Below are 68,814 nucleotides of genomic sequence, written 5' to 3' on the forward strand. Positions count from 1 at the left end.
CCCCCGCCCTCCCACGTGGGGGTGGGTCCCCCAGGCCACCTGCCCGCTCCCGCTCCTGGAGCCTGCGGGTGGAGAAGCCGTGTTTTGGGTGTGGGCTTTGGTTGTGTTCCGGATTCGGTTGTTTCTGGGCCGGGGGAGGGGGGTTTGTGCCGATTACTCTCGTCTTGTACGTTTAGTTCCTGCTGCTCTTCAATGTTGTATCAATGCCAGGAAGGGGGAGTGAAAAGCCTCTTTTGCCCCCCCCCCCAAATAAATTGTCACATTCCGAAGCTAAGGCCTGGCCCCTCAGGTGGGGATGTGTCTGTCTCATTTCTTCCGGCCGTGCCTGTGGTCTTTACGCATCACATCGGGCAGCCCTCACCTGCTGCTTGGGGGGGGGGGGGGGGGGGGTGTGGCCTGGCCTGCCAGCTGTGGCCCATTTCGGAGCTCACCACCTTCCGCCTCGCAGCCAGTAGGTGGGCCAAGCTGGGGGTGAGGACCCCAAGTCGTGAGACTGCAGAGCTTCAGGCAGGTGGGTACCTTGTAGAGGGGAGGGCCTGCCGCTGCCCGCTACCTGCTCCCCGCTCCCCACTTGGAATCATAGTAGCTGCAGACGAGGGAGCCTGTGGGGCTGGGTCCCTAACAAGCTGCTGCTTTTTTTTTTTTTTAAGATTTTATTTATTTGAAGATAGAGATCACAAGTAGGCAGAGAGGCAGGCAGAGAGGGTGGGGGAAGCAGGTTCCCTGCCTAGCAGAGATCCCGATGCGGGGCTCGATCCCAGGACCCCGAGACCACGACCCAAGCCGAAGGCAGAGGCTTAACCCGTTGAGCCACCCAAGCGCCCCCCTAACAAGCTTCTTGCCACAGAGCCTGGGAGAGCAGGCCAGTGCAGAGAAATGTTTTCTGGGTGCTTGGGTGCCTTCTCCGATGAGATAAGCTGCCACAAGGCGCCCTCTCCCCACGCAGGGGGTTTAAAAGCCACCGCCCGGGGCAATCCCATACCTTCCTCAAGGGCCCCCCCTCTGCTCTTGAGCCACATTTGCTAGGCCTTAAGCAGGTGTCCCCCTAATCCTCCCACAGCACCCATACCTCCCCCCTCAGGAAACCCCCACTGTCTCCCCTCTCAGATGATGTCTCCGCACCCTGCCCACCCCGCCTCCACCTTGCCCTCAGGATCATGTCCCAAGTCCTCCACCTGGTGGCCTCCTGGGGGTGCAGTCCCCTCCCCCTGTCCTTGGGTTCTCTCAGGGGGGCCTTCCATGGCCGGCAGCACCTCCGGTCCACAACCTGAGGTCTTGTCCGGGGGGGGGGGGGGGGGGCGGGCGTGTCGCGTGTCATCCCATGATAACCCGCAGCTCACAGCCTAGCGCCTGACACACTGGGCCCTCCATGTTTTCTCCAGTTGTCACCGCCTTATTGATGGGGTCAGGGAGGCCGGGGAGTAACTGAGCAGCAGACCTGGGACCCCGGGACGAGTCATCCAACTGGTCCTGGGCCAGCAGGACAAATGGAAGCGTGTCCCTGTCTGCCCCTGGTCCCGGCAGGTAGCTGGTAAGGGGGCAAGGGATGTGGCGTCCCTCTTTGAAGTCAGGGCTGGCCCTTCTCCACGGCATCTACTCCAAGCCACCCCTCCCTCCCCCTGGTCATCTCGCCAGGTGTTCAGTGTTCTCTTCTCCAAAACTCCTTAATCCACACTGAGCGAAAGAACAGCCGGGAGCTCAGCCCATCCACTACAGGACAAACCCCAGTGAGAGCTTTTCTGTCTCCCTTCATCCCCCCTCTCCCCTGCCCCACCTGCACCCCGGGCACCTGCCCCACTCCCCGGTGCCTAGTGAAACCTCCAGTGAGGAGCTGTCGGGCTCCCATGGGGGAGACTAGGTTAATCCATTCATTTGCCCAAACTGGCTTGGTTCTCAGTGATGGCAGGGGCTGCCCTCCAGGCTAGACTTGACCTCAATCCCCATGCTCCCTGGGACTGAGAACACGGGGCGGCTGCCCTTGTGAGGCAGGTGCCTTCAGAGACTTAGAGTCACTGCCGTCCCTTGTCACAGGTCACAGTGCCTTGTCGCACGCCATTACTAAGCAGTGAGCTCTGTGTATTAGTTGTCCCTGAGTGTGATCACAACTGCTTCTTAAGCAGCATTGGAGGGTTGGTTTGCAGGGCCGGGCAGGACCGCTCAGCCCAGAGGCCATGACGCCCTGTCTGAAATGCGTCAGTGTCGCTGCTGATGTCACGGGGTTCATCTGCCAGGTGGCCCCTGACCCAGCTCCCCCAGCCTCACCTCCTATTCCTGGGCCTTGCCTGGGATCCAGGTCAGCCGTGCAGCGAAGCTCAGGGAGGGGACAAGGGAAGGACGGGGGTGGGGATGGGCGAGGACAAGTTTGCAAAATCACTCCCACCATTTTTTTAAAGCTGTAAGTGCAGTGATTTTTCTGTCCTTATCAAGCTCTGCCTGAAGGGAAAAGGGGCTCAGCGTGGTTGCCTCCAGATGACAAGTCCCCCTCAAGCCAGATCACAGGCTTCTGTGCCCATTCTGCACCCTTTGTTCAGGCTGCGGGCTTCTGACGGTTCGGACTTCAAATGGCTCCAGCTCTGAGAGCTCAGGGACTCCAGATCCACACGCAGGCTCTGCAAGGGAAGCAGCAGGGGAGAGGCCCCACCCTCCAGACATCCCTCCTTAGCAGAGGAGGGACAGAGGAAGAGATGACCCTGGTGAGCACTAATGAGACCAGGCACAGCAGAGGTGGTGCGGATGGGAGGGATGGCCAGAGTTGAGAGAGATTTGGAATATTGAAGATTTTGCGACTGGCTTGCAGTGCTTACAGGAGGGAGCCTCTGAAGACCTCCCGGGTATCCAGTGAGCGAAAGAGTGGGTGTTGGTGCCACTCACGGGGCGGACGGGCGGAGCAGCCTGGTGGAGGAGTCAGCTTGGGAGAAGGGTGAATGCGATTTGGGACACCTTGGGTGTGAATCAGGAGGGCTTTTGACCCATAGATGTGAGACTTGGAGGAGCAAGTTCCTGCTCACCGAGGGACTGCTAGAGGAACCTGTCCCTTTGTTGAAGAACCTTTGTCTCCAAGTACAGCTCAGCTCTGAGATATCACCAGACACCTGGGAAGGATCACCTGGGACTTAGGTGCTTTGCTTCAGAGGCCACTGGGATATCCAGCCCCTGCCTGCCACACACCCAACAATCTCATGCCTTTCCTCTGGGTGAGGTTGTGGGGCAGGTGGCTGGGGACAGTGGGTCAGACAAGCGGTGTATGGGAGGGTGCTTACCAGGGTCCCTCAGAGGCTGAAGGAGTGGAACCCAGGACTTGGGCTTGGTGAATGGAAGCTTCCAATGGGATGTTACACAATGCCTAGAGATACTACTGTATAACAGACATTCTGTTAAATACCCAGCTGACCTTCCAAGATTGTAAAGAAATCCTCAAGGACCATAAACAAAGAGGAAGCCAAAATCAGAGTGATAAGAAGAGGCCAATCCTTTGCCCTGCAGGGCGGGTCTGTAGTGACACCGGGACAGGTGTGGGGAGGTGTTGGCCTTTGTTGAACTTGGTAACCAAGGAGCTTGGAGTCTACATCTATATATGGTTGGGAGACAAGGCGCCTGGCCATTGCCAAAAGAGATCTGAAACCAAGACACCCAAATAAAGCATATCTTCAATGAAAAGGCAAATGGTTAAAAAAAAAAAAAGTCAGAGACATTGTCTCATTTTTGGCTCTGGTTGGAAAAACAAAAATGAAGTCTCTCTTGAGAAATTATGACTCTAGACCTTTACTAACACAAATTTGAGATTCGAATTTGCATTTCACATGTGGTTCCAGAACTACCGAGTCTGATAATTAACATACAAAGCAAATGTTGGATGCATTACACACACAGAGCATGTGGCAATGGGAAATACAAGCCTTCCTGGAGGGACGTTCCCACGATAAAAGTCACAGTGATACTCAAAGACAAAACCCTCCTTGACATGAGCTTGCAATCCAAAGTGAGCTTGCAATCCAAAATTACAAGACATACAAAGAAGCAGTCCGCAAAGGCACAGCAGAATGACAAACAGCGTGTATGGAATCTTGCACCTGACATGTCACTGTCAAGCACACACTGAGGATTTCCAGACATTTCCTCGTACATCATGTGGCATGATAAAAAGCACATCCCAGTACATTTCAAGAAATTGTCATCACGGTTCCTGTAGAATTAAATGAAAAAAAAAAACAATAGTTAAAAGAGAACTGAAAAGCCAAGCCTCATGTACTTGGATAGTAACCCACATCTCTCGTTGCCCGGCATCTTGCTCCCTCCCCAAACTTCTGAAATCTCTGCAGAAAAACGAGACTCAGGGTAAGTGTGAAAATGCGGATACACGGCAGACACATAGGAGGCACGCAGCCAATCGGAGTTGAAGCCAGATGGGAACAGGTCCCCTGCGGTCCCTCTAGATGGAATATGACCTTCATTAGAGCAGAAGACCAAAGTCTTCTCCGTCTCTTCCAAAGGCTGGGCTCAGAGTGTGACAAAGACATGAGCCTCCATTTAAATGACAGCTGCTAGCAATTAGCCTTTATGAGCCAGAGGGAAACATCGATGCAGAGCCGAGATGGGCTGATGGAAATGGGACAAAGCAGGTGGCAGGGGTTCTTGGTGCTGTGGCATAAAGACGGCCCTCCCCACCGCCAGCCTTCTGCCCCCCTCATCTCATGGTGTGAAATCCCAGCACGAGCCACGAACTCTTTTGGGGTGGATTTGGAGGTCCCTAGGGGTTCTCTGTTAAGGCTCCGATACTCCTGTCTGTGATCAAGGCAACAGGATGTACTTTGGAAAAGGCAATTGTAGATGGTCTCCCACGGGGACTCATTAAAGTGACCGTCCTCTCTCAGTCTCCCTTGGCACAGTTTCCATATCGAAGTCCCAGTGGAAGCTTTCTGTTCTGATCAGCCCTGATCTGCTCCTCCACACTCATCCCTCCTCTGCCTGCCTTTCACCCCTCTCACCAGAAGGAGACTCTTGTCTGGGTTCCAGTGGTCAGGTCACTTCCCCTCTCCAGCCCTCGTGCCCCTCAGCTGTTGTGGAAGCTGGGAGCCCCTGCTTGGCAGGGTTCTTGGGAGGGCTCAGGTGATGGATGTGAGTGTGAAAGGGTTTTTGTTCAAGCACCTCTTGGGTAAGAGGAGGTATCTTCCAGACCTGTGTATCCGGACTTGACCATCCCTCTGACTTCCCACCCAGAGGCTCTGGGGGTTTGCTCACCAACTCTCAATGCCCTCCTCCCACATGACAGCTTTTAGATCATTGAGAAGCAGTGGATGGGTCCCAGCTCTGCCACTCTGTGACCTCAGTGTCGTCAGCCACTCTCTCTGGGGCCTCTGCGTCCTCTTCTGTAAAACAGAGGAGAGGGGCTTCCTCTAATCATCCTTCCAACCCAGAACTGCTCTAAGAAGGACAGTTAATACGGACAGAGTGGACTTTACAAGGATTAACTAATTAAATCGTCACAACGCAGAGAGCTTAGTATGCACGATATAGAAATGAGGGCTCTGTGGTGTAGAAAGGTGAAGTTACGGCTACGAATTCCTACGGGGTAGAGGTGGGATTTGAACCCGTGCGGTCATCCTTCCCACTATGCCCATGTCTTCCTGTGTAGCTTGGTAGGTGAGGGCACACTAAGTAGAGCTGGGCTGCCTGACTGTATGGGCCGTCCACAGCGTGTTGCTCAGGCTCCACCGTGCCTCAGTTTCCCCATCTGTAAAAGGGTAGATGAGAGTAATACTCTCTTCCTCCTGGGATTGCAGGGAACCCTGCTGAGGGCCCCATGAGCCAGGCTTTGTGCCTCACACTGGAGTTTCATTCTGGTTTGCTGCTCTCATGGTGCAGCCAGGGAAACTGGCGAGAGAGACTGAGTCACTTCCTCTGGGTGGCACCCTTGGTAAGTTGTGTGCAGAGCTGGAATTGAAACCCAAACACCTTAACTTCAAAGTCCATGCTTTCAACCCCTCTGCTCCACCCCGATGTGATACCCTCAGACTCCGTATTCAAAACCAGCCTCCAGACTGCAAATTGGCCCCCACGGGCTGCCTGACTCACTGCCTTCCACTGGTGGGGTCTGAACCCTGTGCCTCGTCTCTGACTCATCCCTTTCTGGCCTGTCTCCAGCATCTGTGACCGAGGGACCTGTAATGGAAATACCACTCCAATCCCTCCCTTCCCCCTCAGCCCTGCTGCCCCCTGCAGTCCAGACCCCCCAGAGCTGAGGGCAACGGGTACCAAGTACCCCCATTCCAAAGCATAGACTTGCAAAAGGGAGGTGCTCTCGGTCCCTCAGCCCTCCAGGGCTGTGTGGCCAAGTGAGGGGGCTTCAGAGAACCCAAGGGCATGGCATGTGTCCCCTGGAATCCTGAGGGTTGAGGATGAGTGACAAAGTGGAGAGGCTGGCTAGGCTTCTGCTTCTGCTTCTGCGAGGCAAGGACCGAGCTGCTTGGGGAATAGCCTGCTCTCCCAGCTTCTGGGGGTCAGGATACAAGTGCGTTTCCCAGGACCCCAGAGGGAACCTTGTAGATTGTGGCTGGTTTGAGGTCATTTTGAATGAGGACCCTGCCCCAAGAAGAATGGTGGGGGTTGAAGGGAAAGCAGGGAAGGGGCATGAGATCCTATCAGAAGGATTCATGTTGGGTTGGACCCTGAAAGGCAGGAGCTGAAGGGAGCTCTAAGCCCAGCCAGCCTGGGGAGGCTTTGCCCATGTAGAAACTGCAGGTAGGTGATCCCTAGTGATGGCGGGATGTCCCTGAAGAACCTTTAGAAGTACCCTTAACTAGAAAGAGTGCTCCCTTCCTCATTATACAGGTCTTTGAGTTTAAGGCAGACTTGAAGGAAAGGAAAAGCTTTGAACAAAGCTTAAAGCTTTGTTACTAAACCAGATGATTTTAATATCTAAAAAATAGGGAAAAAACTCAAGAGTGGCTGAAAAAGTTACGAGAGATGCCTGAGATTTCATCCGAGAGTGGGAAAGATGGGGTCAACCGAACAGGTTGACAAGGCAGACGCCGGGGAAGAGTTCGATGACTTCGGCCTGCAGTCTGCCAAGCACAGCTCTCTCTGGGTCTGTTTGCTGCTTCAGCCTCCAAACACGCCCCCTTTCTTCCCTTCTGCTGTTCCTGCCCTACCCTTAACCCCTGTCCCAGTCCGGCAGGCTCAGTCCTGCCAGAACAGCCTTCCCTACACTGTGCTTCCTCCTAGAAAGTCCACGTAGCCTAGTGGTCATGAATTTGAATGTCTGGGTTTGAATCGCAGCTTCTCGCCTTGGCAGCTGTGTGACCTGAAACAAGTTGCTTGACTTCTCTGTGCCTCACGAGCCATACCATGGGGCTGGTGATAGTAGCATGCCTGTTCCATTGGAGTTTTGTGAGGTTTTCGACGATAGCAGATCATGTACTTAGCAGCAGAGCAAAGACCACCTCGTCATAATCGTCAAATGCTTCCTCCTTGTGGTGTAATCTCGGGAAAGTCCCTTTCCCTCCCTGAATCTCCGTTTCTGTGTCTGAAAAAAAAAAAACCAAATTGTATGTGGGTACAATTTGCTAGTGGCTGCAGCTAATGTTGGCGGCAGGCAGACTTTAGAGGAGACCCGAGGCCCGACCCATCCCAAGGCAGGCCAGTAAGAGGGCTGGCGGACTCAGTGGGCAGGAGCAGGGGTCCAGCTAGAAGGACCGCCCACTGGACCCTGTTCTCCTGCATGGTCCCTTCTTCCAGCTTCTGGGAGAGTCTCCCCGGCCTGCCCCCCACTTTCTCTCAGGATCACCTTGAGTCCCCTGAGCTAGATCAGGAAACACGTGGCATTTAAGAAGTAGCTGCCAGGGGCACCTGGGTGGCTCAGTGGGTTAAAGTCTCTGCCTTCAGCTCAGGTCATGATCTCAGGGTCCTGGGATCGAGCCCCGCATCGGGCTCTCTGCTTGGCGGGGAGCCTGTTTCCCTCTCTCTCTCTCTCTGCTTGCTTGTGATCTCTGTCTATCAAATGGATAAATAAAATCTTAAAAAAAAAAGAGAAGAAGTAGATGCCAGACATCATGAGCGGTCATCTGGTGAGGTCCCAGGTACCCCCTTGCCTCTAACCCCATCACAAGCCTCGGCTCTGACCCTTCAGTGTCCACCTTGCCTGAGTCTCCTTCATAAGGAGACCTTTTATCTTTCAGAGGCCTTCCGTCATCTCCATAGACAGTCAGGTCTGCCCATACCCATCCTATGGGTTAAGAAAGGGTTGCTCCTGGAGCGCAAGCCTTGGCTTCCTTGCCTTCAGGAGCTGTGTCTGCAGAATCCTGGGGTTATCAGAAAACTGTCTTTCCCAGCGGAGCTGGGGAGATGGTCATCAGTCCTCAGGTTCCATCACGGGTGAAGTAGATACATCCGGAACACACACTGGGTGCCAGTGATCCAGATATGGAACAGACGCCGTGCCAGACCTCCAGAAGTTCTCAGGCTCATGGGGGAAACACATGTCCCAGATCATTGCAACAGAAACCAGTGCCGGGCCCCCTGGGCGAGGGCAGGGGCGGGCCACAGCGGTTTCTGGCCTTCCCCCTCCTCCTGGTCCTGGGGTCAGGGGAGGGCCAGGAGAAGGAGATGAACTGAGCCCAGGGCAGTGTGAGGCTCCCAGGATGTACTTGGTCATTTCCTCATTGTTCAGGGTCTGATCTACTTGAACTCGGGGCTTCGCAACTCAGGGTCTGAGCAAGAACGTGCAACGTGGAGTCTGCGAACTTCCAGGTTCGGATCCCAGGCATACCTGCACTGACCGTGGGGCCCTGGGCAAACATCAGAACCTCTCTGAATTTCAATTCTTATCTGGGAAATAGGGAAGATTCTAATATGGAACTCCGGACTTGCCATGGTGAGTAACAGAGTAACAAGTGTGGGCAGGAGGGCTGGACTCAGCGCCCACGGCTGGCAGAATGATGGCAAGACAGTGAGAGCACCCGGGCCCCCTGACAGCCACAGAAAGAGGACACAGCCTCACTGGCCAGCCACTCATCCTGGTCTTTCTTGGCTGGGTCTGGCTGCAGGCACACACCTTCCAGCCAATTGCCAAGCCCCCTGCAAGGAGGACACCCGCTTCCTCCTTGGTTCTCGGCCCCTCCTGAGCTGCGAACAGATGTCCTCGCTTCCTGCCTGAGCCTGAGAGGTGGGTTGGCTCCTTTTGCTGCTTCCAGGGAGGCAGAAACCCTGGATGGAAATCTCTGGGCTTCCCCAGAGAGGAAAGCTCTCCCCTCCCTGGCTTCTGCCCCTTCTCTCTGGCCGGGATCCTAGTTGGGGAATTTGCTGCTAATAGGCAAACATTTCTGAGCCCTGCTTTCCCTTGGAAGGTCCCAGGCTCAGGTATGTTGATCGAAGATGTATATGAGCCTTAGTCGGAATGACTCCCCACTCTGTTCAGGAAGGGAATGGGAGGGGAGCCAAGAGAGGAGAGAGTAACGACGGAGGAAGGCACAGTAGGCACTTGGGGAATAAAGGTAAAGAAGTAAAAAAGAGGGGACATCTGGGTGGCTCAGTTGGTTAAGCATCTGCCTTTCGCTCAGGTTATAATCCCAGGGTCCTGGGATCGAGCCCCGCATTGGGCTCCTTGCTCAGCACAGAGTCTGCTTCTCCCTCTCTCTCTTCTCCTCCCCTGGCTTGTACTTGCCCTCTCTCTGTGTGTGAAATAAATGAATAACATCTTGTAAAAAAAAAAAAGTAAGAGAGGAAATTAACCTTTACTGGGCACCTAATATGTGCTATAGGAATAAATAAGGAAGGGATGGCATGTTTGGGGCATTTACTAAGTGTCAGGCACTGTGTTGTGCCCTGGGCATACAAAACAACATGGTGAGAAATTGTCCTTGACCCTGAGTCCCCAGGAGATTTTATGTACATCTCATCTGCTCTTTTCCCGTTCTCACTATGTGATAGTTACCATGAACCCACTTTACAGATGAGGAGAGACTGATGCAGCTCTGATTCTGGGACAGTTCATCCCTGGCTGGAGACTGGACCCTCAGGATGGAGATGTCCAGGATGGACAATGGCAGCTCTCTTTGTCCCCCAGCCCCTGCTTCCCCACTTCCCAGGGAAAGGAAGTTCTCTCTCTCTCTCTCTCTCTTTTTGGTAAAGATTTTATTTATTTGTCAGAGAGAGAGAGAGAGAGAGCACAAGCAGGCAGAGTGGAAGGCAGAGGCAAAGGGAGAAGCAGGATCCCTGCTGAGTAAGTAGCCGATGTGGGACTCGATCCCATGACGCTGGGATCATGACCTGAGGCGAAGGCAGACGCTTAACCGACCAAGCCACCTAGGCATCCCAAGGAAGTTCTTTAGCTCACAAAAACACCCCAAGAGGAACTGCCTGCCTTTGCTGGGAGCTTGAATAGCCACAAGTGCCAGCCCCCCCCCGGAGCCCTGCCCCAGAGGGGCTCATGGTCTTGCAGGAGACAGGTACAGTGGGAGATGCTATAGTGGAGGGAAGAATGGGGGCTTAGGAAGGCAGGAAGAGGGAGAGTCATGTGCTGATCGATACCCATTATGTACGGGCACCTGGGGGTGTATGATTTGGAGAGAGCTCGGGTGACCAACAAGCCCGATCTTCCCAGGACGGATAGGTTTCCCAGGACGCAGGACTTGCAGCGCTAAACTGAAATGAGGTGGTCACCCAAAGCCCCGAGTTCAAGCCCCGAGTCCATCACGTGCCTGTGGGCAGAAACTACCAGGTGCCAGACTAGCAGTGTTCTCGAATTCTTTTAGACATGACTTTGCTATAGCCTGAAGATTTTCCCTATCCCATCGTCCTTCCTCCCTCCCCAGCTTTAAAAACAACAACAACAACATATCTCAGTTCAATAAACATTTGTTGAGTGAAAGTATTATACCATGGACTTCACTAGTGTAGAGGAAGGAAAGAATATTCATCCCACCTTTTCTCAGCAGAGATAATAAGAGGGCAAGGGGTATTTACAATGGATAGAGGAGGAGGGAGACAGCGGATACCTCTTGGGGCCAACGGCACCCCTGGCAACCGCAGATCTTTCTACAGTCCTTATCATTTTCAATTCTCCAGAATGTCGTAGAGGTGGAATCATACAGCATGTGGCCTTTTCAGACTGGCTCATTTCACTTAGTCACACGCATTTAAGGTTCCTCCATGTCTTTTCATGGCTTGATAGCTCCTTTTTTCTCATCGCTATGTAAGATTCCATCGTCTGGATGTACCAGTTCACACACTGAAGGACATCTTGGTTGCTCCCAAGTTTGACAACTATGAATAAAATGCCTATAAACATCTGTGTGCAGGTCTGTGTGCGGGTCTCACCCCAGCTTCTGAGCTGAAGTCATCTTCTTCTGGAGCAACTCCCAGTTAATGACCAAGCATGAAAAGGGTGTTAGGGACTGAGCATCTCTGCCCAATGCAAGACTTCCTTAATGGTCAGTCTTGACCCTGGAGCTCCTTGTTGGGTTGGGCAAGACTTTATCAGATCTGCACTGAGGTCTGAGGCTCTCACAGCTCTCAGCCTCCAATCAACCACTTATAGAACCAACCCCATCTCAGTGTCTGCTTCCTTGAGGACCCAAGTGGCAGATTCCACCTCTAAAATGATCCATCCAATTCTCTTGGTCATCCAACCTCCAAGACTCCATTCCTCTCACCTAGATGGTTGCAGGGCCCCTAGCTTGTCTCCCTGCTTCCTCTCCTACCCTGATAACGACTCAGTCTCCATACAACCACAAGAGTGATCTTTTACAAATACAAACCATGTGATGTTATTTCCCTACTTCAAGCCTTCCAGCTGGACTTAGAATCAAACCCATCCTCCTCCCCTAGCCTGTGAAGCCCTACACAACTTCACCCTGCCTTTCTCTCCAGATTTCCTCTCTCCCCTGAAGTTCACTCTCCTTCAGCCCCAGTGGCCTTCTTTCTGTTCCTGGAACACACCAAGCTCATTTCTGCTGCAGGGCCTTTGCACCAGCCATCTGCCTAGAACACTAAGTCCTTCCCCAGATTTCTGCATGGCTGGTTTCTTAGGTCATTCAGGTCTCAGCTCATAAGCAAGACTTTTCTGACAACCTTACAAATAATGCCAATTTCTCAAATCTGCCCCCACCAACACACACACACACACACACACACACAAACCGCCTACAACTTTCTATAATATTACTTTTTACATTTTCTTTGTAGTTCTCATGACTATTATAAATAAACTCATTTATTTAATTATTCATTTGTTTACTGCTTGCCTCCTCACTAGAATATAAACTCCGAGTTTGTCTTATTTCCAGCTCTCCCCAGGGCCTGGCATTTTGCCTGGCACAAAGTCAGTCTCAAAACATATATTTTGAATGAATAACCATACTTGTTCATTTAGGGCAGAATTCCCTTACCCTAAGAACGGAATATAAGTAAGAAGTAAAAGGCCTAGAGACGCAAGACTTTAGAGGGAAAATGTGGGGACAATTCAAGTCTGAGGGGAGTTCCCCTGAGAATCTGTTTCTGGCCATCTCTGGAGGGATTCTGTGTTAGGGGGCACAGTCTCTTCCAAAGCCCCGGAGAAATGGGTTTTGGGACCTCCCTGTCCTAGCCTCCCCTCTCTGCCTCCAGCAGCAGCCAGTGTTGGGGGTGCTAGCTCTGCAAATACTCACCAAGAAACTACCCTGCTGCATGTTGGGGATAGAGGAGAGGCTAGGAGAGGAGAGGAAAGGAGGAAAAGCTAGGAAGAAGGAGAGGAGTGGCACCCCAGGCAGCAGACAGCATGAACAAAGACAGAGACAGGGGGCATTCTGGTGTGTTTAGGGAAATACGCACTGGTCTGATACTGCTCTAGACAGTGAGGAGTAGGAGATGAGGCTGGAAGGGGGAGCGGTGTCCAGATTACCAGCAGTCCTACAAACCAAGAGAAGCTAGCATAATAAGGTCTGGCATTCGTGGAGCCTTTCTTTGTATGACTGTTACTCCCCCATTTTATAACTTGGAAAACTGAGGCGCAGAGAGAGTGTCAAGAATTGGGAACGGCCTGAGGCTTTGCCCTCCTTGCAAACTATGTCACACAACTGATAACAGGGCGAAAAGGAGGCCGTCCAGCTCCAAGAGAGTCCATGACCTTGACCACTAGGTGGTACGGTACTACCTCTTAAGGGGTTTGGAATTTATTCCGTAAGGGACAGGGAAGCCACTGATGGGTTTAGAAGCAGGAGAGTGGCGTGTTCCTAGCACAGGTCTAAAAAGCCATTCCAGAGGCAAAACAGATCAGTTTAAACAAGATTTGACTTAAGCCTTTGGACCCGTTTATCCAATTGTCCCCAAATCTCATGGAGCAGCTCACATAACAGGGGCACCCTTCGGTGCCTAAGCCGCAGTGGCTCCCCTGCCCTTGGCAGCAGCCACTTCTCTCGGCCTGCCCTGTGCGTGCCTGGATTTTCCGCAACAGTTTCTCCTGGGGATGCGAAGTGTGTGTTTCTGTCTTTACAGAACGCATAGCTGCACCAGGAGTTCTGATGCCTCGTCCTTAAGTCCTGCAGGACTTAAGGGGCCCCTTCTGCCTGTGCTCGTCTTCAGAGAGCCTGGCTCACCTCTCCATCAGGGTGATGCTTCTTCCCCCAGGCTGTGTTGCCTGGCGGGGTTTCCAGGTCAATGCTCCAACGAGCACCAGCTCACATCCATGCACGTGGGACTCTGGGGGTTCATCGTATAGAGCTTGCTGTCGCTTGGCTCCCACGTTATAGCTCATGAGCCTTGACACCCAGAGAGATCTGGGGGGCACGGCAGGCATCATCCTGGGGCTGGGGGAGGGGAGGGGTGGAGTGTGAAGAGCATGTGCTCAGGGACCACTGGGCAGGATCCCGGTGGTCAAAGAGAGTCCCCCAGGACTGTGGCCTTCTGAGAAAATGTTCTGGTCTCTTCCCACCACTGGCATTATGCAGAGACCACGCGGTAGCCACGGTGGTTCAGAGCCCCAGTGTGTGTCTTTTCCTCAAGTCAAGAATACAGGCGAGGCAGGGAGACAGGCCACACTCCAGGTCAGGACTGGCCTGGATGTGGCCTTGGCCAGTGACCCCCAAGAGCCATAGCCCCTCTCCTCCACCCTTTGCAGCAAACATCCAACATCTGCAGCCTTCTGAGTGCCCTTCCAGCACTGGGAACCCAGGCCGCTCAGAAAACTCCTCGTGGAAAACTGGAGCTGGACCTGAATTGTGGAGGATGGTAGGATTTTTTTTTTTTAAGTTTTTAATTGCAAAGTTAATTTGCAACAAAATATATATAGACATTTGCGAAAGGAGAAAGTAAAAGTCTCCTCAACCACCCCCACACCACAGCGCACTCCCATTCCTTCCGGTTCCTTCCAGTGCCTGGTCCACATGCCCAACAGGGTTTTGCCTTGCTACTGCAGACTGCGGTGGGGAGAGGGGTCTTCTCCAGGACCCCTGGTGTTTCCTCCCCTAAAGGGTTCTCAGAGGGGGAACTTCTGCTATCTTCTGAGATCAGAGGAAGTTTTTTGCTTCTTTGTTTTTCTGCCGCGTGTGTGTGTGTGTGTGTGTGTGTGTGTGTGTGTGTGTGTGTGTGTGTGTTTTCTTGGGGAGTTTTTTGATGGGCGTGGAGGGGAGTGAACCCTGTTCCTTCAGGAGGTCGCAGGTGGGAGTGACAGGCTGGCGGTTGGCTCAAAATCTCCAGTCCCTTGCCCCTAACACTGACCCCTTTTCTTCTGCCCACGCCCACCCCAGCTCCATCGCACAACCTGAGCCCTCCCGCCCCCCAGAAGTGCCTGAACTCCAAGGCTGCTCCAACGCATCCTGGCTGCGTGACCTTGGACAGCGACCCGACCTCGGTGGGCCTCGGGCTTCTCCGTTTACCGGTGAGCGTGTCCACCGCGAGGCTTCCCTGCGCCCGAGCTTGTAGCTCGCCAGGCCCTGAGCCCGACACGAGACAAGCTCCCCGCCAGGTAGCAGTCGGCATTACGGGTTCGGGGAGGGGGCGGGAGCCCGGGACGGGTGCTGCGGGGGTCCCCCGGGAGTCCCGCCGCGCGGCCACCGGGTCGCCGCCCCCTATCCCCTACACCCCCCGCCCCGTGCGGGGCGGGTGGTGGGATCACGCTCTCGGCGGCGCCCCGGCCGCGGCGCCCGGCACGGAACGGGTGCGGGGCTGGGCCAGGGCCGGCCCAGGGGAGCCTGCGGGGCGGGGCCGCCGCGCCCGCTCCCCCTCCCCGCCGCCCGCAGCCTTCTCCTCCTCGCGCCGCGGGCTCAGAGCGGCGGCAGCAGCGGCCGCGGCAACAGCTCCCGCTCGGGCTCCGGCTCCCGCTCGGCCCCGTTCGGCCCCGCGCGCCCGGGCCCCGCGCCCCGACCCCGCCGCCGCGCCTGCCGGGGGGCCTCGGGCGCCCCCGCCGCCCGCCTCACGCTGAAGTTCCTGGCCGTGCTGCTGGCCGCGGGCATGCTGGCGTTCCTCGGTGCCGTCATCTGCATCATCGCCAGCGTGCCCCTGGCGGCCAGCCCGGCGCGGGCGCTGCCCGGCGGCGCCGACAACGCCTCGGCCTCCTCGGCCGCCGCCGCCGCCGCGTCCCCGGGCCCGCAGCGCAGTCTGAGCGCGCTGCACGGCGCGGGCGGCTCGGCCGGGCCCCCAGCGCTGCCCGGGGCGCCGGCGGCCAGCGCGCACCCGCTGCCACCCGCGCCCCTCTTCAGCCGCTTCCTCTGCACGCCGCTGGCGGCCGCCTGCCCGTCGGGGGCCGAGCAGGGCGACTCGGCGGCCGGCGAGCGGGAGGAGCTGCTGCTGCTGCAGAGCACGGCCGAGCAGCTGCGCCAGACGGCGCTGCAGCAGGAGGCGCGCATCCGCGCCGACCAGGACACCATCCGCGAGCTCACCGGCAAGCTGGGCCGCTGCGAGAGCGGCCTGCCGCGCGGCCTCCAGGACCCGGGGCCCCGCCGCGACGCCATGGCCGACGGGCCCTGGGACTCGCCGGCGCTCATCCTCCAGCTGGAGGACGCCGTGCGCGCCCTCCGGGACCGCCTGGACCGCATCGAGGTGAGCGCCGCGCGCCGTCGGGCAGCGGCGGGGGGTGTGCGAGGGGCGGAAAGGGGAGGCCGGCGCCTGCCGTCCGTGAGACACCCGCACGGGGCTGGGGCGCGCGGGGAAGACTCGTTCCCCTCCCCGTTTCCTCCAGGCTCCCCTGTGCTGAGCCTCAGTTTCCGCATCTGTGAAACGGGCGTCACGGCGTCCGCAAGTAGCGAGGATGTAGTGAAATGTAGGTACGTGAAAATGCTTGGCGCGTACTGGGACCTCGTTAGATGTCCGTTTCGTTTGTTTCTTGCAGACACCCCCAAAGTAGCCCCAGTCCCCTTCGCTTCCTAGGGTGGGGGCGGGGAGCTAGGAGGCGTTGTCCGAGAGACTCCGGAAGCTGCTGTCCTGCGAAGAGCAGGGACCAGAGTGTCCCATCAGCCAAATCCCGGTGTCCCTCAGCGCTTCCCATCCCGGTATCCCCCGCTCGGCCTCGGACCACAGACCCAAGGGCCGCGGCTTAGATGGCGCTGGCCCAGCCCCCAGTACCTGGAAGCCAGCAGCTCTGGGTGGGGACTGACTGGAGAATAGGGCATCGGGCGGGTTCCTTCTCCTCCACACACCTTCTTCGGAAGCCCCTGGGTCAGGTCAGACACAGAGGGTCTGAGAGGGGACTGAGCACCCCCAGCCATCCAGGATTTCCAGATGGCAGCAAAGGGGGTTAGCAACAAAACTGAGTCTGTGGAAAGAGGAGGGGAGAGAGAGAGGCCAAAGCCCCCTTTCATGTTTTCCCCCAACCTAGCGGAGCTGTCAAAGGCAGAGGGAGTAGAGGCTGGAAGGAAGGAAACGTGGGGACTCCCCCTCCTCGTGGCTCCCTCACATCGAGCTCTGGCATAGACTTGGCCTATAGGAAAGGTTGGCCATTGAGTGCCATGGCCCCGTGGCCCTCCGGACAGTCTGTGCTGGGGTCAGCACCCACCCCACAGGGGATCTGAGCGTGGCCAGGCCATCCCAGTCACCCCTCTCTACTTATCTGTGAGAAACCAGGACTCAGGGCCCTCCTCGGTGAGTGCCAGCGGCAGGAGCAAAGCCCAGGGGGCTCTTCTGCAAGGCTAACAGCATCCCCTTTTCCTACTTAGGCTCTGGGGCTTTTCTAGGATGAGAGAGCCAAGAGCGGGAAGATAATCAGGGAAACACTGAAATTCAACAGTGCAGGGGAGCCTCAGTTTCCTCACCTGTGAAATGGGAACAATAATAACACCGACCTCAGTGGAGGTGTTAGGAAGACTGAGTGAGTTAGTCCTTGGGAATGGCCCAGAACAGTGTCGGCAGCCGTGTGTGCTCGGTCAGTGTGAGTGACTGCTACTTTCGTCATTAAGATATAATATTGCTAATTTTTTAAGTAGCAGAAATAAAAATGGGAACAAACTCTCCTTTTAGGAAAGAGGGGCTGGTTGTGTGTGTGTGTGTTTTTTTTTTAAAAGATTTTATTTATTTATTTGTCAGAGACAGAGACAGCGAGAGAGGGAACACAAGCAGGGGGAGTGGAAGAGGGAGAAGCAGGCTCCCCACAGAGCAAGGAGCCTGATGCAGGGGCTCGATCCCTGGACCCTGGGATCATGACCTGAGCCAAAGGCAGATGCTTAAGGACTGAGCCACCCAGGTGCCCCAGGAAAGAGAATTTATTAACATTAAATAAAAAACAAAACAAAACTGTGTTCTCAGTAAACTTCCTCTTGCCTGCTGCCCTCACCCCTGCCTCCATACCCAGATGGCCCCTGCGGTTCCTCCCACGTCTGGGGTTGGCAGAGCCGGGCTTGCCCTGGACCTGTTCCCCCAGCACCTGTGCATTTGGCAGGGTGGGCTCCGCTCCAGTTAGCCTGCTGAGGTTGGGGGGCGGGGATCCTGGCGGCTGGGATTTGGCACCAGCTGGGCCTCCCAGGTTGGGAGAGCCCTGGCTTCCCTGCACATCCCCCCCGCTGCTTTCTGCGTACAGTGGACATGAAGGGCGAAGGGCGGGGCTCTGCTGGTCCACCAGGTCTGCCTGCGGAGCCTGGCAGCACCCAGAGCCAGCCCCCGTGGGGCCTTTGGGAAGGGATGGGGTCTGGACCCCAACAGTCCTGCTGTGGGCTCAGCCTACTGATCTCAGCAGGACCGTGTGCATCTCGTAGCCACTGCCTCCTTCCTCCCCTCTTTTCATCCAGTATCCTCAAAAGGATGTCCGTGGATTCCCAAGATCTGTTTCCTCGCCACTCCTCTCTCGCCCTTTACGGCACACTCCTCCACGCTTCTTCCTCCAGGTGGCCCGGGGGATCTTCCTTAAGCCCATCATGGGGCTTCCTTGTGGTGCAAAGTATCCAGCCTGCCCCAGGCTGTCGTTTCAGAGCTGACCAGACTCCCAGTTCCTTCTTGCCTCTGTCCAGATTACCCCCAGAGTATCCATACTCACCATCTAGGAGTCTGCTCTGAGGACACCACCTCCCAGAGGCCCTCCCTGATCACACAGTCTTTTTTCTGGCCCCATTCCTGCTCCCATAACCCTGGGCACATCCCTGCCTGTCCCCACTCTGCACATCTCTGCATCACCCCCTCCCTCACTCCATCGGCCTTCTACCAAAGGGGAGGGAAAGCCACACTGGCCCAGGCCTCCCCCTGAGGCCTCAAGTGAGAGCCACATTTGAGGGCTTAGAAGAAATTGTCTTCCTTCCTGTGTTTCTATTTGTGTTATTGTTGTGGCTGTTCATTGAAAAAAGTCAAAAGGTGTTGGTTGGGGGAGAAATCGCATTTCATTCTGCCATTGTATCTGTTTTTGTGGCCCCTCTTGGTTCTTTCTACAGAGGCAGACATTGTTCCCCAGTTATGGGTTGCTGGTCATTACCATTTTAATGCCGACCATGGTACACTGGACTCTGACTCCGGCTCTACCATCTGTCAATCCTCTGATCGCTCTTGTTGCTGGACCTGTCGATTGTTCCGAATTATTTTTCTTCTAGATGCTCATTGCGGGATCAGTTTCATGCAGATAGTTGTTTGGGTTTTGTTTTTAGGTTTCTTTCTTTCTTTCTTTCTTTTTCTTTTTAAGTCTGTTGAATTGTTTCTTTAGGCTGGAGTCCCAGGAGTGGTATTACCGGGTCAGAGGATATTGATCTTTTATGGCTGAGGCCAAGAACCACTTTCCAAAAGGGTTGAACCATCTGTATGGCAACTGGCCATATATGCAAGTTCCGGGGTTCCATTTTTGCACTAATTTAATATATGTGTAAAATGAAACTTTAAGATTGATTTAATCAGCAGTTCTTTGACCGAAACCACATCCCTAACCTGGCCTGGCTAGCTGGTTGCCTACCCCCATCTTGGAGTGGGAAGACGGGGATAAGGAACACTCTGATGATGGTCACAGGGGACTCTGAACTTGATAATGATTACAGCTCACACTCACTGAGCACTTACCATGTGTCGGGCACTTCTCATTCTCTCATGTAATCCTCATAAACTCTCCATGAGGAAGGTAACAATTTCCTTCCCCTTGTACCGACGGAAAAAACCCCAACATTCAGAGGGGTTAAGCAATTGACCCAAGGTCACACAGCGGTGGGGCTTGGATTTGACCCTGTCAATGACCCTGCATCAGTCCACCCAGAGCAAGAGTGAGGAGGGCCAGTCCTCAAAGGCTTGTCCTGCTGGTTGGCAAGATCATCAGAAGGCTCACGTGAGAGCTTTGCTGAAAATAGATAACAATAAGTCATATTTATTATCTCATCAGTCTTCAGCCCTGGGAAGTGGGCTGTATGTGTCCCCATCTTACGGATAAGGACATAGAGGGCCAGAGACTCTAGAGGAAGTGGAGTCAGGCCCACCACCCCATCCCCCCGACCCCCGGGGCTTCGGTTTCCACTCCCTAAAATGATACGGTGGGCCAAACGTCCTCTAGACACCTTCCAGCTCTAAATGGTCTCTGAAGTAGGCTGGCTGGTGGCGTAACGTGACGTTCCTGTGCTTTGAAGCTCTTCACCTCCCTTGACTTTTTTTTTTCATTTTCTTATCTGTAAAATGGGTGCAAAGAGGGGCTTAATTTGGTCCTGGCCCTTTGGGCTCTAAACTGGGACTTCTTGGGCAGATGTGTCCGGGTTAGGAGTTGTGGGTGTGGGGAGGGGTGGGGTGACATGTGGGGGAGGGTCCCCGCCAGGCCCCCAGCCAACCCACTCCCATGCCTCTGGTTTCTGAGGGACATCTGCCGACAAACGCGGTGGCGTAGAGAATCTCCTGGTGCCTTTTCTAAAGTCTGTTGGTTGCTTTTGCTGTCCTCTTCCACTGCTGGCCATTCTGGCAGCTTCTGCTCGGCAGGGATGGTTCCCCCCGTCCTGCCTTTCTGACTGTGAACTGGGCTGGCAGGGTGCAGCGAGAGAGAGTCTGCCCGTTGAGGATGTGGAACCTCAGTGCCCACCAGCCACCTAAGACCCCGACGGCCCCCCTTCCTGTGGCCGGCCCCCCCCCACCTCCGCGCGGAACCCTGGTACTTCCAAGCCCTTAACCCCCACTCCTGCCAGTGTGACACCTTTGCTCTAGCAGGAAACCTGGGGTTTCAAACCCCGGCTCTACCACCTGCTGCCTGTGACCTCAAAAAAAAATTCCTTCTCTCTGATCCTTGGCTTCCCCATCTGTGAGATGGGGGTGGGGGCCGGACCCCAGGAGGGGCCCTCTTGTCCTGTCATCCTGGGCCCTTTCCCTGGCAGTCCTTCTCCCAAGAGAGGAGGCCCATCCTGCCCTTCCAAGCCTGCTTGGGAGAACTCAGGGCCCTTTTGGAAGTCTATCTTAACATTCCTGACATGTAAGGACTCATGTACCGTACGTATGAAACACACAAATCTTCTCTACACCTCAGTGGAAACTCGCGTATGACTACACCCATGAGAACACCACCTAGATTGAGAAGAGGACATTTCCAGTGCCCCCAAAGTCTCCTTTGTGACCCCTAAAATCCCTCCTTCCCCAGAGGTACCACTCCCCCAGCTTCTGCCACCGAAGATGTGGTCTGTCTGGGTTTGAACTTCATTCGAGCGTTCTCAGACGGCCGCGCGCTGCTGTGTCTGACGTTTGGTTATATGTTGTGTCTGACATTGGGTCGCCGAGCCTGTGTCAGTGGTGTGTTATTTTTTTTCCACGCCGCATAGTGTTTCGACGTATGGATATGCCTCAGTTTACTTACCCGTCCTCGATGGATGGACATTTGGGGTGTTTCTGGCTTGGCATTATGACAAATAAGGCTGCCGTGAACATTCCTGTGACATCTTTTGGTGGCGATAAGCCCTCATTTCTCCTGGCTGCATCCCCAGGAGTGGGTGTCCGGGTCCCGAGAGAGACATTTATTTAACGCGAGGAGGTGATGCCAAACACTTTTCCAAAGTGGCAGTAAGCGTCGACATGCCCACCTGTGCGTGCAGCTTGCCAGCCTTGGTATATGGTTATTTTTAAAACCCTCCCCGTTTTGGTGGGTGTGTAGTGAACTCGCTGGGGTTTTAATTTGTATATCTCTGATGACTCATGATATGGAGCGGCTTTTCTTATGTTTATTGGCCGTTTTGTAAAGTCCTTGCCTGTGGGAGGTGGAAAGGGGTCAGGGGTCGGTTCTCCTCACCAAGGGGCAATGTGGTGGGGTCTCCCGGAGACAGTCTTGGGCCCATGGTCCCCGCAGAACTCTGGGGACAGGGGCTGAGAAAACCAAAGAAAGTGGAAGCACTTATGTGCCCCCACACGCCCCTCTTTGATTCCAGGGGAAGCTGATGCTCAGAGACGCTGAGTAACTTGCCCGAGGTCACACTGCACAGCAGAAGCTGAGCTCAGCGCACAGCCAGGATTTTCTGTAAAAATGGGCTTGCGGGTAGGGGGGATTCTGAGTTTTTGCTGCAGAATTTTGGCCAGAGCCCAGAAGTATGAGGGCAAGCTGGACCTGAGAGGGAATTCTGTGGCCACCTCAGTGAGGCAGCTCGACAGAGAGTACTTGAAGGGAGGAGGCGTTGAGGGTGTCCTGTCACTTACTCTGGGGCCTCTGAGCCCAGGAGGGTGGAAAGACAGATGTTCAGAGAGCCTTCTCCTGGCCTCACCGCTCACGGAGTGCCCCGACCTGTCACACACACCATCCCCCCAACGCCACTCCACACCCCACTACACAGAGACCCATCTGTCTACTTTTTTTTTTTAAGATTTTATTATTGATTTGACAGAGAGATCACAAGTAGGCAGAGAGGCAGGCAGAGAGAGAGGGGGAGGAAGCAGGCTCCCTGCTGAGCAGAGAGCTGGATGCGGGGCTCGATCCCAGGACCCTGGGATCATGACCCCAGCCGAAGGCAGAGGCTTAACCCACTGAGCCACCCAGGTGTCCCCCATCTGTCTACTTTTGGTTACAGCTGCAAATCAGCCTTGGGGGCCCAGAGACAAAGATCAGTCTGGCCTCCACAGCCTGCTCTCCTGACCCTCCCCACGGGGGTGGGATGGAGACACAGGGCCTGCTGGGCCAGCTCCCAGGGAGAAAAGGTCCCTCAGAGAGGCCTGCCCAGACTCACCCTGACCCCTGCTGCCCCACAGAGCCCGCGCCTCCGTGAGGGCGTGTGTGCTGTCCCCGCAGCCAGTCGGCCTTCCCGTCCAGCAGCGGAGAGCACGGCCTGGGGCTGGTGCCCGCCTCACTCACCCCTAGAGCCACGGCACCCGGTGCCCGGGAAGAGACAGCAGGACTGAGGGTACCCTCTGTGCCAGCCTGTTCTAGGGGCCTTACAGTTGAGTCCCAAGAACCATGGGGCTGTTACTGTCCCCATATGGCAGGTGAGGAAACAGAGGCAGGCTAATCTGGCCGTTGGGCAGCTGACTCCAGAGCCCATCACCCCACAGGTACGGCTCTCTGTGCCCTCCTGCCCCTCTGTAGACGCGAACGCGCCTCCTGATCAAACCCACTGATTAGCCGCATCTCATACGCCGGCCCTCACACACATTTTTCATCCGGCCATTAATGATATTCCAAAACGTAAAGACGATGATTATCCCCATTTTACAGTTGAGGAAACCAGCGGTCCTGGGAGTTGGCCAGGGCCACAGACCTAGGAAGTGGGGTCCTGGAAAGGACGCTGGCCTGTCTGATGCGCGAGTTGTGCCTGACTTCATGACATAGAGTTGTCACAGCCTGTGTGGACACGCGGATGGATGAGTGAGGGAGGGACCGAGGGAAGGAAGACTTCGCAGGCCCCACAGAAACCCTCTTTCCTCTCCCTTCGGAACATCTTAGATCAGGGGTCGGGAAAGCTGCCATCTGGAGGGGGAGTGGGCTTTGGCCAGGGAAGGAGCAGGGGGAGCAGGAAGCGTGTTCTTGGCAGAAGGAAGAGCATATCTGGAGCCCCTGGGGTGGGAAGGGAGCCGGGGGAGGGGCAGTTGGGGACTTTAAGTGGGAGGAAAGTGCAGCCTGCAGGGGTGGGTAGTGAGGGCTGAGATCCAGAGGGGCTGGGACTTTATGGGTGGGGGAGGGGAGCTATTGGAGGATTTTAAGCAGATGAGGCCCCTGGCTTCCTCATGAAGAAAGGTCAGTGCAGGGGCCGGGTGACCTGGGCCTGGACTAGGGAAGCCCAAGGAGCCAAGTTAGGCCACCATTAAGATTCAGGGTTTGCTTCGACCCTCAGAGACTCTGCTTTCGGATTTTTCCCTGTTTTTTTTTTTTTTTAAAGATTTTATTTATTTGACAGACAGAGATCACAGGTAGGCAGAGAGTCAGGCAGAGGGGTGGGGGGGAGGCAGGCTCCCTGTTGAGCAGAGAACCTGATGTGGGGCTCCATCCCAGGACCCTAGGACCATGACCTGAGCCGAGGGCAGAGGCTTAACCCACTGAGCCACCCAGGCGCCCCTCCCTGTGTTTTTTGTTTTTTTTTTTAAACAAAGTCATTGCAGAGTATCTCAGACATACACAAAGGAATAAAGAATGCCATCAAGGCGGAGACCCAAACTCAAGAAGCAGACTGTTTGCAGACAGCTCGTGCCCCTCAGGGCCTCTCAGCTCCCAGCCCCAGACCACCTACCCCCAGGAGAGGGTCCCCACTGCCCCGAATTTGTATTCATCTCTCCCGGGTGTTTGTTCCTGCTTTTTATAAATACATGATCTGGTTTTGAATCTGCAGCTTCATACGAATGGTCTCTAACTGTTCTTCTGTAACTTGCTTTTTCTCCCAACAAAATGATTAAACAAAAAGATTTATGGCTGGTGTTGGAGAAGGATGGGCCCCTTCCAGAACTATTTAAGTAGTAGTAATAATAACTGACACAGCGCTTCCCGTACCCGCTCTGCCCTCAGGGCGTTATGACTCCCTCACTTCTCAAGGTGCACTGAGATGCTACTGCTGTACCTATTTGCTGGGGAAACTGAGGCACACTACCTTATGCAAGTTCACTAGGGGGGTGGAACCCAGCTGTGAGCCCAGCAGATCCACACTGGACTGGGGATGGTCAGATGGGGAGGTGAGGAGACCGTCCCCACGGTGCCTCCGGAAAGCCTCTCCTCCTCCGCCCCGCATGCTGCCCCCCGGAACAGGGCCCTGCACAGCCTGGGCAGGGGTGAGCTGTGCACAGAGCCCCAGCACCCTCCCTCTGCTCCCCGAAGGAAAGGAGCAGACCCCACCTGGGGATGAGGTGGTTGGGTCCTCCCCACATCCTCCCAGCCTCAAAGCCACCTGCCTAGGCAGGTCCCTCCTTTCTGGGTCCCTTTGTGAGGCCACCCCCCGCCCCCCACCATGGTCTGATGGCCTGTGGGACCCTCCCAGCCTTTTCGTGACCACTGGAACCTCTTCCACTGCCCCCCCCCCCCCAGGCAGGCAGGGCAGCCAGCACTGTGCCCACTTGGCGGACTGGGACCCACACAGTGAGGGAGGACGGAGGAATGGAAACAGGTTCTGGAACCAGAAGGGCCCGGGCTGGGGTTCCTGAAACTTCAGCTCACCGTCTCAGTTCCCTCATCTGTAAAGTGGGCCTCCTCACTTCCCCAGACGGTCGAGCGGGGTTGTGAAATGCGCGCAGTACGTGACGATGAGGACAGCTGCCACCTCACATTCTTATCACCGAGTGCTAATGAGCCCAGCACGTGGGCGCTGCTCTGGGCTGGAGCCCCGGGCTCTGGCTCGGGGCCCGTATACTTACGCTGATCCCCACCCAAACTCCCAGCGCAACAGTCTGTGGGTTCAGAGCCCCCCTTTCCCCGCCACATCGGGACCTGAGTGGGGGTGAGAGCATCATCATCCCTCCCCCCACCTTGGGTAGGGGCCCAGCTGGCATCTGCCAGGAGCCCACGCGGCCCAGACTGCGCCTGCAGCAGATGGGAAAGTGGGGGGAGCCACGCTCTTCTGATTCAGACACTGGGGTGGGGAGGGGGCTGCGCACGAGCTGGAGGGCCCACCTCCTCCCTGGCCTTCCTGCCAGCGGTAAAGCTAGGGACTCCGACAAAAGGACAGCTTGCACGCCCGCCTCCCTCAGCCTGCACGGCTCCTCCTCGCCGCGGCGTCTGTGTAAATAGCACTAGATGTCCTGTTCCTCCTCTGAGGAAGGACAACGCTTTGCCCGAGAGCTCCAAGGGTGTCAGCTTTGCCCGGCCCCGTTACTGTAGGAAGTTCAAAAGGACTTCTGCCTCAGTTCCCCGCTCTGTGAAATGCGGACACTGAGAGTAGCAACCAAAAGGAGCGGCTGTGAGGACTGGGGAGTAGATACACGTGCCGTGCCAAGGACGGGCCTGGCACACTGTCTCATTCAGACGTGTGGCCCTCCTGCCAAGCTTGGCACCATGGAAAGAGGGAAACTGAGGCTCGAGGGTGCCGGATCCCAGGAGACCCAGCCGTGGCCCCACTGGCACCGAGACAGGATGCCCTCTAGGAGCTAGCTGCCTCAGCCCAAGATTTCCTGAAGTTCAGCCACTTTAAATGCAGTGGTTGCCCGGCCCTGACTCCCTGGGCTTTTGTGGCCAGTGGAAGTTTCTGGAAGTAGCTGTCTCTTCACTGGCTGATGATGTACTTAAGGCTCACAGTTTGCATCTGGCTTTAGTACAGTCCAGGAGGGCCCATTACTTCCCAGGGATGGACGGAGGGGGGCCCGTTGTCCCTATTTCCCAGAAGAGGAAACTGAGGCTTTGCGTTGTTAGCCCCAGAGTTAGGATTCGTAGGCACGCAGGAAGTTAGAAGGAGCCCTCCAGACAGGCTATCGGAGGTTAGTGCAAGGGGTGGGGCCGGAGGTGCTCATCGGTCCGTGCCCCACGGACTTGGCCTGCACCCCAGCCCCGGGGGCCGAGCACGGATAGGTGGCTGTGCCCTTTTACGCAGGATGTGATGGGGGATAAAGGTGACCCCCTATGGGGTACCTGGGTGGCTCAGTTGGTTAAGTGTCCAATTCTTGGCTTTAGCTCAGGTCGTGATCTCAGAGTCATGAGACCAAGCCCTGCATCAGGCTCCGTGCTTAGTGGGGAGTCTGCCGGAGGTTCTCTCTCCCTTTCCCTGTGCCCCTCCCACTCATGCCGTCTCTCTCATTCTCTCTCTCTCCAAATAAATAAATAAGTGCTTAAAAAAACAAACAAACAGGAAAAGGCGTCCCACTGTGGTCCAGCTTTGGCCCGGGCTCTTGTCCCGCACACCACCATTCAATCTTGACTCCAGGTCTGCGAAATGGGCATTCCCAACCCTCTGTCGATGAGGGAAAATGACACTAGAGAAGTTACCCGCCCTGCTCCCACTCCCGAGGTGGGGAATCAGTCCCTCCAACTCCCCAGCCTGAGGTCATAGCAGGTTCTCTCAGGCGCTGGCATCCCCACCCCTCCTTCCAGCACTTTGAGGCAGGACATCCGTTTTCCCCCTCCTCACAAGGCTAGAAACCAGGCACGTTGAGGCGAAGGCATCTGCCCAGTCTCATCCAGCAAATGACCAGCAGGACCAGGGCTGGGCCACTGAGGCTGGGGAGGGGTCTCCTATACTCATCCCAAGCCGAAGGACCATCCCTGTGAGGCACGGGGCAGTCGGGAAATGTTAAGTCGTGCTCTTTGTTTTCTGTTCTGCCCTTGACTATCTCTTCAGCACCTGGTGCAGCGCCCAACCCCTAGTAGGTGCTTCCCGATTCCTTGCTCAGTGAAGGAATCGTGAGAATTCAGTGAGCTCTGGTCTGGAGCTAAGCCTGTGGGCAAGGCCCAGGACTGACTGAGCAGGAGCTTCCTGGGCCCTTGGGGAAGGCGGAGGGAGCCAATGGGACAGGGAAGTTCTAATTTGGCTCCTAGAAGCTCACTGAATTATTAATATCTGCCAAAGACTAGCCCCTACCAGAGTCTGGACTTGGCAGCCTCCCCTGCCTTCTTCCACCCCAGATGGGGGCTTCCTCCAGCAGGAGAGGGGGAGGAGAGCTCCCCTTGAGCTCCTGCCCTAATTCTCCTGCCTGATGGGGTCACAAGACAGCAGAAGGGGGACTCTAAGCACTTTGTCCTCACCCTGGGCAAGATAAGGGTGTCAGAGACCAGCTTACAACACTCTGCCCTGGGCAGTAATTGCAATAACCAGGCTCTGTTCATTGGCATTGACTACTTGACCATCCCCCAATCCTTCTAAATAGGTACAGTTGTCCCTGTTGCATGTGAGGAAACGGGTTCAGAGAGATGGAGGCATGCACCCGGGGTCACATAGCAGATTGGTTCTGGAGCTGGATTTGAGTCGTGGTTTGTCTGAATAAGAGCCCATGCCCTTAACCTCCTGCTGCTGTGGAACGGGCACGCCACCGCAGCCCTATTCCAGAAGCCCCTGGTTCGTGCCCCTGCATCTGCCTAGTGCCCCCACGGAACTTTGCCCCATCTCAGAGAAGCCCGGCGAATGAATGAGTGAAGACTAAGACAGTCCACCCCTTCAAGGACCCATCAGCATACAGGCTGTCAGTTATGAGAGCCACTCAGCAGTGGCCTTTAACCCTGACTGCAGGGTGAGAACCACCCAGGGAGCTTCTCTAGCTCTCCACTTCCAGCCCCCCGCCCCCCCAACAACAGACTGAGATGTTCTTGAGGAAGAGCCAGCCTGCTTTCGGCTTACCATCAGGCGCCAGCAGCGGAAAGAACCTGTTCTTTCGTTAAACAGGTATTGCCTGAGTTTGGTATTGCCATCCCCATTTTGCATTTGGGGAAGCTGAGGCTCACCTGGCATCACTCAGCAGGGGCGGTGGGCATCTCTGAGCCCTGTGTCTCTTTCCGTCCGCCGTCCAAGTGACCTCACATGCCCTTTCTTCTGCCCTGTAAGCAGCAGGAGCTTCCAGCCCGTGTGAACTTCTCAACCGCCCCAGCCCCTGCACCCGCGGTGCCTACCGCCCTGCACTCCAAGATGGACGAACTGGAGGGGCAGCTGCTGGCCAAGGTGCTGGCCCTGGAGAAGGAGCGTGTGGCTCTCAGTCACAGCAGCCAGCGGCAGCGGCAGGAAGTGGAGAAGGAGCTGGACGCCCTGCAGGACCGCGTGGCCGGATTGGAACATGGTGGGTCTGGGGCCCTGCAGAGAACACAGCAGGTGGGACCTTGGTTCCCAGATGGGTCCTCAAGGTCTCAGTTTCACTTGAGAATATTTCTATGCTCTCCAGAGGCTAAAGCTAGATGGCGAAGAGGCTGCGAAACCCCAAAAGGAGGGAATTAACGGAGAATATCTTATTTTTCTTAACCGTTAGCTTTTCTGGCCCTTACGTTCTGGGAGTTGGCACGTCAGCTGGTTTAGTCTACACAAACCACGTGGGGGTGATACTGTTATTGTCCGTTTCACAGATGAGAAAACTGAGGCTCAGAGAGGGCAAGTGACTTGCCCAGCATCACACAGCCAGTGAGTAGTGGATCTGGACCTCAAACCAGGCCTGAGGTTTGGACTTTCCTGAAGTCCATGCATTTAACCACCCCACAAAGTTGCACCTTCAGTGAATCAGAATTTTGGTACTTGCTTAGCACCTGGGCCTGGCACTGCCAGGAGTCCGAGACATGTGCCGTCATGGGCAATGCTCAGGTCTGAGCCTCAGGAGACCTGGCCCCTGGCTCCACAACTCTCACTGGCTTGCTCTGTGACTTTGGAATTTTGCTTCCTCTCCGCAGGCCTCGTTTTTCTCATCCGAAATATGGGGATCTACGACCCCTGTGCTCCCTGGGACCTTTCGTCTTTGAAACCTTGGGAGGACCACCCTTAAGAGGCTTGCAGACAAGCTGGGGATACCGGGGGAATCATGAGCAATTATCAGGGACTGGCTTAGATGTGGGACGCGAGTTCAGAAGTAGGAAATCCAAGAGGCTTCCTGAAGGAGGCGGGCCTCAGGCTAGTTGCTGAAGGCAGAGGGAGAGTCAGTTTCGGAGTAGAGGGGCCAGAGCAGGGGCACAGCTGAAGGTGAGGCACAGCCCAGTGGGTTTCAGGTTCAGCATCCTGGCTGGAGTACAAAGACAAGAAAGGTGAACTTATCCCTCCTCGGTCCTGCCACCGGCCCCTCTGTACTACATCTTCTAAGGGATTGGGGGACATGCCCCTTCCAGAGGCTGCAGGGCAGGGAGGAGGCAGACAACTAGGCTGGATGTCTGTGTGCCTATGGGCAAGTTGTGTCCCTTCTTGGGACTCGACTTCCTCATCTATGAAATGGGTTTCAAGGGCACAGAGTCCCTTCCCTTCTTCCCATGTTGCTTTAGCACATCAGCCTTCACCCCTAGCCCCAACTAGACCTGGGAACCCAGGTCCACCAGCCCCTAACCCCCTAACACCAGCCCTCAACAACCAGCTAGAGAAGGGGACCTCCTACCCTGGAGGTGGGTGTGGTAGGTGTTACCCCCTGCCCAAAGATCTTGTTTGCATGCCAGCTCTCCCACTGAGCAGCTGTGTGGCCTTAAGAAGATGTCTTAATCTCTGTGCCAAGGCGTCCTCATCTGTGAAATGAGGATTATAATAGTGGCTGCCTCCTAGGGTTGTCACAAGCATGAAGGAGATCATGGATACAAAAGCACTTACCGCAGGTAAAAGTGAAAGGCTCTGCACAGTGCTTGTTAAATAACGAGGCAAAGAACTAAGAAAAATGACCATTTTTCTGAGCCATGGCTCAGCCTTGCTGAGCATTTACTATGGACTGGGCCCTTTACATAGTTTGTCCCCCTCAGCCCTCACACAAGCCTGGGAGGGAGGAAATCTTATTTATGTCACTTGACTGAGCAAACCGGGGCTGGAGCGGTGACGTTGAACTTGTGGAAGTTCACCTGGCTAGAAAGTGAGAGGCAGGATTCGAACTCAGGACGTCTCAGGTCCAGAGCCCTTGTGCTTTAACCACACCTGTCAACACAGAGGCAGGGTAGAGAGGGCTGTGAAGGCACCTGGCACGTGGCAGCTGCCCAGGGACTGACTAGGAGTCTTCATCCTAGAGTCTGCCTTGTCCCCCAATCAGTGTCCACTGACCCCACCATGTCTGCCTTGCCCACCCCCCTCAGGGTCCTCGGCCTACAGCCCCCCAGATGCCTTCAAGATCAGCATCCCCATCCGCAACAACTACATGTACGCCCGTGTGCGGAAGGCGCTGCCCGAGCTCTATGCCTTTACCATCTGCATGTGGCTGCGCTCCAGGTCGGACGGCAGTGGCCAGGGCACGCCCTTCTCCTACTCCGTGCCTGGGCAAGCCAATGAGATTGTGCTGCTGGAGGCGGGACAGGACCCCATGGAACTGCTGATCAATGATAAGGTGAGTGGGGGCTGGGCGGAGCGGGCGGAAAGTGGGGGGCAGGGTTACCCTTCCAGGAGCCCCTGCACTGGGCTGGGTCCCAAGCATGTGGGCCCTTTCCATTCTCCTGCTCGGCAGGGTCAGCACATGGGAAATGTCTACTGAGTGCCAGACTGGGTTCTGGGGATACAAAGACAAACCAGACCTGGGGCTGGCTGAAGAGGGGCTTGTAGCCAAGAGAGGCTATCAGTGATGGCCTTTCCATTTACAGAGGAAGCTCATGGCTCTTCTCCAGTGACCCAGCTGTGTGAGCATTGCTAGAAGGGTCTGTTCCAGGGCTCTGCTCATTCTCCTGGACAAGAAGAGAAGAGAATGAAGTCCAGGGACCTACCTAGGGAGGGAGTGCTGGTGGACTCCCCGCCCCCCTCCTCTCCTGTGGCCAGTCCCTCTGCCCCTTCCATCACCCGGAAAGCAGAATGGTGCCACAGTCAGGCCTGAATGCTGGATTCGAACCAGTTCTGCTACTTACCTACTGTGTGACCTTAACTGGTCATTTATCCTTTCTGTGTCTCAGTTCCCTATCTGCCAAGAAGGAAAAATAATAGTTTCTGCCTCATGAGGTCATGGGGAGAAGTGACTTAAATACATGTAAAGGGCTTTGCACAAGCCTGGCATTTAGCAAGCTTGATACATGTGAGCCGGTATCATTCCAGGCCTGTGCCAGTAAGTGCTTTACCCACATTATCACCCTTGACCCTCCCAATAGCACGGGGAGGTAGGCAGCCTTAATGTCACTGTTTTGCACATGGAGAAGCTGAGGCTCAGAGAGAGCAAAAATGTGCCCAGGCCACACAGCTGGCGAAGGGCCGGTTGGTTCGTGGTCTTGGGGTGCAGAAACCTCCTCTTCACCTCTTCACTGTTCTGGCCTTGGGCACCCATTTTCCCCAGCCCCACAGCCCACACTGGGCCTGTCCGCAGATCAGGACTAGGACATGGGGGAAGTGGTGTGAGAGGGGCATGAGACTGAGCAGGAGAAGAGGGAGTATCTTATCATCCTCACTCTCCCCAGTATCCTCCTCTACCTGCCATATTGCTTTGGGATATGCAGGCATGGTGGTCTTTACACCACATATCATACCCACTCATGATCAGCCCGCAGCCACGTAGAGCGGCTAGGCAGTGGCTGTCCCCCATCAGAAGCCGGCTCAGCAGGTGTCTTTCATGGGTGTCCTGAAGGAGGAGGTAGGAGATGGGCCCAGGGGACAGTGAGTTTCTCTTGTAGCCCAGTAGGTCCCAAGAAGACTGGAGTAGCTGAACTACATCTAGATCCTGCGACCATGTCCCCTTCACTCACCCCCTGGCTGCCATCCTTGGCCCTGCCCAAGCTCAGCACTCTGCTCTCCGCGGAAAGGATTCAGCACCCTGGACAGGGCCCACAATGGCCCTATTCCACAAACCTCTACCATCTTTTTAAAGTCGGCCTCCCAGATTACTCAGTTCCCCTTCTATTCCAGCCTCTCAGCCTTTGCTCCCGCTGTGTCCCCACCTTGCCTTGACTTGCAATGGGACAGTCAGATCCATTGTCCTTCCCCAGGTGTTTGAATACCACGTCTGCAGTCCTACACCTGCCTCTTCCTCCGGACCTCCCAAATGGCCCCGGGTTATTTTGCCTTATATCCTCCCTGAAGTTTTTCCCTCCCCTGCAGACTCAGCTCATTTATAGCTAGGGCCAGATCCACATCCCCAGTGTCCAGAACAAGCCTGGCACGAAGTGGACCTCAGAGAATGTTGTATTAAAGCGCGATCTCACAGAATTTAGGAGATGAAAGAGCCCTTCGGGAGTCCCAAATCCACAGGCAGCAAGTACCTTTCATCTCACAGGCCAACGCTAATCAATCACCAGCCGCTTCCCAGAGCACTGTGGTAGGAAAGATCCCAGGGCTGAGCCTGGGTTCATGACTGGTTAGCCGTGCCCGCCTGGGGTGGACGAGGCAGAGGTGGCTATGTATTTGCCACCCTTTGCTTGACCTTTGTGTCCTTTGCATGAGGAACTGAGATTCAGGGAAGAGAGCAGCCTCCCCAAGGTCCTGCAGGAGGTTGGGTTGCAGAGCCAGAGCTGGATGCCAGTGCCCAGGCTCTGAGTCCAAGGCTGCTAGGACTCTCTGAGCCCCGCCAGGTGCTGTGTGAGGTGTTCAGAGGCTATGAGATGTGGCTCCCACCCCACACGAACTGACAGGCCTGTGAGGGGGCAAATAAGGTACCTGGAAACACCCCAAAACCAATATTGACTAGTCCCTTGCAATCCGAGAGAAGCTGCCTGGTTAAGTTGTGGGGAAAGAGGGAAAAGTGGCCAGAATGGCACAGGGTTGAGAGGAAGGGGAGGGTCAAGCCTTGACTCAGTCCCTGGAAAGGACACGGGACTCCTGATCCCCACCCCACTGGTCCAGCCTTAGGACTTGTGGCACCTCTGACCTGGGGTTGCGGGACCTATGTCCAGGTGGCCCAGCTGCCTCTGAGCCTGAAGGACAATGGCTGGCATCACATCTGTGTCGCCTGGACCACGAGGGATGGCCTGTGGTCTGCCTACCAGGATGGGGAGCTGCAGGGCTCCGGTGAGAACTTGGCCGCCTGGCACCCCATCAAGCCTCACGGGATCCTCATCCTGGGCCAGGAGCAGGTAGGCCTCAGGGTGGGGTGAGGGCTTGAGGCCTGAGTAGATGTCCCACTTACCCAGGGCCCCTGAGAAGGAGGGGTTAGGTAGAGGGACCCTGGAAGAACAGCAATGATCACTCGGTCTGACCCAGCCATTCTGCAGATGGGCAAACTGAGGCTCAGAATGAGCAGTGACCTGCCCAAAGGGCTGGAACCTCTGGGATAGAGCTGGAGGCTTGGGGTGGAGCTAGAGCTTGGGGCGGGGCTAGAACTCCAGGGGTGGGACTTCAGCAGGACCTGGGGCCTGATTGAGTCTGTCTGCCTGTCTTTTCCAATGGCTCACTCCATGTCTCTCTTCTCTCTCCTTTCTCTGCTGCTCTCTTGGCCCAGGATACCCTGGGCGGCCGGTTTGATGCCACCCAGGCCTTCGTGGGTGACATCGCCCAGTTTAACCTGTGGGACCACGCCCTGACACCTGCCCAAGTCCTGGGCATTGCCAACTGTACTGGGCCGCTGCTGGGCAACGTCCTCCCCTGGGAAGACAAGCTGGTGGAGGCCTTCGGGGGTGCAAAAAAGGCCACCTTTGATGTCTGCAAGGGGAGGGCCAAAGCATGAGGGGCTGCCTCATCCAGGGTCCCTCCCTTGCCTGCCAGGGGACCTTATGGTGGGGGCACACATTCCCTCCTCAGCCTACCCACACACTGGCCTCCCCTCCCGCCCCACTCCTGGCCATGCCACCTGTTTCCCCACCTGTACCCACACCTCCAGAATGCCCTGCCCTGCAGCGCCTGTCCCCTAACCCCACTTGGATGGGGACAAGCAGCTCAAGCCAACAGGCCAAGCCTGGGGTGAGTCCAGGGCCTGGTGGGGGGGTGGTAGCAGAGCCCCCCCCCAGCACCGCCCACCCTCTCAGCATTACACTGGAGCTCTCTCTTACCCCCGCCCACGCTGGCCCATCAGCCACGTCTGATCCCACTGATCTCAACAGCATGTCCCACGGGGTCGTGTGTGAGGGAAGGACCCACTATCTCAGCGGCAGGCGTGGCTGTCTGCCCTCCTGTCCCCCAGGCAACAGGCCTGGCCCCTTCCCCTTCAGGGCCACAACAGACTCTAGAGCCGTCCCCCAAGCTGAGAAGGGGGTGACAGAGGCAGGAAACTCAAACTCATCCCTCCTCCATCTTTCCACCCGTTGCCAGGGAAGGGCCACGGGATCTTGACGGAGCCTCCTGCACCTTCTCTCTTCCTCTTCCCTCATTTCTATGTGTGCAGTGGTTTGAATGTCGGTTCCATGCCTGGCCCACCCCCACCTCGAGTTCCAGGACATCCCCTTCTAGCTCCAGCGTGAGGGACAAGACCCTGGGAAGCCCAAAGGCCATAGTCACACCCCTTGTGCCCACCCACACGTGTGCTAACTGGCAGGTCACCTCTCCATGCCGAGGATGGCCTGGGCCACTTCAGCCTGAGCTAGGAGCAGTTCGTGTCAGAGACATGTGCCCAGGGGACCCAGGTTACAGCAGAGCCACATTACCTACTCCCTCTGCATGGCCCTGCAGCCTCTGGGGAAAGAGGGGAGAAACCAAGTAGGCAAAGAGGGGAGAAGCATGGAGTGGTGTGCAGAACACTGGATGAGAAGAAGCCCATGGTTCACATGGTTCACAGCAGGCTAACCTGCTGTGTGGCCTTCTGTGAGTCCCTGCCCTCTCTGGCTCGGCCTTCCTCATTTGTAACCCTTGCTTTGGTCATTTCGGAGAGCTCTCCAGATCAGACGCGAGGTGGTCTGTGGTTCCAAGTGGATCAGATGGGGCAAGTCTGAAGCTGCCCAGGAACCAGAGGCAGATCCTGAGAGTAAGTAGCAGATGGGATCTGGCTAGGCATGGGTCAGGGTCAGCAGCTGCCTCCAGAAAGTCAGGGACAAGGGCAAGGGACAAGGCAGACCAACCTCATGCACAGACTGTAAAAACCAGCTTTTCTGGATTCCCCCCACCACCCCAGCCTGGCACCCTTGCCGGTCTGAAAGGGCTGGTGGCTTCCAGCTCCCCACCCTGAGTCCTCACCAGCTCCCCAAAGAGAGTGGAAGAATGTAATAACTGAGAAAAACCACCCAGTCTGACTTCATGCTTGTATAGATGGGGAAGAGCTCCGAGAGGTCAAGCGACTTGCACAGGATCACACAGCACAATGTGGCAGAACCAGGACTAGAACCCAGGGCTTCTGACACCCCCTTCAGTGCTCTTCCCCCCTACACCATACTGCCTGCCCATGAGTGTCTTCACGTCCAGACTTCACCTGAGAGGATGGACACTTGAAATGGGTCAGAATGCTTTCCAACATGAACATCTTCCTTTATGAAACACACAAATATCTTGGCATCCAGCACACCCCCCCCCCAGGAAGTAGGGGGATGAAAAGGGTGATCCCCAGGCACTCTGGCAGGAATGGAAAGCAGGTGTCCCCTCTGCCGGTCACCTACGAGGTGTCTGGGCAGCTGCAGACTACCTGACTCGAGCAGGTACTGATGCATGTGCCCCGCTTTCTGCTCCCTGTCTCTGCCCCCCCCCACTACTCAGCCTGGGGCAGGAAGCAAGAGAGCTGCAGGCTGTGGGGCCCATTGCCATGGACGCTTCCCCAAGACTTGTTGCCTCCAGCCCCCAGATGCTTGTTGCCAGTTCACGAGCACAAACAGACCTTTCAATGGCCCCAACTCCCCCTAGAAGCAGCAGCAATGGCGTGCTTCCACCAGAACCTGCTGAGACCAGGGTTGCCCTGGTAACAGCCAATGACATCAGCCCAAGTGCTGGGTCATGCATCTTTTAATGATATACGCTGTTGCTGGGGTGACAGCGGAATTTGGAACCCAGATTCTGGGGACCCCGGGCTTTATTGGGTTTCCGGTACTGGTCTTAAGGAAGCAGGTTTTCTGGAGGCCTTGGGGGAAAGAAGGGGTCTAGGAGGAAAGGGACAGAACTGGAGCCCACCCAGAGGCATCCTCCCAAGTTCTTTATGCTTTGTTTTGGTGATGATGAGACATCGGACCTTGGTCCCCATCTGAGTCACCCTGGCCAGTCCTCCAGAGGGCACAGGAACAAATTAGAGGCTTTGAGGTGCAGGCTGTGAGTCTGGGGCCATTGGTGAGTGGCCTGGGTGCCCGTTTCCATTCCAGGAAGGTGAAAACCTGAAAGTCCCCACCCCTCCTTCGTTCACTGATCTTCTTCAACTTTGCCGAATGCCTGCTGTTTGGACTCCGGCTCTGGTCTTGTCCAACTGCTCCTGGGCACAGTCAAAAAGATGGGGAAAGAGGAGCCAGAAACGGTGCTCACTTGTGTCCTTGAGCTGCCCTGGCTAACGGTGATGCTGGAGTGAGTCTGTTCCATCTTTTTAAAGTATCAGGCCTGTGCTGAGCACCTCACAGGCATCATCTCATTTATCCTCACAACACAGAAGGTGGGACTCTTCTCAGCCCCGTGATCCAAGGGAGGGAACTGGGGCACAGAGAGGTTAAGTCGCCAGCCCGGTGTCAACCAGCTGGCAGATGCTGGAGTCCAGACTTCAAACCAAGGCAGGTTATCGCCAGGACCAAAGGGACGAGCACCCCTACTCTGTGTGGAGTGAGACTCGAGCATCATTGCTCCCAGTGGGTTTTGCCCTAAAGAGATGTGCTTGACCCGTTCACTACCCTCCCAGGGTTGGTGATGGAGGAAGAGGCCCAGGATGGGCTGGCCCCAGGGCCAGGGTCCCCTTGGGTGAGGCCGTGGAGGGGTCTCCGCCATGTGCCTGCTGCCTCAGCCCTTCTCCAACTGGCTCGAGTTTCCAGGAGAATCCAAAGGGAAGAGGAAGCTGGACAGTCTCCCAAGAGCCCCAGGCAGGGAAGAGGGGAGATGATCTTTCTCAAACTTCTGCTTTGGGTCAAGGCCTGCGCCAGGTGCTTCACAGCTCTGATCTGCCAGATTCACCCCCCTTTGTGGCATGCTGTACCCCCGGTCAACATCCCGAGGGAACAGATCATCTTGCCACAGTTGTGCATGACCTAGGACCACAGCTTTGGGCAGGAAGTTTTCTTCAAGAGGCCCAAGCCTCGTTTTATAGATGAGGGCGAGTGGTCCTTGGAGCCACCCAGCCAGGACTTCTGGAGACCTGAGCTCAGCTTTCTGACTCTCCACAACGCAGTGGTCCCCCCCCCACCGCCGCCGAGAACTGGGTCCCTGGTTCCTCTCCATTTCCCAGCACCTTGCCTTGAGCAGACGGGGGAAGGGGTCCCCTCCCAAAGATGGGATCATTCTCCTCCCCTCTGTCCCAGCTGCCTGCCCCCCCCAAATCCCACCTAGCCCCTGCTGGGTGGGGAGGGGGCTCGCGTGGGCCCAGGCTGAGCCGTGAGTGAGCACGTCCAACTGTCTGACACTGTGAAATTAGAGCATCCCCTCCTCCTCCTCGCCCGATTTTGTACATAAAGTGACATGAGATGCAACATATGTGCGTATGTGTGTACCTGTATGAGATGTGTCCTGGTTTTGTTACTTTTTTTGTTTTTGTAAATTTGAATGTTCAAAATAAATAATGTTTACTCTGAGGCTCTTCTTGCAAGGGTGGACCTAGCCTGGGGGTGCGGGGCTGGAAGGAGGCGGCTCCCTGGGGCAGGGCAGCGGGCAGACACAGGAGGCACCTCACCAATCTAGCCTTTCACACTGATCGTTCTGCCAGCTCCCTGGCGCAGACATACCCCGTTCCCCAGGATTTATGCAGGAAGGATGTAAGGAACACAAGTCCCACATGGAAAGTGTCCCAGTTCTGATAACTGGGTTTTGGCCTCATTCCCAACACCCCATCCCCACCTCGTGCCCCAGTTCTGGGAACGAGGTCCCTGACTTGTTCCCAGAGACCCAATCTGCCTGCGTCACTGGACCCATTGCCTGGACCCCCAGAGCGTCGCCTCCCTTGGGCCCTAGAGAGATGGAGTAGGAGAGAGGGAGGGACTCTGTTGTATTTCAACCTATCCCAGCTCCACAGTCTACCTGGACCCTCTGACTTTGGCCTCTAGGCTGGCCTCTTTGGCAGTGTCAGGGTCTGCTACCCCCCTCCCACCCCTGCGACACCCCTTCCCTTCCCCTAGGGGGTCTTGATCTGGTCCCCACCCCTCCCCGTCCTCACCATCTTAGGGACACAGCCTCCAGCCTCCTGTTCCATCAATACTGTTTCTGCTCGTAGTTGGACCGTGTCCTCAGACAGCTCCTGTGAAAATGCCAGGGGGTCCGGCGGGTCAGAGGGTCATGCCAGTAGGACAGGCCTTCCAGAATTTTCTGAAGCCTCCCAAACCTCCCCTCTAAGTGAACTCACCCCTTGAAGACCAGGGGGTACAGCTAGCAGGAAGCAGCCGTCGAAACAGGAAAACCGTATCTGAAGCCTACCGAGTTATCCGAAAACTTCGTGTGCTTGCTTTCTTCTCCAAAAGGAATCCAGATTTGTTTTAAAATGTTGCTTTTGATTACTTACCATGGAGCAAAATTAAGCTGCAGGCAGATACACTTTGTTTATCCTCTCTCGCACTGATTTACTTACAAACACCCTCTCTCCCTCTGTCCCACTCAGCTGGCAACGTCCCACCCTGCTTTAATCCCCACCATATGCACCTGCTTCGTGCCGGCACCTGCCCAGCTGAACACTGATGCAGAGAACTCAGGGCTCTGATGGGTGTTGAGATCTCCGAGGGGTGTTTCTGCCTGCCCCGCCATCTTAGCACTTTCTGTGTATGAGGACTTGTTCCCCAGAATAGCTAAAAAGCAGACCCTTTCTCTCCTCAGACCTCCTAGAGCCCTCCACACACACCCCTCCTGCGTGCTCAAGGGTGACCTTACCCCACAGTCCATTGGGGAAACAAAACGAGCATCGCTTCACCATCGCTGTCTATGAGGCCACATGTTCTCCAGCTGCCCTCCTGCACTCAGAGCGAGTCATCCCTGCTCCTACTGGAGGCCCTTGTGACCTGGACCCCGTCCCCCTTGCCGCCTCAAGAACATCTCTCCTGAGTTACCAACTCCTTGTCTACCTTATCATTGCAACAGGCTTGCGATGATGTCTTCCTAGCTCCTCAAACCAAATCCCCCCACCCCAAGCCAATACATACCCCCAGGTCTCATTCCTTCTCTGCTCCTATCCCTGCAAGACTTCTCGCAAAAGCAGGTGTGGCAGGGTCCCCAAGACCACCCTCAGGTTTGATGAGTCACTAGAAGGGCTCACGGGCCTCCAGAAAATTGTTGTTCTCATGGTTATGGTTTGTTACGGTGAACGGATGCAGAGGGAAAAGGCACATTAGGGCGGAAATCCAGGAGAGACCAGGAGCGAGCTTCCAGGTGTCCCTTCTGGGGCTGGGGGTGGGGGAGTCATGGACATGCTTCCTTCCCCCAGCGGTGATGTGTGACACCTGTGCAGAAAATCACATCCAGGGAAGGGGACCTGAGCCTGAGTGTCCGGGGCTTGTACTCGGGGTCAGTCATGTGGGCATGCAGCACCTGAGAGACCTCACTACTCAGGCTTCAGTCCCCGCCCCCACAGGTCAAGCCGACACAGGGTGGAAAAAAAAAAAGGCAGGTGTTTTCTGTAAATCACTTTGTCAACAGAAACCATCTGATACGGCCCAAGGTATACAAAGATACCCTTATCAGGTAGGATATTTGAAGGGCTCAGAAGTTATCTACCAACCACTGGTCAAGGCCCAGTTCTTTCTTTGGAATGGGTGGAGTTTGAGCCCCCTAAGCTGGCTGAGTTAACCCTTTACTACACACGGGGTCCCTAGTCTTCCCCACGCCCTCCCTCTCTCATTCACTCCTCCTCCAGCTCCCACTCTGCCACTGCGCCCACGGCTCACCGAGATCACACTCGTCAAGGCCAAGAGTGACCTCCACATTATGAAACTTCACAGCCAGGCCCGTGTACTCATCTGAGTTGCGCTCACAGCTGCACCGACACATATTAACCACTCCTTCCTTCTCTTAAGATTTCCTTCTCTTGCCTTTCAAAGCACACCTTCCCCCAGTTTTCCTTCCATTTCACGGGTTTGGCCTGTAGTGCAACCAAAGACTGATGTCTGGGCCTCACCCCTGGTGTGTCTGAGGCAGCAGGGCTGGGGGCGCAGCCTGACATTCAGCACCTCTGACAAGAGCAGGCGATGCAGCGGCCACTGGTCCCTGGACCGCACTTTGAGAACCAGAGTTTGAATTCACTGGCTGCTCCTTCTCACGCTCTTTCCAATTCCTCCTTATCTCCCCAACCTCTAAATCTGCAGTACCCCAGGCCACAGCCCTGCATCTCTTAATCCTTGGCTACTGAGACACTCTCTGTTGGGATTCTTATCCAGGATCGTGGCTTTAGTTATCATCTGATGACTTTCAAACCAGGAATCCTTGCCTGATAGGAATCTCCAAATTAATGTGTCCCAAACTCCCGATCCCCCTCGACTTCTGCCCCGGAATTCCACTTACTAAACTGGCTCATGAGCTGCCAGTTGTTCAAATCAGAAATGCAAGAATTATCGATGACTTCCCTCTTTCTCTTGCATATCCGTCTTCTGACTCCATCACTAACACGGATCTCCAGCCTGCTCACTCCTCTCTACTTCCGCTACTGCTCTGTCCAAACCACCATCATCTCTCAACTAGGGGAGGCACCTTCCCCTAGTTCTCAGGGGACATGCTCCTTCTGGTCATTCAGGTATCAGCTTGCCATGCAACAATCGCAGATGTTTTGCTGACCCCTCAGCCTTAAGTCACTGCCTGGTCGCTCTCTGCTGCTCACTCAGTCCTCTCCTCCATGACCCCAGAATTGGCAACTGAGCCCTAGTGCCTCATCTTGGACCCAAACCTGTCAGAGTCACCTTCTCTATCATCTCTTTAACTCTTTCCACAGCACGTACCTCTCTTTGATAATGATCTTGTTTACTTACTCTTAACTGTGAGTCACCAAGAGCGTCAGCCCCATGAGAGAAGGGACTGTATCTGTCTTCCCCACCACACTGTGTATCCAGCATCTGGCAGCAGGGCTTACTGAGTATTTGTTGAATACTAATAACTGATCTATATTAAGTGCTCACTATGCACTAGACATTTGCTGCTCTGATCACTTGACACCTCCTAGTTTATTTAACCCTGGGAGGGAAGTGCTGCTAGAAAACAGGCACAGAAAGGTGATGTGCTTGTCCAAGGTCAGCCAGCTGCAAAGTGGCAACAGTGGGATATAATCCCGCCCGACTCCAGCACAATACCTCAAAGGTTGCATTATATGATCTGTGATTTTTGGATTCCCCTTCACCTCTCAGGGACAGCAAACACTGGTTTGAAAAACAACGGCTGAGGTAGGAGATTTCTGTTGCAGATTAATTCTCCCCGCCAAGAAAAGCTAGAAAAACCAAACACCACATCTGAAACTTCCAGGCATCACGGAAACATCAAGAGAGGTGAGAGTTAAGTTAACCAGATCCCATGGAGAACAGAAGCTCAGAGAAGTGAGCCTGATTTGGGGGGGGGGGGTGCTACAGTTTTCCTCTTGAGGCACCTGCTCACTTACGACAAATGCCCAAGTCGAATAGAGAGCAACAGTTGAGCAGCTAGTTAATAGGATCAAGAAATTGTATGACAAATAGAGGTAAAGATTCCAGCTACAAATTGGAGTTCAAGATAAAGGGCTCTCGGTAAATGACCCAGACTTTCAGTGAGACCCCAAAAGGTTATACTCTGAGAGTCAGGTAAATTGGAAACATTCCAGTCCTCCAAAGACTGAATCCCAGCGTCCAATCCTCTCATTCACTGATTGAATTAAGGTGTCTGCTCTTTCACCAACATCTTGCCAAAAGCAAAAGTAAGTTCTCTCTGGAGGAAGGATAACAACATCATTCAAACTCACATCACATTTTCGTTACACAAGGCTTGGCATCATATCTGAAAACAAAACTGAATGACTAAAAATCAAGAGGGAAAAAAATTTTAAAGGCAAAAGACCTACGCATATGATAAAATTGCATGGAACTAAATACACACACACACACACACACACTCGAGTACAAGTAAAATGCAAAATCTGAATATGATTGCATCAATGCCAATATCCTGGTTGTGATATTCTATAGTTTTGCAGGATGCTACCATTGGTGGTAAGTGGATAAAGGATGCATAAGATCTCTCTGTATTACTTCTTACAACAGAATGTGAATCTATAATTATCTCAAAATTAAAAGTCTAATTTTGAAAAGATATCTTTAGGGAATCCATATGGTGCAGTTGTGAAACGTATACCCGAAAATAATTATGGTTAATACATTTAAGAATTTAGATGACAAATAGAATTCCAGCCGAGAACTGTAAACTCTGAAAAATAATGAAATGGAGATCCCAGAGCTGAAAAATGCATGAACTGAACTCATGAACTCAATAGATAAGTCTAGTACCAGGTTAGACACACTTGAAGAAGGAATTGTGAACTCTATTAATAGATATCTCAAAAGAAATGAGCCAGAGCAAAAACCGAGGGAAAAGAATAGAAAATGCTGGGGGCAGGGAGGGGGGAAAGCAAAAGATTAATGAGCAACGTGGTGAAAGGTCTAACAAGTAAGGAGCCCCAGAAGAGGAGAGAGTAAATAAAGCAGAAAGAGTATTTGAATTAACATCTGAAGATTTGCTCCCAACTATTGAAAGACATGAAGCCACAGATATAAGAATCTCAGGAACACCGAGCATGAAAAATGCAAAGAAAACCACAACTAGGACTTTGATGGTGAAACAGATGTAAAATCAAAGACAAAAAGAAAAATCTTCCAAGGTCCCACAGAAGAAAGATGCATTACTTTCCAAGGACCAATGGCTGGAATAACAACTACCTTCTTAGGAGAAGGAATAATAAAGGAGGACAATAAAGTGATGATAGCTTCAAAGCACTGAAATAACTCTGTTCTAGAATTCCCTATTCATTGAACAGTCTTCAAAAATAAAGATGGCAGGGGCGCCTGGGTGGGTCAGTGGATTAAGCCGCTGCCTTCGGCTCAGGTCATGATCTCAGGGTCCTGGGATCGAGCCCCGCATTGGGCTCTCTGCTCTGCAGGGAGACTGCTTCCTCCTCTCTCTCTGCCTGCCTCTCTGCCTACTTGTGATCTCTCTCTCTGTCAAATAAATAAATAAAATCTTTTAAAAAAAAAGATTAAAAAAATAAAGATGGCATAAAGATGTGTTCAGACAAAGAAAAAAGAACATATTCATCACCAATGGGTTTTGTTACCAACAAAGCTTCTCTGGAGGACAGACTAAAGGAAATTGTTTAAGAAAAGGGAAAATGGGGGCATCTGGGTGGTTCAGTGGTTAAAGCCTCTGCCTCCGGCTCAGGTCATGATCCCAGGGTCCTGGGATCAAGCCCCACATTGGGATCTCTGCTCAGCAGGGAGCCTGCTTCCCTTCTTCTCTCTCTGCCTGCCTCTCTGCCTACTTGTGACCTCTCTGTCAAATAAATAAATAAAATCTTTAAAAAAAAAAAAGAAAAAAAGAAAAGGGAAAATGGTCCTGAGAGGAAGCGTAGAAATTCACAACAGAAAGGGTAAGCATGTGTTTAATCTAAGTTAACACCAAGTGAAAAAAAATAACAATTATCTCCTGTGAGGCTTAAAATTCATAACAACAGAATAAAAGGGGAAGAGGTAAATGCAGTTAAAATGTTCTAATTTCCTTGCATTGCCCTGGACATACTAAAAGTGTTAATTTTATACTAGACTTTAATACCTCTAGGGTCAACATTTTATTTTCCTGGGTTATGCTAAAAGGATTGTAAAAGAATGTGTAACTAACAAGTACAATAGAAGAAAAAATGGAATGATAAAAACGATTCAAAAGAAGGCTTAAAGGGAAAGAAAAAAGGAACACAAAAAGGGCAGAATAAGTAGAAAATGAATAGTGAGTTGACTGCTTTAAACCTAAATGTAATGGAAGTGGGTAATTACATTAAATATTAAAAGGGAACTAGACCAATAAAAATAGGAACCTTGTCAAACTGGTATATGATAGGTTGAAATTTAAAAGACAGAAAAATATGTATTAACACAACTTCATAATATATAAAGTAAAAATTGACAGAAACAAAAAGTAAATTTGACAAATCCACAGTTGTAATGGGATATTTGAACACACCTCTCTCAATAACTTATAAAGCTAGCACACAAGAAGTTCAGTATGAGTATAGAAAGTTTGTACGCAATGATTAACAAACTTGACCTAACAGAGCAACAAAAAGAATAGATATTCTTTTCAATTACATGGGAAAAATTCACCCAAACTGGCCACAGGAGGTAGAAAAATGGTCCCCCCAAATATGTGTGTATCCTGATCCCCAGAATCTGTAAATATGTTATATCACATGGCAAGGGGAATTAAGATTGCAGATGGCATTAAGGCTGCTAATCATATGACCAGAAGATAAGGGGATTAACCTGGATTATCTGGATGGACCCATTGTAATCACAAGATTTCTTAGACGTTAAAGGGAGGTTGAAGAGCCAGGATCAGAGGAATACAGAAAGTCTCTAGAAGTAGGGAAAGGGAAAGAAACAATCTCACCTGTAGCCTCCGGCAGAATGCAGCCCTGGGAACACTTTGCTTTTAGCCCAGTGAGACCCATCGTGTCTCACTTCTGACTCCATAACTATAAGATAATAAATTTATGGGGTGTCTGGGTGGCTCAGTCAGTTAAGCATCCAACTCTTGATCTCAGCACAGGTCTTGATCTCAGGGTTGTAAGCTCACGCCCCACATTGGACTTAGCACCGGGCGTGGAACCTACTTAAAAAAAAAAAAAGATAATAATTTTATGTTGTTTTAAGCCACTATTTTTCCAATTTCTCTTATTCGCGGCTGATCCAATTGCTAATTGATTCCAGGGTGGCCCATCAGCCATGTTGAACAGTAGGAGCAGGAGCAGTACCTGAGATGGTGCAGCTGGAATATTGGCTGAACCTTGACGATTGACGAGAGCTGAGTCTGAAGCAAGGTGAGATCCTATCCACTTCTGCGTACATTTGTTCATGAAACATTTACTAAGCGCCTACTCTCTGCTAGATCCTGTATGTAACACAGAGCTTTAGAGATCAATGGGACAAGGTTCTTGCTCTCCAAGAGCTCACAGGGGAAGACAGAGAATTAAACCATGGAGAAGAGCAATGACAAGAGCAGGCACCAGAGGAGATGGGAGCACAGAGGTCTCTTCTAGCTGCCAGTCATGGAATCCCAGTGTGTACAATTTAGGCCAAATATGTATGGGCTCATATAGCCAAAAGGAGGAAGGCCAGAGAGAGAATGTGGCCAAGGGGATGTGTGAGCAAAGGCAAGGTGAGAAACAGGTTGGAGGGTGCTGAGGGCCAAGAGGGCTGGTGTAGCTGGGGTACAGAGCACAGGGAAAGGAGTAGCAAGAAGGGATGGAGGCACCCATAGGTCACACCATGGGGGAGCCTCAAATGATAGGTCATGGCCTCTGGATATCACCTGGCAGATTATGGGGAACTGAGGAGAAAAGGAAGGAGTTGTTAAAGAGAGGAATGCAGTGGTGAAATTTGGGGTTTATTTTTTTAAATATTTTATTTATTTGACAGAGAGAAATCACAACTAGGCAGAGAGGCAGGCAGAGAGAGAGGAGGAAGCAGGCTCCCCGTGGAGCAGAGAGCCCGATGCGGGGCTCGATCCCAGGACCCCAAGATCGTGACCTGAGCCGAAGGCAGAGGCTTTAACCCACTGAGCCACCCAGGCACCCCAAATTTGGAGTTTAGACACATCACATTGACTGTGACTTGGATGATGGGTTGGAAAAGGGCAAGACTCAGGGAGTCCTTTAAGGAAGTTCTTGCAATAATACAGATGGGATCAAACTGTACTGATCTCCATGCTGTACACATGGGGAGTTCCATGAAGATAGCCAGAAGGGGCTATAATCAAGACATAGGAGCCAGAATCAGGAGGCTTTTGATTGACTTGTGGTGGGCGATGGCAGGGGGAAGTAAGTATGAAGGACATGATCTCTGGTTTCTGATGGAAGCAACTTGGTGCCATTTATTGAGATGGGGGAGACAGGGAGAGCAAGTTGGAGGGAGATGATTAATTCAGTTTGGGGCACATTGACTTTGAAGGGTTTGTGGGATATTCTGGTGGAGATGGCCAGGAGCAGCTGGATATTTAGGTCCGGGGCTCCAGTGAGAAGCCTAATCTGGAGAGAGCAACACAAGAGCGGTCCGAATCTAGGACACTGACAACAGAAACAAGGGAGTAGATGAGATTCCCCAGAGGACAAGACTTAAGGCAGTAATTCTCAACAAGGTATGCATGGGGTGGCATAACTCTCTGGGAGGGTTTGGAATCACCAGAGGGGCTTTCCCAAAGCACCACCCTTCAATTTCAGTAAATACCCTAGAAGTGTGACCAAGGGAAACTCTTGTCGATGAGGATGGGACCTGGGGTAGGAAGAAATTTGAGACCCTTGGTAAGAAGAAAATAGAGTCAAAGTGGGCACAGAGAGCAAAGGAATAAAGGAGCCAGAGAGGAAGAGAGGTTTGAGAAGATCCAGGAGAATGAGGTGCCCCAGATGACAGAGCAGTGACTCTCAACTATGAATGTGCACCAGGAGCACTTGTGACACGGATTCCTGCCGTTCACTGTTCTGATGCCACGGGGCCCTAGAATCCGCATTGTAAAGAGTTCTGCAGGCACTATTTCCAAAGTAGAGAATTTCACGAAGACAGGTGTGGTGGACAGGCTTACACCCCCAGAGGGGATGGGTCCAGCAAGATAAAGATCTGCCGGATTCCACTCTTCAGGAGGTCACCGGTAACCATGGAAGAGGTAATTTCGGTGGTGGCAGTGTGGGTGTGGAAGCCAGATTGCAGTGGGCTGAAGACCGAATAGGAGGTGAGAAACAGAAGACGGCAAACGTAGACCCCTTTTAGAAGTTTGGATGAGAGGCGGAGGCGAGAGCTTCAGCCCCCTCAAAGGCCAACTTCCATCTCCTGGAGAAACTTGGCAAAGAGGATTAGGGAAATCTGGAGGCTGAGTCAGACATTCCATGGACATTCAGAACGCACCAGGAAGGCAATTTGGGAATCGGCAAGGGCCGAGCATACCTCAAGCTGCCAAATCACAAAACCAAACCCACTGTGCCCTCCTTCCGTCTACCCACTCCAAGTGAGTTCCACCATATTCACCGCCCAAGTGATCATTCCATGACTCATATCTGACTATCTCTCAAGTAGGGCACCTACTTGAAACTTCCCAACAGCTACTTTCCCCACTCTCACCCAAGAGAACACCAGGGAACATTCCCAGGGACTACCCAAGTCCCTGACCTTGGCATTCAAACCCCTTCTGACTCTGGTGATCCCTCCTTCCCTCTGCATCTACACCCCCACCCTCTTCACTGTCATCCCCCACTGTCCCATATTCACCCTGAACCCAGGCTTCATGTTATCACTGGCAGTTCCCCAGTGAACTGTGCTCTCCCGCCCTCATCAGCCTACTAGTCATCTTAGACCCAGAAAACTCAAGTACCACCTCCTCGGAGAGTTAGTTACCCCCTCCTTGGAGAGAACCAGCACCTTGCCCACACCTATACCAGAGTATAGGTAGAAAAAAATCTTCTTAGCTACTTGTACACAGCTGTCCCTCACTGGACTGTGTCTTCTCTGGAACCAAGAACCTCATCTTATTCTTCTCTGAATGACCAGCATCTGGCCAGGGCTGAGTTCCCAGAAAGTGCCAGTGATGGGGCACCTGGGTGGCTCAGTGGGTTAAAGCCTCTGCCTTTGGCTCAGGTCATGATCCCGGGGTCCTAGGATCAAGTCCCGCATCCGGCTCTCTGCTCAGCGGGGAGCCTGCTTCCCTGCCTCTCTGCCTACTTGTGATCTCTGTCTGTCAAATAAAGAAATAAAATCTTTTTTAAAAAAAAGTGCCAGTGAATGGGAAGTGGGGTTTCATCTGAAGTACTCATCATGATAAAGTAAATGCTGAAATTACGAAGTTACCCTTTGATCCACCAATCAGGTAATTGAATCTGCAGTTTCTTCTCTCTTTCCCCTTTCCCTTATCCCTAGTTGTATTAATACTTTCAGATTAATTTTCCCTCCTAAATGTAAGAAAAGGCAGGCTCTGGCAACTGTGTCTTTAAATTAGATGGTACAGCGTCTCGTATGGACTCGGAAGTCGTATGGGGGGAGTGCTACCGTGGAAAGGACACCTGGTTCGATCTCAGGGAATTTTTCTTTAATTCTTTCCTTTAACACGCTTCTTAACCTCTCTGAACCTTAGTGCAAATGGGGTTACGAATACCGTTACCTAAAACAATTGTGAGAATCTGGTGAAAGACTCCTTGCAAAGCCTAGTTTTTGTCACGCTAGCTGTTATTAGGCTTCTGAGATCCCAATAAAGTAGTATCTCAGTATCAAGACACCCACAAATTGCATTTGTAATTTCAAATGGCCAAAAGATGCGCCCAAGGTAATACCGCCCGTCCGAGTTCGTTTCTATTAAAACATGAACTTCTGTATCTCCGCCGGCTCCTCAGGCCCACTTAAGACAACTATAACTGAAGCTCCGCCTCCACAGCCTCTAGCCACGCCCCTTTCCGTACAAGCCTTACGTTGTAGGGGCCTTTAGCATTGATTGACACTTTTATTCGCCAATAAAAAGTGAAATTCCCGTCAACGTCCGGTGAGGGGGCAGGACTTCCTTGTTGTTGCTAAGACACTCTTGTTTCGCTCCTTGACAACCCTGGCGGGGGTGCGCTAGCTGCGGCCCCGGCCCCGGCCCCCGCGGGAGCAGGTGAGGCCCCGGGGCGCGGCGGGGAGCCGGGCGGGGAGGGCCGGCCCGAAGCGGGGCAGAGTGGCGTCGCGGGGCGGGTGGGGCCTCGGCCTCCGCGGAGGCCCCACCTCAGTCTCCTGCCTGCTGGTCCTGGTCCCAGATCCTCCCAACCCCCACCCCCACACTTCGGGGACCAGCGAACTCGGCCGTGACAGATTAGCGGTGGCGACTCTGTGGGCTGCTCCTTCCCCCACACACCCGAGGCCCCGTCCCGCTGCGCGGTCCCCCATCCTCCCCGACCCGGCTCCCCCCAGGACCTTGATCCTCCCCCCTCAACTCCCGCTCCAACACACACGTTTCGCGGAGTAATTTCCCCCTCCCACGGCTGGACGGATGGTCGCCATCGCATTGACTCAGACCGCTTGACTTGGACAGTTGGTGACTTGCTAGAACTCCAGGCTGGTCAGGCTGGTCAGCTCCTTCTTTGGGCCTCAGTTTCCCCATCTGTAAATAGAAGCTGGGCTTCGTAAATAGAAGGCCTCTTCGACTCTAAAGTTCTAGGAGGTGATTCTTTGACCCAGCTATCGGTTTCCCTGAGGATGTGCGACCCATCCTCAGTTGCCGGGTGTAGTGAAAAGAACTTGGCCAACCCAATTCGGATTCCCAGTTACAGGACCTTCGCAAGTTATCTAACCTCCCTGGGCTCCAGGCTGAGTTTATATGAAATCAGGATACCATAGGGCATCTCCTCGGGGAATTCTGAGGATAATAGGAATTGAAGTCTAAAGAGCCCAGTCCAGTGTGAATTTAGTATTTGTTATTTCACTTCCTTTGTCTCTTACTTCCTCACATTCTACCCCCCGGCGAGAAGTGTCACCAGTGTCCTTCGTGTCAGCCGTCACTTCTTCCTGTGACCCTCAAATCCAGATCTTCTGCTCTGATCTTTCTCCTGGGCTTCAGTGGTTAGGGATGTTTGGGGGCGGGGGTGAGGGCAGCCCGAGCTGTGTTACTGTGCTGGTTGGACTCAACAGCTTCCCTTCTGTGCCCAGTGATCCGTGATTTGGTGATTGCCTCCTCCTCACAAGACACCTCTACCTGCATGTCTCACCAGCCACGTAAACCCAGTAGTTCCAAAATCCGACTGGCTCCCTTCTTCACCTGTCCATCCGTTCTACTTGACTTGCCCCGTCTTTCTCAGTGGCGAGGCCATCCTCTCACTCACTCGGCCACCCTCCTCTCACTCGGGCGGTTGTCAGTTTCCTTTGATTCTGCCTCCTCGAGGACTTCCCACCTTCTCCATTCCTGAAGCTGCCATCTTGGCTCAAGTCTTGAATGCCTGTCACCGGAGACAGTGCAGTAGCTTCCAAGCTGGTGTTGCCTACCTTTAGTCTTTTCTGTTTACCCAGCCCACCAGAATAATTGTCTGAAAACAATGCAATGTCACCAACCCCCAAGAGACTTCCAAAGGGGTTCTCATTCCCCACTAAAAATATCCACACTTCTCAAGCCTAGGTTTTAGAGCCCTTCTGTACTTCCACAACCCCCACCCCCCAGCATTTTTCCCCAGCCTTCTTTCCCCCTTCTCCTGTGCCACATTCTGTCCTCTAGCCAAACTGGACCATTGGACTGTCCCAGAAAATGCTTTGAGCTTACTTCTTGGTTGTCACTGTGTTTGTTCTTATCTCTGCCCCACCTTGTCCACTTGGCAGGATTCCCACTCAAATGCTGCCCCTGCCACCAAGCTTTTCTTGCTATCCTCTCCCCCCACCCCTGCCCCTTCCAGAATTCTCCTCCTCCCTCTGTCTCTGCATCTGCCTTGTGATAGGTACTGCTTTCTGCCATGAAGCATAGTTAGTTCCTGTGTATGTCTGTTGGTCTCTCAGATCATAAGCTCCTTGAAAGCAGAGACTGTCTCTTGCTTATAGTGGAGTCGTTAAAAAGGCATAATCTTCAAGTCCTATACAGCTGAGGGACTCATAGCTCCTCCGTTTGTTAGCTGGGTAGAAAGTCCCTTTCCTTTTCTCAGCCGTCGTGGCCATGTCTAATAGAGTACCTGTCTAACAGAGTTATTGGCGGCGGGGGCGGGGGCCGGACAGCAAATAAGATCTTGTATGTAGGACGTCCATCCTGTGGCCTTGCTCAAGGTCGGTGTCCAATAAATATTGAATGGATTTGATAGGTCCTCTCTCTTCTCAGGGGGCCAAATGAAATGTAACTTAATCACAAGATAGATATCTGATGGGCTTCTGCCATGTGCCAGGCACTGGTCTTTGTGCTCTGGGGTGTCTACAGGAGAGTAGATGAGGTTCTTCAGCCTCGGGGTGATTGATTGTCTGGACTCAGGGTGATTGATTGTCTGGACTCACGACACACGGCTAAGTCGTGACTGGTTGTGAGATGTCACAGGAATTAATAATTGTGAATGATAAAAGATATAATAGGGCGCCTGGGTGGCTCAGTGGGTTAAGCCTCTGCCCTTGGCTTAGGTCATCATCTCAGGATCCTGGGATCGAGTCCCGCATTGGGCTCTCTGCTCAGCAGGAAGCCTGCTTCCCCCCTTCTCTCTCTGCCTGCCTCTCCGCCTACTTGTGATCTTTCTCTGTCAAATAAATAAATAAAATCTTTACCCAAAAAACCAATAAGTCAGTGCTAACTCCCAATTTATTTCTATAATAATGTCATTCTTGGTCCCTTACATTCAAATCTGTTCTCTTGAGTGGGAGGGGGGGTGGGAAACTGCGTAACCCACTGTCTGTGGGAAGCTTCTGTTCTTGTGTAGAGTTAATAGCTGTGATGGCTATGACTTTTTGCTGTACTTTGTATCTTAACAAAAAATGTTTGGGATTTCATCCAAATTTGGATATGTTGGTGAGGGGGTACCACGTGAGTCAGTATTGCTTATTAGATCAGTTACACATAGAGAAAATGTCTTCATCTCTTCATCTCTCCATCTCTTTCTCTTCCTCCCTCCTTCCTTTATCTTCCCTCCCTCCCCTTAGTCTAAGGCATAGCAAAAGTGTTCACTGGACCTCAGTAAAATGAGAAAAAGTAAGGGCAGTGTTAAAAACAACGCCAACAGCGTGTGTGTGTGTGCGCGTGTGCGTGCACGTGCTCCTGCATTTGTGAAAGGTAAATGGCTTTTCTGAGGACTCTCCTTTTTTCTGCAAGCATCTCCTTCTAACTATTAAAATCTTCCTTTATAGTAGATAATGTGATGCTCTTGCTTAGCATAATTTAAAAATGCAGTCCTGCGTTTGCTTTCCCCTTTCTAGACTGGTCTGTGGAATGCAGATCTTCCGTGTTGTTTCCCGACCGTACCACCATCTGGGGTGAATGGCTCCAGGCCCTTAGGTTCTTCTCACTTCCTCTTGCCAGCTTTGCTCTGTGTTTGCCAGAAGGCAGAGGGTAGACGAGGCCTGGAAAGGCGGAACGATGACCGAGGTACACAAGTGTGTATCCCGGATATGGCTGGAAGCAGGAGGTGTGCCTGGACAGGTGGCTGGACTGGGAGATGCTGAGAATTGAAGCTATTTGCATTTCTGTCTGTCTCCTCCTTGCTTGTGACTGGGGAAATAGGCAGAGAAGGTAGAATTCGAAGATACGGGTTTGGATCCTGGCTCTGTCATTACTGGCTGTGTACCCTTGGGCCAGCCCCCAAACCTCTCTGAGCCCCCAGGCGCCTAATCTGAGAACGGGGAGTGGATGCTGCCCCCACGGGTTGTTGTGGGGCTGAAATGAGACATGAAGGAGAACACCCACTGTACGCACACCACTAGCGCTGGCCCCAACTTGTTCTACAGAATTTCCTTGTGACTTTTGTCCATCTGTGCTCATACTGTGGTTTGCAGAGTGACATCTCAGTAAGTATTGGTTGGTTTGGCTGAATGTTTAGGTGTTCCGTGAGCCCGCATAGAGGCAGAGAGAGAAGAAAGACAAGGCACAGACAGGACGGGGCACTGGCTGTTTCATGGAGATGACAGGAAGAGCCCTGTCTGTGCGCGTCCTGTTGCCTGGGACGCGAGCGAGGCTGGGTGAAGCTCACGGAGGCGCCCTGGGGCCGGGAGGAGAACAGGGGGCTGGAGAGAAGGCACAGCTGCTCCCAGCTTGGTGCACCAGGACGTCCTGGGACTGGGACCCAGCAGATTCCAGGACCCTGGCCGTGGGCACATGTGCATTATTAAAGGACTCTCTTTTAGGCCTGATGGGACTTCTTTCTGGCCTGGAGCTGTCAGGCACATGCTCATTTGCATGGAAGATGGATAAGGTTATTAAAACCTCTGGGTCCGCTATTTTTGGTAGCGTTCTTCCAGCCTGGGTTTTAAATCGCGGCAGAATGACGATAGCTGTACTATAATGACACGGCATCATAAAAGATTTTCTTACTTTTCTGTATTTGGCAGCACATCATCTATAACTGTTCCTTTTTATTCTGCAAGTCTCATCCCTTTTGGATCCCCAGAAGTACAGGTAGAGGTTAGGGAAAGCCATTTGGCAATCGTGGTCCTTCATAAACGTGCTTGGATCGTGTTGATGAAGTCCTGGCTAATGGCAGGGCGGCGGTAAGAGCCACGCTGTGAGAGTAGTGGGCAGAGCTCTGCCATTTCCAAATGCTCACAGGCCACTAATGGGTGCTCGTGTGCATCTCTGAGAACGAGAAGGTGGGTTGCTCCCATTTCATAGAGGAAGAAACCAAGGCTCAGGTTCAGTTACTTGCCCAAGGCTACAAAGCAAGGGAGAGAGCAGAATTCATTTTGGTTATAAAACAATCATTCAGGCTTAAATACTCTGCCTCACGGTTCTCCACACTTCCCCGTCCCCCCACTGCCTCCAAAAAAACACTGTCCCAGTGGCTTTCCCCCTTGGTTCCTGAAGAATGGACTTTGGTAATACCTCTGACCTATCTGGTAGTACCCATCAGGATTCTCGGATCCACAGAGTCCAGCCGCTGCCGCCCTGGCCCTCCCCCAGGGCACACACGTCCACACTCGCCTCTGGATTCCCTTCCAGGCCACTCCAGGCCCGCACTTGTGAGCGCCGAGGAGGAATTGGACCGAACTAAAATATTTAGGCAGAAGAGGCCCCAGCAGCTGCCGAGGACCCGGTGTTCAGTATTTGCAGCTGAAAATCTTGGGAGGTCAACAAACCTGAAAGCCCTTCGCCTTCGATCATGGCTGCGGCCGCCACTTCTGTCAAACCCGGATAATGTGGGGGTGCTGGTGGGCAAGCAAGTGGCCTTGGGGAAAGAAAGCCGGGCGGAGAGGAGGGAATTGGAGATGGGCCTTCATATTAAGGAGCAAAGACCAAACGATTCCCTGGATTTTGTGAAATTAGAAACACGAGCAGAAAGTACAATGAGGTGGTGCCTGGTCGTCGGCCAGCTTCTATGTAGAGACAAAAATTGCTAATATCTGAGCACTCCAGATGCACAGACTTGATGAGAGGAGAGGAGCCGTCTGTCCACGGGGAAATCGGGTGGCGGAGTCGGTGGCAGGCTCCCAGCCTTGTGCGAGGGAGCCCACCAGATGGGGCGGTGCGGATGGCCTGTGAGGCATCAGAGGGAGGAAATGGTGGGCATGGCCCGGAAAAGGGGCGCAGAAAGCTCTGCGCTCGGCCATGCAAGGGTTGAGTTCATGTTAGAACCATGGTCACGGACAGGCCGGACATCAAGTGTGTACTTCACGGCTGGGGTCATAGGAGCCGTGCTGCGGGCAGCTGGCTGGAGGCGGGTTTCGTGGGCACCTCCCAGGTGACAGTGCTGTGAGGAGGACGCAGGCCGGAGACCGGCCGGGAGTCAGACGCCAAGCCCTGCTGCTCACTAGCTGAGACCTGGGGCCGACGACGGAATGGCTTCAGGCCTCCATTCGTGCAGGCCTCCCCACGGGGTTCGTGCAGGCCTCCCCACGGGGTCCCTGCAGCAGCAGGGCGCTAGGAACCGGAAGCCTAGCAGATGTCACCCGTCGTCACTGCCCGTTAGTTACTCTGCGAGGCATCTTCCAGCTTTGGTGGCTGTGCCATGACAACAGACCGATTTGGGACTGTGACACGTGCTGGAGTGACGTTAGCGGGCTGTGTCTGTCCAGCCTAGAGGGTTAAACAGGGTTCACAGCGCGGTGGTTTAGATGCATTTAGATCAGTACTTCTTCTTCTTCTTTTTTTTTTTTTCCGAGGGGCAGAGGGAGAAGCAGACTCCCCGCCAAGCAAGGAGCCCGCCACGGGACTTGGGACTCGGTCCCAGGACCCTGGGATCATGGTCTGAGCTGAAAGCAGACGCTTCACCAGCTGAGCCCCGCAGGCACCCCAGATCAGTACTTCTTCCGAGATGAAAAAGTTCTTTGAATTACAGGATAAATTGAATTGTAGAATAAAGAGAAACACCAGGGTTTCTAGCAATGCTCCCAGACATTTAGAATCCAGGCTCTTCTCTTTAGGAAGAGTCCCATCTGTTATTATATAACTAGATTTGCAAAGAAAAAAAATCCAAACATATGTATTAGGCTTTATCCCTCTCGGTTCATATGCACGCACGTTCTCTCATGTATGTGGCCACGTGCCGGGCCCTGTGTTAGCCGCTTTACATACATTGTCGCATCTGATCTCTTACAGCCCCAAGAGACAGATGTGACTTACTCCGAGGCATTGGAGGCCCAGGGCCAATCGCTTCTCGGCCTTTTGGCTAAGATCAAGTGGAGGCCCAGGGCCACGCTGCTGGTGACGAGTAGAACCAGCACTGATGCCCACGCCTTCCACTTTCTGGACCAGCTGGCCTGAACAGGGAGACCTGGGCTGGGAGCCAGCCATGCCCAGGAGGACATAGATCATCTCTGCTCCTGTTCCTTTCATAAACCAGATTTAAAAGCTCGGAGAGGGGGTACCTGTAGAAGGAGGTACTTGCTTGTCCACAAGACCAGGACTGTCGATCTTGACCTTGACACTTAACTTTCGAACCACGTGTGCGGGGAAGTGAGGCCCGCGTGCAGCAGGGTTCCCGCAGACTTGCTGCATTTGCTCATTGCCGGCTCAAGCTCCAGCCTCGGCCTGGCCCGCAGTCAGTATTTGTCTTGATTATGACAGTGTGGGCTTCTAGCAGCATACCAGTGTGTTCTTACCGGTCCCAGCAGCTCGTGTTGACTCATCCTCCCGTCTGCAGTCTTGCTGGCCATTTGGAAAAGGATGTGGAGGAGTTAAGACGGGGAGGTGTCACATTGTCAGTGAGACATTTCTAATTTGTGATGTATGGGTTTAAAGCCAACTCTCTCTCCTGGTTTTTCCTGTTTTCTACAGCAGCCCTTGAGGAAAGACATTTTCTGCTCCCACCCAGTTGGCAGGGCCTGCTTCCCGAATCTCCCCGGTGTGTCTTAACTGCTGGTGCCCGCGCCTCCTGAAGGCCCCACTCTCTCCCTCCAGTGGTCACAGTGGAAGGATCATGGGAGAAACAGAAGGGAAGAAAGAGGAGGCTGATTATAAGCGACTGCAGACCTTCCCTCTGGTCAGGGTAAGCCACAGGGAGGGAGGCAGGGCGGCCGGCAGGGCCCGCGCAGCCTCGTAGTGAGACAAGGAGCTCGTTCCCCGCAGGACAGCAGGAGGAGGAAGTGAAGGGCTCTGTGGGCTCAGGTCTGGAGGGCTGGGGGTCAACAGCGCTTCGTTCTGTCATCCATTCATTCATTCGACAAGTCTTTCCTTAGGCCCCCTATTACGTAGTCTAGGCCCTGCAGTGAACAAGCCAGAGGCCTGGGTCACATGGAAGAGAGGCTTAAGGAACGTAACTCAGGTAATCAGTGCTGTAGAGAGAAACAAAGCAGGTGTATGGAGCTAGTGGAGAGAGGTTAGCTTCTGGGAGGAGTTCTCTGATCTGACTTGAATAAAGCTGGGGAGACAGCCTTGCGGATGTCTGGGGAAGAGCATTCGAAGCAGGGGAAACCGAGCACAGAAAACCCTAGGTGGGCGTGAGCTCAGCATTTTGGAGGAACAGAAAGATCGGAGTGCCGAAACGGATGACGGGACGTGAGGGCCAGAGTGACAACAGGCCAGGCCTCACAGGCGGGCCAGCCACCCCGACAGCCCCCGTGACAAACGTGGATTCTCCCCTGACTTAAAGGCGAACAGTGGATGCTTTAAACCGAGGAGTGACGGGCTCCGTTTGATGTTTTTAAAAGCTCACTCCAGCTTCGTAAGAATGGATTTTAGGGAACAGAGTGGAAGTGGAGAGACCGGTGAGGGTGCCGCTGCAGGGGCCCAGAGAGATGAGGGGGTGGCTGGGTCCAGGCCATGGTGTGGAAGTGCACACGGTCGCACTCAGGACAGATCCTGAAGGTCAAGGCAGCAGAAGACACTGGCGCCTTGGGTGGCAGGTACAAGGGCACGCGACAGTCAAGATAACTCCCAGGGTTGGTTTTTTCTGGAACTTAGGAGAGAGAATGGTGTCAGTTACCAAGAGAAGGAAGATGGAGGAAGGGTAGGCTTGTGGGGAGAGTCGAGTTATCTCTTAGACATCTCAGGGAGCTGGTCAAGTAGACAGCTGTACGTCGGAGTCTGGAGACCCCGAAGGAGGTTGTAGCTGGGAATGAAAATGTGGGAACCCTCCGCATGGAGAAGATAGAGTCACAGGTTGGGGTGGGAGATTGCTGGAGAAGAGAGAGGGGTGGAGATGAAGCCCAGGACTGTCCCGCCATCCGGGTGGTTGGGGGCAGATCCAGCAAAGTGGGCGAGAAAGAGCAGCCACGGGAAGAAAAATCAGAGCCATCGAGAGAGCCATCGAAGAGAGGTGTCTCTTCGGGCTTTCGGGGTGAGATCCAGCTGCATTCCGGGGCTGCTTCTAAATTGTTTTCCATAACCGGCCTCTCTCCTGCCCGGGCCAGGCTGCTTCCCCATGGCTGCTTCCCCATGGCTGCTGCCTGGAACGCGGTGCTGATGAAGCTTCATGCCTTTGCAGAGGGCCTGGGTGTGAGAGCCCGCTTGGTTCCACTGGATTCCATGCCCCAAGTCTGGAGATGGGTCGCCTCTCTGGGCTGTGCCCAGGGCTGTGCTGGGGCAGCTCCCCAGTATCCGTGCCTTAAGCTTGGGACAGAGAGGCCCAGACCACAAGGCCAGGTCATGGGCTAAGCTTCTCTCTGTTTGTCCCCCACCCTGTCCCTAGCACTCGGACATGCCAGAGGAGATGCGAGTGGAGACCATGGAGCTATGTGTCACGGCCTGTGAGAAATTCTCCAACAACAATGAGGTATTGCCATTGGTATAGGCGGCCTCCTGTGCCTTTGGTGACCCCCGTGGGTGAATCAAGTGGCCCCCGTCCCCACATCCAGCTTCAGAGAGCCCTACTGGGACCTGGCTAGCGCCTTCCTTGGAAGGATTTGAAGCCCGAGGAAGGCCAGGAAGGGAAGGGTCTGGTGCCATGTCCCAGCACTGGTCTGCCGGTCGCAGCCAGCCCTAGAGGGCTCTCCATGATGCCCCTGCCCATGTTTCCTGTCTCAGGCAGGTGTTTCCCTGCCCAACAGACTACCTTTTCCCTTTGGCTCCATCCCAGTGGAGAACAGGGCCCGGCCAGGCATTCATTCATGTATCCATTCATCCATTCCGTAAAGGTGTGAAACTCCATTTCTCACGCCAGTCACTGTTCTAGGTGCTGGGACACGGCCGGTAGGCATTGACGTAGGAACGTTGTTCGTCAGTCTGGTGATGACTGAGAAAGTAACGTGGCAGCCGAGAGAAAGGCAGGCCCTGGCCGATGAGAGCCTGGGCTTTGGGCCAGCCAGGCCTAAGTTCAAATGCTGTCTCCAGCCCTTGCTGGCTCTTTAACCTGGGAAAAGCCATTTCTCATCTCTGCGCCCCGGTGTCCTGATCTGTAGTGGGGGGGTCAGATGCTGTGTCCATGCTGGGCGCTTGGGAGGAGGTGTGTGCCGAGGGGGCCCGGGCCAAGCACCTGGCACTCTGGGGGGGCTCGAAGCACACACCTGAGCCTGGGACTCACCCTCCAAGGCTGGGTCCTCTGCCCCTCCCTAGACTTCTCAAAGTCTAGAAAGAGCCGGCGCAGAAAGGAGTGGGGGCTGTTGCCATCAGTGAGGGAAGCAGTCCAACTTCTCTTCCAGGAGCCCCCCAAACCCATTAGGGGAAAGCTTCTCTGTTCCCTGAAGACAAAGCCGGCGGCTCGCAATGCGGGCAGTCGCATACAGTCTGCGGAGTGCCATCGGGTTGTCATTGCGCAGTGCGGTGTCCCCAGCGCAGCCTGCCGCTGCTGACGCCAGAGACAAGCGCTAAGTGGCAGAGCCCAAACTCGGACCCACGGCTCTGTCTGCGGACCAGTGTCTGCTTCCCCTCCCTCTCCGGTGTCTCCCTGATGCTTGGGGTCATGTCTGTTCTTCTGTTCCTGTGTAATAGCCCCTGGCCGGGGCGGGTGGGTGTGCGTGGGGGGGGGGCAGTGTGGAAACCCTTCCTGAAGGTTCCGGAAGCAGGAGAACAACAGTAGGGCGACGGGCTCTTCTCTTGCCAAGAGTCCCAGAGAGGGGGCTGACCCGTGCGCCCCTCTCCCCCCACGTGACGAGCGTCCTCTTCACTCCAGAGCGCTGCCAAGATGATCAAGGAGACAATGGACAAGAAGTTCGGCTCCTCGTGGCACGTGGTCATCGGCGAAGGCTTCGGGCTGGAGATCACACACGAGGTGAAGAACCTGCTGTACCTGTACTTCGGGGGGGCCCTGGCCGTGTGTGTCTGGAAGTGCTCCTGACGCGGCCCCTCCCCAGCCCCCCGGCCCCGCAGGGCCCTATACTGCTGGCGGGTGTCACTGTCCTGGTCTTTACCGGCCATAGGCAGATGGCCCCAGGAGGAGCCTATCGGCTCATGGGACACTGGCAGCGTCTCCCCTTGTCCTCTGGAGAAGTGATGCCCCCTGCCCCCCAGAACCCCCTTCCCCGATCTGACCCCAGGCTGAACAAACCACTGCATCTCATGGGCCGGTAGCGCCCTAGCCTCCGCCCCCCCCCCCCCCCCCCCCCCCCCCCCCCCCCCCCCCCGCTTTGGCCTGAGGACCAAGCAGCCTTCCCTGGTCCACTCCTGTCCCCACCCCCAGCTGCCAGGCCTTGAGCCTTTTGTACCTGCCTCCACCCCTGTACTTGCACTTGGTAGCCCGGGGCGGAGGGTGTGGACATCACTGAGCCTCTGCGAGGCTCTGGGGCCAGGAGTGCACACGAGGCCTGTTTGCAGGGAATCCTGGCCTGCCGGCTGCCGCTCATCAGGGACCGCATGCTAATTTGTACTTCTTATCTCTGCTGGGTTTTCTATCTTCTTTTTTGAGCGTGGGGAGAAGGGTTTTAGTAGAAGGGTGAATCCTATTTTACACAGCGGTCTTATTTATATAAATGTCTTGGTTTTTACAATTAAAGTGACCAAAAATGGACCTTGACCTATGGCCTCTTGAGGTTTTGGGGGGATGGGCTCAGCGTCCCCGGGCTGTGGTGGGTCCCGGGAGCCCAGGGAGCCTTCGGGCTGCACAGCGAGGCTCCTGGAACGTGTGCCCAGGCACAGCCCTGCTCGCCCCGCGCCCTGCTCCCTCGCCATTGCGTCCCGGCTGGGGGTCACAGGCTGTTGCTGGGGCCACACGGACACTGACTGAGACTCCCTCGGTGGCCAGACGGAGCTGCCATCGCCGTAAAGATGTTTTCAGTCTCACATGATGGAGTTTTAGTTCGAAGGTGTTCGTTCAGCGGCTGCTGAGGTCCAGGCCCCGGGGCTGGGGACACAGAGATGGAAAAGCCCCAGACCCTGCCGTCCCCACGTTCCCCGTCTCACATGATTGTGGAGGAACACTTGAACTCAGTTGTTTCAGTCGGACAGGAAAAGTGATGCGACCAGAGCTAGGCCAGGGCCCTCTGGGAGGAGTAAGGAGGAATAAGACGTGCCTCCGCACCCCGCCCCGGGAGTGAGGAGGGCCTCTGGCTGCCCAGGCCTGAGGCGGGCAAGTGACTCTGGAAGGGGGACGGGGGAGCTTCCCTGGGGGAGGGGTTGTCCCAGGCCAGGAGGCAGTGGGAGTAAAGGTTCAGGCGGCAGAGTGATCTGAGCGTGAGGGGGTCCGCTCAGGGGCTCTTCCTTCGATTCAAGTTCTCAGACCCTCAGATGCTGGGCGGAGCTGCAGCAGGCTGTCCTCCGCAGCCCTAGGTGCCCCCTGCCCACCTGGGACACTGAGGCCTGGGAGTCTCCGCCCCCCGCCCAGCTACGCCCTTCGCCCTTCTGAGGCTGAGTGCATTCGTCGCCAGATGTCCCAGCAGGTGTTCCGGGCGGTGTGGTGCGCTCAGACAAAGACCGAGCTGGCTGTCGGGTCGCTGGTGGACATAAGTGCTTACTGAGTTGGTGCCCTCGGGGTCCTGACCGAGTGCAGTGGGGCAGACGAGAACTGGAAGTTGAGGTCCCCCCAAAGGCTGACCCCAGGCCGGAAAGATTGGGGGCGCACAGGAGTGACAGGAGAGGGGCGCCGAGGCCTGGAATCTCTGGGGTTTATTAACCGGCCGCTTTGCGTCTGTTCTCGCCTCTGATCTGCCTCCACGGCTGCCAGGCAGGGAGGCTGGCTCAGCCTGCGACCGAGGTGGCGGGGGTGGCATTCGGGAGCATGGGCCCTGAGGTCCCACCGATCCGGCTCAGGCCTGGCCCTGCTTCCTAACTTCTCTGTGCCTCGGTTGTTTTGTCTGTAGAATGGGGATAAGAAGCGCCAGCCTCCTGAGGCTGTCGGGAGTCTCGGGCCTGCCTCTGGAGCAGGAGACACCCCCCCACCCCCCCCCACCCCCCAGGGCTGTGTGCGGTTCCTGTCTGCCCTCCTGACACCCAGCCCCTCGGGCCAGGGTGGAGACTCCATGAGATGAGATACAGGGTAAGCGGCTGGCCCTTGCGGGCATGTGATACAGGGGTGCTCCTTGGCTCTAGGCGGCGGTCCGCTCCCCACTTGCCACCCCACTCCTGCTCCCACAGAAGGCCCGGTCACAGGTGACCGGGCACTGCGGCAGCTGTGTCTCCCAGGGATGTCTTCCGCTCGCTGCCAGCCATGGTCACCCCGGCCTTCCTCGCAGGGCTGTCCCCACCCCCGGCCAGTGGTTCAGCAAGCATCTGCGGGCGGGGCCTGAAGAGGAGAGGGACAGAAGAACGCACCGTCCTTGGCAGTTAGTGGCTCGAGGTCTGCTGAGGGGGACAGACCCGGAACAGAAAAGCAGGATGCTTTGAAGTCATCCACGAGGAGGAGAGAGAGGCAGGGTTCACGGACATAGGGGGTTCAGGAAAGGGAGGAACTCACTGCCCAGGGCACGGGGAAAGCTTCCGGAGGAGGGGGCATTGAGGTTGGCCCTGGCATTTTCCAGGGGTGGGGAGGCAGGGGAAGGTGCCATCGGCTGGGGGATCAGTGGGTAGCACACGGCCCGAGGACACTGGGGAGAGGCTCATGGGCAGGGACAGTTGGGCTGGAGTTGCCCAAAGGGCAGGAGGGGAAGGGAGCACGTGGAAGGCAAGGGTTTGGCTGGGGTTGAGGAAGACGAAAATGCTGTCTGCTGAGTGTGTCCCACTTGGCAGGCACTGGGCTCCTTCCCACATAACCACGACATCCTGTGTCCTCGGCAGACCTCCCAGGTGGTAGTTACTGTCCCCGTTTACAAATGAGGAGCCTGAGGTTGGGAGGATGAGGTGTCTTGCCCCGGGTCCGGAGGGGAAGCCACGAGCCAGAACGCGAGCCTCGGCCTGCCGGTCTCCCCCGTCCCTTCTTGTTTCTGTGCCGATTCCGTTATCTCTGTGCGGGCCTCCTGTGCGCCTCCCAGCCGGCAGAGAGCTGGGTCCCCTCCGTCTGTCGGGGCCTCAGTGCATCCACTGTCCAGCAGCTGGCAGCTTTCTCCCACTGGCCTCGGGCCTCCACCTGGCCCTCTGCTCAGACCAAACAGCCCCGGGCATTTGCTTAGCGGAAGCTGGACAGCAGGACGCAGCCCCGCGGGCCTGTCTCTGCTGCAGGGAACAGTGGCTCTCCCGCTCACACCTCGGTCCCTGCCAGGCCCAGTGGGGGGGGGGGGGGGGGGACGCCGGCAGCCTTGTTGAGAGGCGGGCAGCCAGGGCTCCATCCCTCTGCCTGGGAGAGCGGCGAGTGGTGGCTGGGCCCCATCCGGCAGAACGGAACCCTGGCCCCTGCCGCCTGCTCAGTGCGGCCGGCTCAGCCTCCAGAACCACAGGCCCTCCAGAGTGGGGGTGCTGGGGGGCCATGGGGCACTGGGGCGGTCTCTTGGAGAAGATGAAGGGGGAGGACTTGGTGTGGGATCCCTGGCGACCACCCCATGCCACTGCCAAGGGGACAGGCTGCCTTTGAAACGCTCCATGAAACCCAGTGAATATTTCATGTCCTCTTAGAAGGGAGGCCGAGAAGCTCCAGGAGCCCACTTAACCTACTTCCTGCCTCTCTGGAGAACAGGCAGGAAGGGGGGTGTCCCCTGGGGTTGTGGGGTCCCAGCCCAAACCAGTGCATCCTCCTCACCCTCCCCCCCCCAAGCAGGGGTGACTGAGCCGGGAAGCAGGCTTCCAGCTCCTTAAAGAGAGAAGCGGGTAGCGTGAGCCCACCCTGTGGACCCTCCCCCGGTTCAGGAGGGGGTTGTCAGGAGGGGGATCATCGCCCTGTTCTATTTTCCTTTTGTTCTTCTCATCTCGTATTTTAAGCAACCACCTCCCACTGCCAGCTGCTGTCTTCAATCCTTCGAAAGGGCCCGCTAGGGGTGGGGGGGGGGTGGAAAGCGAGCGCACTCAGGAGGCGGGAGCTGAATTAGTATTAATAATATTCCCAAACCACCCAGCATGCCGGGCACTTCCCTGAGCATTTTCCAGACTCGAGCTCATTGAATTCGTCCACCCACTCTGAGGTGTTCTGTCCACGCCCCTCTCTTCACATAGGCCACCGAGGCGCAGAGGGACGAAGCTCCAGGTCACGTGGGGTCGGGGAGGCAGAGCTGGGGTTCGCCCGAGGCCTGGGGCCCCAGAGCTTCCACATCTAAATCTCTCCAGCGGTCTGCCCGCTGTCTCCTCGCCTGTACAGCAGGGCTCACGGCCCCTGCGCTGCCTCCTTCCCAGGACGACTGTCGGGCCCTAGGGAGATGCTGGCCACGGACATGGAAGCCCTTTCAAGTGGGAAGGGCCAGTCCAGGATTTGGGTCAGGGCGAGTCTGGGGTGCCGTCCTGCACTCCTGGGCCTCCCGGTCCCTGCAGACATGGGCCCCCAGCGCTGGAGCGTGAATGGCAGGGTAACCGCTCATGTGCAGATGTGTGCGTGTGCACCCACACTTCCGGTGACCAAGGACCCCAAAGAGCTGGACTAGACACCCCCCCCCCACCCTGAGCCAGGGAAGACAGTCTCAGTGACAAGTGCCTGTGCGGGCTCCCCGGTTGCCCAAGCCCTCTCGGAACAGTGTCTGTCCTTCCAGCCTTAAAACAGCCCAGGGCAGTGGGGTCCCCGCCACCACCAGCGGTGGGGAAATGGCTTCGCGGGGAACTCGTGACACGCTGGCGGCGGTGAGGACTGGCCCCAGGCTCAGGTTTCCCTGTTGCACAGATACTGCCTCAGAGATGTGGTAAGATTGACGGGTTCTCCGGGACACCTTCCCCACTGCACCTTCCGGACCCCCCTTCTAGACCTTCACTCTGTGTCCCCAGTGCACCGCGCCTTCTGTCACGGTATCTACGTCTGCTACACTTTATCGACTTGATGGCAGGGACCGTGTCTTCTCTGTCCAGCACAGTGCCTGCTACGTATCGAAGATGCTTCGTGACGCGTGAGGGAGTGAACGGAGGGATGGATGGATGGGTGATGGGTGGAGGGATGGATGGATGGACATATGGACAGGTGATGGGTAGATGGATGGATGGGTGGACAGATGAGTGAGCGATAAGTGGGGCTGATGGATGGGTGATGGGTGAACGGATGGACAGATGGATGGTGGATGATGGATGAGTGGAAAAGTCCTGAGAAACTGAGAGCCGCAGGCACACGAGGCGGGCATATCAGCCGTGACTGAGTCAGGCGCTGAACCTTGTCCCTTGAGTTCTGATACCCCCTGCCAAATGTTCAGACCCCTCACGGGAGGCCTCAGGTTTGTTAGGGACTCACAAAGTCACTCGCCTTTGGCCTGGTTCCTAGGAGACATGTAAAATCCAGAAGCAGCGTGAGTGGATTCCCATGGGCAGAAGAGCATTGCAAAGCGTGAAGGGGGGGCTGGGTTTGCGGTTAGACCTGAAAACCCGCGCTGGCTGCACCTCTTGCCGGCTGCGTGGCCTGGAGTGAGTCCTTTCACCTCCCGAGCCCCATTCTCATGTGTAAGATGGGGAGAAGTCCTTGCCCTCCCACCCAGAGGTCACTGTCACTGGGAGAATAGAGGATATGGAGCCTCAATTGAAATGGGGGGGGTCACAGGGTAGCTACTGTCATCAAAGCCTCTGCTAGAGGGTTATCATTGGAAAATGCAAGGACAGCTTGGCTCCCGCACGTACCTGAGTTGGCCTTTGATGACCACACTCAGCCTCACCTGCCATCCTAGTGGTCTTTCCAACAGTTGCTCAGCAAATCTGATGAGCTCTGGGGAAGTGCTGGGCCCTGGGCAGAGGACATGGGTGCCCACTCTGGTCCCTGACCCCCGGGGGCACACAGACTCTAAAGGGGCTTCCTGGAGAAGCCTGTGTAGGCAGAGTTGTGGGTAAGCCAGGGGATGTTCAGGGGACGTGTGTGCCAGGACCCTGGAAGCTTCGCCTAAGCCTTCCTGATTGCCCTGGCAGGGGCAGAGCCTCCCCTTTGAGCACTCAGAGGCTGGAGCACTTGTGGGAGGCAGTGGGCTTTGCATTATGTAGCTCCCTACCGGGCTTAGCACAGGAGTGTGTATACAGCTGGTGCTCAGTAAATGCTTATTATGTGAACACCCTTGTGCATTTATTCATTTGTCAGATCTTTCAGCACATTCTTTGTGCCAGGTTCCGATGGGGCCGGGGACACAGGACAGCGTGACATGCCTGCCACCCTTCAGAACTGGCAGTGAGGTGGACCTGAGAGCCAGCAGGGATGGCTCTCTGTGCAAAGTGCCATCCCGGGACACAGGAGTGCCCAGGAGGGGCGCAAAAGCCAGACAAGGGACATTTGAGCTGGACCCTTAACTAAACTGGACTCGGGGTTCAACTCACGGGGAAGGGGCTGAGGCAGAGCTGGGAGCGTGTGGATGAGCCCTGGGAGCCCTGGTGGCAGGCAGAGCTGGGTGCGGGGGTATGGGATGGGGGGGGCAGGAGATGAGAGACGGTTCTGGAGAGGCTGGCAGGGGCCTTTGTGGGCCGCACTCACTGAGATGAGGAAGGGAAGCAGGTGGCCACGGAGGCGGTGGCAGCATCCACAGGCAGAGTCCAGCTGCCCCGGAGAGGCCGGGCTGGGGGCTGGGGGCTGGCGGGCAGGCCGGCACCGGGATGGAAGGAGGGGGCCGAACAGAGCGAGGCGACAACGTGTGGTCATTCACCAGCGCTGGGAACCCCGGTGTGAGGAGGCGAGCCTCAGTCTCGGAGGGCTGGTCCTCACTCTCCCCGCCACCCCCAGCTCAGAGCCCCCATGGAGTGGGAAGGGGCAGCACCCCCTGGGGACAGACCAGCATCTTTGGAGGTTTGTCCAGGGCTGGGGCACGGAGGTAGACATTCTGTCATTGAGTCATGTGGAGGCCAGCTCTGCCTTCCCCTGGGCCCTTCTCTTATCAGCACTGATAACTGACCCCCCACTTGGCCAGGCTTCCCCCCCCCCCCCACCCCGGCCTCCACTGCATCCCTGGGCACTTGGGCCTTCCCTGGGCGACCCATCTGGGAGATGACCCCCGGCCCCCAGCTGGTGGGCTCCCGTAGATGCCACCTCTCCGACTAGCCTCGCTCACGGCCATCAGCGCCCCCTTCCAAGCTGTCGGCCCGACCCAGCTCAGACTCCAGGATGAGGGCTGCTCCCTGGGTTTCAGGCTCCCTTCTTTGTTCTCCTCCTCGTCCCTCTTGCTGAGCGTTCCATCTGCTGCTGGGCCCTGGGACCCCGGAAACGGCCAGTCCCTGCCATTAAGCCGTGTTCCCTACCCATCGGGGCCTTGGCCACAGACCTCGATAAGTGGTGTGTGCTGAGCTCCCACGAGCTGGGGGTGCCCGGGAGAAGCCTCCATACCCAGACTGGCCCAGAGGGTTTCTTGGAGGAGGTGGCATTTGGGCTGGACCTAGGAGGGATTGGCATAGGTCCCAGGGCGGTGAAGAGGGGTCAGGCCTTGTAGCCGAAGAAGCTGGGGCTGAGGAGTGGGCAGAGCTGGGGCTAGGGCCGGGTCAGCCAGGAGTGAGCCATGGGGTGTTGGGGTGGGTGAGGTTCTTGCAGGATGGTGACACCATGGAGTTGGGAACAGAGAGGGCTCGGGAGAGGCAGCTAGGAGCCAGTAACCTGCTCTGCTCGTCAAGGATGGAGCTGGGCCGTGTCTATGCCGCAGGCACGGGAGAGCAGGGCTTCCTAACCCAGCCCCCCGCCCCCATCCCACTCCCCCCAGAAGCAACCAGAAGGACCACGCTGCTCCCAAGCTTACCCCTACCTGACAGTTTCCCTGCTGCCCCAGGATAAAGCCCAACTTCTCGCCCTGGCCAGAGGCCCAGAGTCAGCAGGGTCCAGCTGCCTTCACAGCCGGGGCCAGCCCTGGTCCTCGGGTTGGCAGAGCTGCCAAGCCAGACCCTGGGGCACCCACCCCCTTGGTGGTGCTCCCACACCCATCAGATGAGCTGTACCCAGCACGACTGCCGGACTCTCCCTGTTGTCGGAGGTGCCTACCAAGACGATCGTGGCCTTGGCTGTGGTCAAGTCCACCTGCATGCCCCCCGCCCCACACTCCCCATCCCCCACCCCTGCCCACCCCAACGCTGTCTCCTCCTTGCAGTCCAGAAGTCTCGGGGATCCCAGCTGAAGCTAATCCCAATGTGCGCCAACAATGGTATACGGTCTACGAGACCAGCCACGAGCTGGCTGTGTGTCCCTGGGTCCAGCCACCCCCCTCTCTGGACCCATCTCCTCCTCTGTAGCCAAGAGCTCATCTCCCAGATAGTACAGTTCAGCCCTGCTCCTGTCCACTCCTGTTGAACCCCCGTCCACTCCTGTGCAAACCCAGTCCACTCCTGTGCGGTCGTATTTCTCCAAGATGCGTTCCCTCCTCTACCGCTAGGAGCCCCTCTGGGAGGCTGTTCTCCCAGCGGCTGGCGGTGCGCGGCGACCTCTTGTGGCCACATATGGGCATAGCATGGCTCTGCCGCGACTGTTCCCGCCGGGCCCACACGAGGGCGCTGAGAGGGCAGGCGGGGCTCTGCCTACCCCCTGCTCTTGTCCCAGGCCCAGCCAGGTTCCCTTTTCAAGTTCATCAGGCCCAAGTGGGAAAAGATGGGTGACGCTGAGTCAGCTCCAACTGCCTTCTGATCATCATTCACAGACGTTTTATTAGGCATCTGCTGTATGCCCTGCCTGTGTGGGTGCTGGGGCAGCAAACAGAGCAGGCGGGCCCCATACTCCCTGAAGTTAGGGTTCAACTAGGCCCCAGCCCCTCAACTTCGATCTCAGAGCCCCGTACGTCTTGGAACCCTGTGGGCCACAAGGCCAGGCTGCAGGGGCGGGACCTGGCCCAGGGCAGACCTCGGAGACTCAGCCATTCTCCACCCACCTGCGTCTCCACCC

At 55.0% G+C, this 68,814-nt stretch overlaps 3 protein-coding genes across 4 annotated transcripts in view; all 3 read left to right on the forward strand.

The window, feature by feature from the left end:
* CBX6 (chromobox 6) overlaps window positions 1–274 on the forward strand; it is an 11,145-nt gene extending 10,871 nt beyond the window's left edge. The window contains exon 5 of the mRNA XM_046011598.1: window positions 1–274. This exon is cut by the window's left edge and continues 5,620 nt beyond it. The gene's annotated coding sequence lies outside the window, so the exon portion shown is untranslated.
* Window positions 275–15,356: 15,082 nt separating this feature from the next.
* Window positions 15,357–37,891, forward strand: NPTXR (neuronal pentraxin receptor). Its single transcript, XM_046011597.1, has 5 exons — window positions 15,357–16,008; window positions 28,257–28,485; window positions 30,449–30,696; window positions 33,173–33,352; window positions 33,718–37,891. Exons 1-5 carry the CDS (start codon window positions 15,421–15,423, stop codon window positions 33,940–33,942), a joined length of 1,470 nt encoding a protein of 489 aa, XP_045867553.1. The 5' UTR covers window positions 15,357–15,420; the 3' UTR covers window positions 33,943–37,891.
* Window positions 37,892–49,045: 11,154 nt separating this feature from the next.
* DNAL4 (dynein axonemal light chain 4) lies at window positions 49,046–60,513 on the forward strand. 2 transcript variants are annotated; one of them, XM_046010567.1, is made up of 4 exons: window positions 49,046–49,142; window positions 56,403–56,613; window positions 58,255–58,338; window positions 59,674–60,513. In XM_046010567.1, the coding sequence occupies exons 2-4, from the start codon at window positions 56,545–56,547 to the stop codon at window positions 59,836–59,838; spliced, it is 318 nt and encodes a 105-aa protein (XP_045866523.1). In that variant the 5' UTR covers window positions 49,046–49,142; window positions 56,403–56,544; the 3' UTR covers window positions 59,839–60,513. The 2 variants fall into 2 exon arrangements, with proteins under 2 accessions (XP_045866523.1, XP_045866522.1); XM_046010566.1 differs by lacking the exon at window positions 49,046–49,142 and adding an exon at window positions 55,818–56,005.
* Window positions 60,514–68,814: the final 8,301 nt, after the last annotated feature.

Source organism: Meles meles, chromosome 7 (assembly GCF_922984935.1).
Source record: "Meles meles chromosome 7, mMelMel3.1 paternal haplotype, whole genome shotgun sequence".
Classification (NCBI taxonomy): Eukaryota; Metazoa; Chordata; class Mammalia; order Carnivora; family Mustelidae; genus Meles; species Meles meles.

Excerpts from the sequence above, each read along its gene's own strand:
- DNAL4 (XM_046010567.1), top strand. The coding sequence starts at position 56,545 with ATGGGAGAAACAGAAGGGAAGAAAGAGGAGGCTGATTATAAGCGACTG. Across the intron at positions 56,614-58,254 it reads AGACCTTCCCTCTGGTCAGG|CACTCGGACATGCCAGAGGA; the intron begins GTAAGCCACAGG and ends CCCTGTCCCTAG. Across the intron at positions 58,339-59,673 it reads AATTCTCCAACAACAATGAG|AGCGCTGCCAAGATGATCAA; the intron begins GTATTGCCATTG and ends TCTTCACTCCAG.
- NPTXR (XM_046011597.1), top strand. The coding sequence starts at position 15,421 with ATGCTGGCGTTCCTCGGTGCCGTCATCTGCATCATCGCCAGCGTGCCC. Across the intron at positions 30,697-33,172 it reads AACTGCTGATCAATGATAAG|GTGGCCCAGCTGCCTCTGAG; the intron begins GTGAGTGGGGGC and ends ACCTATGTCCAG. Across the intron at positions 33,353-33,717 it reads TCATCCTGGGCCAGGAGCAG|GATACCCTGGGCGGCCGGTT; the intron begins GTAGGCCTCAGG and ends CTCTTGGCCCAG.